Source organism: Nannobrachium achirus (assembly GCF_963921795.1).
Source record: "Nannobrachium achirus genome assembly, chromosome: 9".
NCBI classification, from domain to species: Eukaryota; Metazoa; Chordata; class Actinopteri; order Myctophiformes; family Myctophidae; genus Nannobrachium; species Nannobrachium achirus.
The window spans coordinates 7650159-7719371 of record NC_137818.1 but is presented as its reverse complement, the minus strand read 5'-3'; the positions used below and the strand labels follow the sequence as shown (position 1 = coordinate 7719371).

Genomic DNA, 69213 nt, shown 5'->3' with positions numbered 1-69213 from the left:
AGTTGTATCGTTTAATTGATATTAATTTATTAGTGAATTAATTTTACCCACTGACTTATAATGGGAATCGCAAAAACTCACATTCAATATTTTTTTTCTCGCAAACCATAGGGGCTACAGTTTCAAAACTTGGAGAGGAGATTTATAATGATATCAAGGATTAAATAAAAAATAATTTCGTCAGTTGGCCTCATGGTGGCGCTATAACAGTCCACTTTACCTTTCGGCCTGTAACTCTTGAACCGTGGGTCGGAAAATTAAAATTCCTTCTTCCCTGGATTCCTTGGGTCATGACGCATCTCCTCATATAGGCCACGCCCATTTGCGTCAGGATAGATTTTCCGCCATTTTGAATTTTCTTCAAAACACACTTTTTGCTCCTTTTCCTACATATTTTCTCCAAATGTCACAAAAATCGATACACACGATCTATGGACTCATGCGATAAACATATTTAAACGATATTTTGATAGTCCATACCGTTCTTACGTAACAGGGTTCCAAAGTTAGCGGGAGGAGCCCGTTTTGTAAGAAGTAGCCATAAATCACAAATGAAACATCCAGTCAACACCAAATTTTAACCACAAGTGGGGGGCGCTATACTGAACATATACCCAAAAGCATTTCCACTTCGACCCATAGGGGGCACCACAAACGCGCAAAACATAACCGTTTCATGCCAAAACGTGTTTTTCAGGGGGAACGACCCTCTCAAAACGAAACACAAACGATCTCGGGAGCGACGGGACAACGTAATCGCCTTGCGGAACTTGTGGGAGGAGCCTATTTCTTAAAAACAAGAAACCATATTGCTAATGCTAACACATGCTAATGCTAACAAATGCTAATGCTAACAAAGATGCTAATGTTAACACATACAAGGTTGCACACACTTAGCGAGCTGCAGGCACACTTAAAATTTCTTAGAAATGTTCTTTTCTAGTATTTATCTGTTTCTAGGATGTGGGCAGAGGTTTTAGAGACTGGTGAATATTGAATGAACACTAATAAATATTAGAGTGAATCTCACACCAGTCATGTGACCTCATGTGACCTTAAAGGCCCTTTTCCACCGGCAGCGATAACGATGACGATAGCCATAAAATATCACAGCGATAATTATGCCTTCACATTGATGTCCGATAAAGTTATCGGACATCAATGTGAAGAGGCGCCAATTAACAGCCGCTCGCGCAGAGCGCACCTCGAGCTGTTTGTCAGAGACCCAGTTCCATATCACTGTGATCTTAACCACATCGTTGTTATGTAGTTGTCGGCTATCGTTGTCTTTATCGTGTTGGGTGGATGCTGCCGATCCACTTCAATTGAAAACCCACTTTTTAAAATCGTTATCGTCATCGTTATCGCTGCCGGTGGAAAAGAGCCTTAACTCATGAAAACAGGGTTCAAGTTTAACCCATGGGTTGAACCCTGTTCAGGGCAGAGGTCACTGCAGGGACCAACAGTACATCATTCTGTATACAGTTCAGTGGTGGAAAAGTAAAAGTATCAATACTGCAGTAAGGCCTATAGAAATATTCTGTTACAAGTAAAAGTCTGGAATTCAAAATGTACCTCAGTAAAAGTATGAAAGTGTTGGCATCAAAATGTTAAAGTACCATAAAGTAAAAGTGTAAAATGTTACAAAATATAGCCTAGATCTTCAAATAGCCTACTTTAAATCATATACAATATGATATATTATAACTCTATGATGTAAATATAATCTATATTACATCTATGAATCTACTTTAAATGATATAAAAATAATCTGTAGTAGTGGGAGGGGCTTAGCCTTTAAAAGAGGGAGACCTGCCACCTGAGACAAAAAACAGTCAACATTTTTGAATATAGATATTTTAACTTGTAGTTTTTAATTTGTTAAATTCTTAATGCGCTCCCCTCTCATTTTGTTCAATTAGATGTTTTTACTTAACTCATATGTATTAGGAATTATAAGACATAATACTTTATATGGAAAGTGGAAAAACAGTATATCTTCAACAGTTTGTGGAACAACAGTATAAAGGTGGTTGTACACTGCACTGCGTGTTTTCGTTGCATTTTGGAAATCCGAAAGCCGTAGGCCAGGGAGAGAGAGAGAGCAAGGGACTCGAAAATCTGGAAAAATCAACCCTGGTCCGAAAATAAATACGAAACAGGCGGCAGTGTGCAAACGTGATTGACATAACGTGAGGTTGATTTCTTTATTCACGCACTCCGAAATTCACTCCGATATTCGGCCCGAAAAACGCAGCAGTGTGCAAAGACCTTAAGTCCGTACAAGCAATATTCAGCAGACAAAGGGAGCAGATAACTTTAACACACACAACTGAACAAAATGAGGGGGGAGTGCATTAACAATTTAACAGATTAAAAACTACTAGTTTGTGGTTTACAGTCTGGTAAATAAAAATAAAAAATCTATGTAAAAATATGGACTTAAGGTCTTTGCACACTGCTGCGTTTTTCGGGCCGAATATCGGAGTGAATAAAAAAATCAAACCTCACGTTGTGTCAATCACGTTTGCACACTGCCGCGCGTTTCGTATTTATTTTCGGACCAGGGTTGATTTTTCCAGATTTTCGCAGCTGTCCCACTGAGTCCCTTGCTCTCTCTCTCTTTCCTCTCTCTCTCCCAGGCCTACGGCTTTCGGATTTCCAAAACGCAACGAAAACACGCAGTGCAGTGTGCAACCACCTTTAGACTGTTTTTAGTCTCAGGTACTCAAGGACTGTGGGAGAGAGAGAACCCAATGCCAATGGCTGGCCAGTGGTTTTGTAAATAGTTTCTGCTGTGCCTTTTGATTTCCAATTCCTGGACACTTTGAAGGTGAATAAAACACTTGAGTTTATTTTGCAACAAAGAACTCTTGACTGCCTTTGAATATTTAGCTTTTTGAGTATTTCTGGAGATTTGATCAAATAAGTGCCTTTTGGCCAACAATATCCTCACTCAAGGGCAGAGTGTGACAATAACTCTACGAATATACTTTAAATTTTACAATTCAGCAGTGATGGCTATTAATGGTATTTTCAGGCCGCTACCTAGCCTGACACTCAGCCTGAATTGACATTTCGTTTCACTTCATCGCCAAAACAAAAAATTTAAAGGGGTGTGGCTAGCGATTCAGGGTCTGGAACTAGGCTAGCCGCGACCCCCAAAATAATCATATTTGAACTGGGGACCTCCCTACCCTGACGAGCACTAAAAGTTGAGGCATTACATTTTGTATAACAGTTCTATTGTGAAAATAGCTGCGAGGCGTTGTGAGCATATAGATCGTCTATTGTCACAATTTCTGCCTCTAATATTTGACATTTTGGCCAATGTTTAATTTGTAATTTTAGTGTATTAAAAAGTCCTTAAATAGTCACTTTAGAAATGTGCAGATATACCCTCTCTTAAACTTCATGTTGGTTTGTTTACTGTTGAGTGAGAAAACAATGTTGCGCATTAAGTTAATCATCCCCCCAAAATAATTTGGGGACCCCCCTGGGGGTCCCGACCCACAGGTTGAGGACCACTAGCCTACTATGGAGGATGATAATACTGGGATTATGTCCATCCCTATGGTAACAGATCTAAATACTATACTCTTTGTTGAGGCCGCCAGGATACAAATGGAACCAAATGGACCCCCATCTGGTACCAAAAGCAGGGGCTATCATTGAACCATTTATGAGACCTTTGTTATAAACAGACAGACAGACAGACAGACAGACAGACAGACAGACAGACAGACAGACAGACAGACAGTATGGCTGTAAGCAGCAGCTGCTGAATGGAGGAGAGGAGAGGAGAGGGGTGTGTGTGTAGGCTACTGTATGTGTGTGTGTGTGGGTTGGGGGGTTGGGGGGGGGGGGGGGGGTAGAATAAACCCCCCCTCAGGGCGAAGGCGTGGCGCCTGGGATGAATACAAGACAAGCAGCGTGTGTGTGTGTGTGTGTGTGTGTGTGTGTGTGTGTGTGTGTGTGTGTGTGTGCGCGTGTGCGTGTGTGTGTGTGTGTGTGTGTGTGTGTGTGTGTGTGTGTGTGTGTGTGTGTGTTCGCGCGCGCGTGCGTGTGCGTGCACATGGCTAGCGCCGGGTAATAATGCAAGCTAACGTACGGCTCAGATCGCATCATGCTGCCTGCCGTTAGAGACTCAAACTAAACGGATTATTTATTATTAAACCTCTTATTTAATTGATACTTACTATCATGATCAACATGCAGCTTATCATTTATTATCTCAACATCAACACCTCCTGACCGGCAAACAATAGGAATAATAATAATAATAAGGATATCAGAGAAGAGAAGGAGACACGCCGCCGGTGAAAAGGTAAGCCTGGAGGATGCGGTCATATTTGTGTGATGATGAACAATAAGTAACATAATGAGTCATTATTTAGGCTACACACACCGGGTGTTATAACGGCCGTTAATTAGCGCTTATTCATTAATTAAACGGTTGATTATCATCGCGATGGGCTTAACGGTTCTCACCGGCACGACGAGATTACAATGCATGTGTGAAGAAATATGGGAAATGGGAGGTTTTCTGTTCAGTTATTGTTCATGTTGAATGATCCACCCAAAGACTGCATGTATAACCACATACAGTAATATGATGATAGTGTCATATGTTATCCTTCTGAAAACTACTGATGGAACATAGTTGTATTCTACACATGCTCTACATGTCCAGTTGTAGACCTATCCTCCTGTACATTTATAGCTATTATAATATTCTACATGAGTTGTATAGACGATGCTATGTAACCTAATGTCTTGTGTTGTATTCTGTAGATGTAGCATGTTGCATTCTAGGCTACTACTGTACACATGTTCTGTTCATTCTACTGTAGGCCTACATGTAACATGTTATTGTATTCATTACATGCAACACATAGTTGTAATAATTCTACTGTAAGCTACATGTAACATGCATGTATAGTTATTTGTTCATATTGAATCCACACATACAGACAAGTGCAGTAACTGCATCATGTTATGATAGGCTACAGTATTATTGAGCTGTGTTTTATCAGTTCAGTAGGTTTCACAAAATAATGAGGCAGCTGGTATATTATATATATATATATATATATATATATTCAGTAACATACAGTAATGATAGAGTCATATCATTCTTCATTGTCCTCTGTGTCATATCAGTGACAGCTGTCTAACAGCCTATAATTAACACAATAACAATAATATGACTGAGGATACTGTATATTTGTCCATGGTGTTTGTCTTGTGACGTATACCAGTAAGACTCCCTAATCGGGAGATTAGCATACACAAACCTTATAGAAGGCAATGGGAGGCAATCAGGAGGGAATATGGGAAATGGGACAGATCCATGTTGATGACATGACTTTAGAGATACTGTGTACCGCTTTGCGTGATTTTAAATCTGCAAAATCTGTAGGAGCAGTGACCAAAAATGTGTTTTGCAAGAATCGGCCTCATGGTGGCGCTAGAAGAGGGCCATGTGAGAAATGGTTGTGGTTTGGCAGCCAAGGAGTGTGTGTGCAAAGTTTGGCATGGATCAGGGCAACGGTGGCGGAGATATGAGTAGGGGAAAAGTGTGACGTGATGGACAGACTGACTGACAGACAGACAGCCGGTGGAGGTTTTGATAGTAACTGCGATCTGACGGTCGCAATTAGCCTATGTGTTTTGAAAATTCATCTTGGCATTTCATCATGACGTAGAGTTAAAAGAATGTTAATATAATCATGAATATTAATCTTTTATCCATGAGGTATAGGTCTAATCACACCAAGGTATTTAAATAAACTGATTATTAGCATATTCTGTTAATCTAATCATGGATACATGATTAATATTCATGATTATATTATCATTCTCTTAACTCTACCTCACGTATGCATGATTATAATTATTGATTATTCATATACTCTTAACTATATCTCATGTATTAATAATTATAATTAATGATTATTCATATAGTCTTAACTACTGTATATCTCATGTATTAATAATTATAATTAATGATTATTCATACAGTCTTAAGTCCATCTCATGTATACAAGTCTTTGTCCCGGCCAGACAGACAGTGCAGTTATAGCTTGTGCTTTGCATATACTTTGCATAATGTTGGTTGGTGGTGGTTAGTGAGGAGTGAAGCTGGACTTGTTGTACATCAAAGCTGCTGTATTCTAGGACTTTATGCCAGAAAAAACACTTGTTTATAGAGCCTCTAGAGTAGACTCAGTGTAATGCCTATACCAGCAACATTCATTATAATTAAGCAATATATTACACCTAGTCTGGGATGACTTCACTTTTCAAGCTTGTAACCGGTCTGGAGCGGAAACAACAACACGTCATGTTGTAGTACTCAAAGGACTACAATTTGGCCGGAACTATCAAACCGGATTCAGTTTTAACCCAAAATAATTCCCCTCCGCTCAAGGACATACTTTTAGGGCCTACCTAATAAACTCCTTGATGCGGAGTAGTTTTGCTTTTGAAAAAATCGTTTGGTACATGCATCTTTTATAGTCCAACTGGTAGCGACTGGCAAGACTACACTAGGCTACACAAGCATTTTAATAGGGATTGGGGAAACAAACGGGGGGAACCAAATCAAAGCGACGCCGCTTCTTCTAGTGGTTTCCGCGTTGGGCGGAAACCAAACGGCCTGTTGTGAACGAACACCAGGCTTTCCCCCAGAAAGCCTGGTAGGCGAGGTTAATTACACCAGTAAGACTCCCTAAGGGCGAGCACATGGGTGCGTGCACATGGCTGCTTTAGCATGCATGTATACCCTTCTGCTGAGCTGGTCGAGTCATCACTGTGATGTCAGAACAGGTCAGCTATATCCATATATGGAGTCTGTGGGTCAGTAGAGGTATTGACCAGCTCCATTATGTCCTGATGGAGGGGAAAGGTTACTGGTTGGAATAACTTTTCCTTCCACACGCTATATGTCCAACCGGGGAAGCTCCCCCTGTCAGGCAATAAGAAACGGCCTGCTCACTCCTCATGCATAGAAGGAAGCATGAGGTCAGTCCGTTGCTCTCCCCAGGTTGGCAGAGGGAGAGCAGCGGCCAGGATTACAGCTTTGGTAATATATATATATATTACCAAAGTAATATATATATATATATTATCATCATTTAGAGTCTAAATGTGGTGTGGTATGGGGGTTAAACATGCAATTTCGCTATTGCGATCATGCCTACTACATTTTTGGAGGTCCAAAAAAAATATTTGAAAAAAGAAAAACATTCTTTTTTTTTTTTTCAAAGATGGCCGCCGGGGGTCCGTTGCGGGCCGCATTGGACCTCTTCACGGGCCGCAAAATGCCCGCGAAATGGCAGTTTGACACCCCTGATTTAGACGCTCCCAAATACATCTCAAGAGAAGTTTAATGTGGAGATGATGATTGTTTGTCCATCAGAATGACCAAGTCAGAAGAAAAAAAAGAAAAGGTTGGAGTTGGAGTTATTTAGTTTGAGCGGCGTTTGAGGATCATTTGAGGTTTATTCAGAGGCACTTTTTAATACTTTTCAATGATATATATTAGTAAAACCCACACACAGACATAAAGGGTGTTCAATAGCACTGGTTTATTAAAACGTTGAAAAATTGAGATATGAAATATGATGTTCAGAACATTAGCATAAGGTTGAATGATTGAATACGTCCTGTATATTATGATCATCAGGCGTTGATACTGTCAGGTCTGGCTCTTGCCCTTCCCCTGTTCAACCACTCTTTGCTCGCCCCCTCCCCTCCTGTGAGAACCTGATTGACAATCTGAGCTCCTCCCGGCTTTACAGCTGTGAGCTTTAGTGTTGCCTGATGACTGCCTAGTTCAGTGGTTCTCAACCTGTGGGTCGGGACCCCCATGGGGTCCCCACATTATTTTGGGGGGTCCCCAGATGGTTAACTTAATGTGCAACTTTGTTTTCTCACTCAGCTGTAAACAAACTAACATAAAGTTTCAGTGTATAGAGGGTATCTGCACATTTCTAAAGTGACAATTTAAGGACTTTTGAATGCCTTTAACATGACAAATTAAACATTGGCCAAATTATCAATATACGAGAGGCAGAAATTGTGAAAATAGCAGATGTGCGAGGCGTTGTGAGCATTACATGTAGATCTGCTATTTTTCCACAATAGAACCATGTTATACAAAATGTAATTCCTCAACTCTTAGTGCTCGTCAGGATGAGGGGGTCCCCAGTTAAATATGATTATTTGGGGGGTCACGGCCTGAACAGGTTGAGGACCACTGGCCCAGTTGGCCAGAGCCTATGTGTGCTGGATCATTGTTTTACTGTCCATTCCTCAGTGGGCGCGTCCAGACAGTCAGAGCATTGACCCCCATCCACTTCCATGTTAATAAGAGAATAATTACCCAGGAGAGGTGTTAGGCCTCTGCGGGGTCACAAGATCAAGGGTTAGGGCTGTCACAATTATTACATAATCGTCTAATCGTGATTATTTGACATTATCGCAATTATTTTGTCATAATCGTGAATGTTGAAAAATGTCAGAAATAGTGGAAATAGCAGATCTACAAGCTCACAATGCGTCGCGATGCGACACGTTGTGAGCTTGTAGATCGGCTAGTTCCACTATCAATGTTATTTTTTTAAGTAGTAAGTTGTCAAATATGTCAGTAATTTCTTCGTGTATTTAGGTTTTGTGTTATATCTGCCATGTGCAACTTCAAAGCCTAAAAGCCAAACAGAAATGTGATTGTCAATGACAAAAACACAATTAAATCGTTAATCGCCAATTATTTGAGTGACAATTAATCGTCATGTAAAATGTCATATCGTGACAGCCCTATCAAGGGTTCAATACAGGTTCATGGTTCAGCACTGCTGTACTCTCACCCGGTAGAGACACTCACTGACCAATGGGACAGACCTAAACAGGAAGAACGTCACTTTGTTGACACTCACATTAGCTGCTCAAGTGTGAAAGTTCAAAGGTATAGGCAGGGGCGTTACGCATCCTTATGTATGATCCTTCATGTGTGGCCCACAGTGTGTGTTGTACTGTCGTGTTTGTTTACTGTTTAAGTTCAGTAAAGTCTTCATGGTAAACTGGTATCCTGCAAGTTCTGCATTTGGTTCCTCAACACCACAACACCAGATCGTGACAGATACATACTTTATATTATGATCATCAGGTGTTGATACATACTATTTATACATACTATATCAGGGTTTCTCAAGGTGGGTGTCGTGGCACCCTAGGGTGCTGTGATGCCAGTCCAGGGGTGCCGAATAATTTCACCAAAAACAGCAGATCTACAAGCTCACAACGCGCCACATTGTGATGCGTTGTGAGCTTTTAGATCTGCTGTTTTTGGTGAACCTTCCCCCCAGAATAGGGATGCTGGCCAGGGTTCAAGTGAACGTCAAGTACGGTATGAAGTTATTTTCAGTCAGTTCTGATGGACACGGTTATTTCTCTGTGACGTACTTTACAGTAGCCTACCGTATCTTAGGTGGAAAGATTACGTTGCGTAATATGACTTTTAAAAGATTTTAAAAAATGAACATTGTAATTCAGGGGTGCCGTGGATGAAAAGGTTTTTCACAGGGGTGACCTAAGCCAAACATGTTTGAGAACCTCCTGATGTATATTTTGATCATCAGATGAATTAATGTCGTCAGACGCAGAAGAACCGAAAGCCTGGTGTTCTCTGGTGTTCTGAGGAAAGAGACATGATGTTATTAAACAGACTGTGTTTTGATGACAGCCATGTTGGAACCTCTGCCACCGGACAGGATATCCTGTTAACCGTGATTCATGCGACACCAGACAGACTATTGTTTCATTTGGAAGCATCTCTACCAGAAAGAGGAAACGGGGTCTCCTACGGCTCCTTCCAGGGGGTCGAACCGTTCCTTTAAATAAAGCGGAGAAGAGAATCAGCTGACGTGATGTTTACGTCTTTCCTCTTCCTGTCAACATGACAGGACGTTACCCATGATGCAAAGCTGCACAGCAAACATCTAGTCTGGTTTGATGCCGCTGTGAGGGACGCCTTTCTCCTTAAAGTCGAGCTGAAAGGGAAGTTTTTCCACTCGCTCCACTTCCATATGGTGACGCAGTTCCTCGTGAAACAGTCCAGAAAAGAGGGACATTGCGCTCGAAAAGTAGGCAGGCCATAACTCATTGAAGACATTAATATGTAAAGACGGGCAGGCTGACAATCGGCGCTCAGTATCACAGCCCAGCGTCGCGCTGTAGACTGACAAGGCAGTGGCTACAGAAACAAATTTAATTGTGTTCATATGACATCAGATGTCGGAGAGGACGAGCGGGGGAAGGGGGAAGACACGCGAACCAGCGGCTCGCAGGGAGTCACTGACGTTGAAGTAGACAACGTTGATTGGCACAGGCACCTGTCAGTCATTCTGACCTTGTGAATTATTAAATAGACTTGATGTTCGTCACCATGCACTATGTTTTTGTTTATCGTTTCATTATTTATAATACACAAACACTCAAATCTTTCACTTTTTTGGCATCCACTGTTAGGTATGGCCATATTATCACTACAGACGCTGCTCTTAAAGTGTGACGTATTTTTTGATTTCACTACAGTATGTCTTTAAGAGAGACACCCTTGTCCTTAAGAGAGACACCTCTGTTCCCATGAGACTGTCTTCCTTTCAGGAAGTCCTCCAGAGAGCCTCCTGAACAACAAACCAAACACAACCTTCTATATTTAGAAACAGACGACGGCTCAACGTTGACATGTTTCATACAGGACACGTGTTGTCGTTCCTCGGGTCAGGCAGGCTGCATGGAAGCAGCGTTCATCTTTTCAGCAAATTTAGATTTAGTCTTAAGGCCTGTTCATAGTATCTCCCAAACCTCCAAAATGTTCGTTGAGTTGCGACTTTCCGACGTGCAAAATTCCAAACTCTAATTCGGTGTGATACTTTTCAGAAGTCACGAGTGACGTCATTTTGTAGTCGAACCGGACCTTTCTGCCGAAAGGTTTCAGGGAAAGGGACAGGCCTTTAGTCTTAGTCAATTGAATAACACACCATTTAGTCAATAGTCTTAGACTAGTCTTCTGAAATTGTAAACAATTAGTTTTTAGGAGTAAATATCAAAATCTTAGTCTTCTAAAGTCTTCTAAGTCAACTAAATGAACACTGGCTGACAGAGGGACAGACAGACAGACGGACAGGTTGACAGATAGATGGACAGTGAGTAGGCAGGACGTCTCCTCAAAGACCGTGTCCTTCAGGTAATGTCCTCCTGGCATAATGCTCGGTCTCCTCAAAGACTGTGTCCTTCAGTTGATGTCCTCGTGGCATAATGCTCGGTCTCCTCAAAGACTATGTCCTTGGGGCGCCCGCTGGCCTACTGGTCCGGGCGCATATAGTCTCGCGTAGCCAGACAACTATTCCACAATCTCCGAATGCTATATAGAGTCTGGAACGGCAGCTCCCGAACGGCGAGTATAGGAAATAGCCGCTGCTGCACTGAACTGTAGTCCCATTGAAAACATAACAGAAACACAATAGCTCAGACAAAGTCATTCGAGCTGCCTATTATTGTTATGAGTGTATAGTTTAAGAAAACGTTTGAAAACATCATGGAGGTGACACCAATAACACCAGAGAAAGACAAAATAAAGCCCCCAGAAATGTTGAAAGGAGACATGACGCTTACAGTAGGACATGTTATTGTTACTGCACCAAGGGAGTGGTTGCGTCATATCCGCTTTATCTTGCACTCATCGTTTCTTCTTCCGTTTGCCAGACTGTATGCCGGGAGCATTTGCCGAAATCGCGGAGGCAACAGTCTGGCCACGCGAGACTAGGGCGCATAGCACATAGGCATTGATGCCTGGCGGCGTCGCCGGTTCGATTCCCAATCTGGACGACCTTTGCTGCATGTCACTCCCTGTCTTTTCCCCCATTTCCTGTCAGTCTACAGTGCTATCAATAAAGGTATAAAAGCCCCAAAAATGCCAGGTAATGTCCTCCTGGCATAATGCTCGGTGAAGCCTCTCCAAATGATCCAGAACGCTGCAGCACGCCTGCTCTTCAACCAGACAACATTTTCACATCTCCTCCCTTCCATAAAAAGGGATCTGATTTTAATCTGATTTGTTTAAATGAGTCGTGTGACTTGTTAGACTCATTTTAACAAATCCGATTCCAATCTGGATGTGGCTCAGATCTGGCTGGATTTGGCTGCCATGTGTAAATGGGGCCTACCAGCCACCCGTCAAACACATTTTAATTACCAGCCAAACTTTACTTTACTTTCAGCCGCTTGTACCCGAGACCTTATACTTTGGGTCATGACCCTACACTTCATGACCATAGGTCAGGGGTCTTCAACAGGGGGTCCGGGACCCCTAGGGGGTCCTCAGAGTTACTACAGGGGGTCCTCCAAATCTTTGTGTGATAGAAACATTTTTTCTCCTTTTTTATATCCATGCACTTGAACCCTATAGTGTCCATATCCGAGAACTTTAGCCAAAAATAGCAGATCTACAAGCTCACAACGCCTCGCTGCGGGCGTTGTGAGCTTGTAGATCGGCTATTTTCGGCAAAGAGGTTTGCTGTAGAGGGGAAAAGGGCAGACTAAGTACAGAGTGAAAGGTCAAGTTTACTAAATATTGACGGTTCAAGTGGTTAAATATCTGAAAACACAAATTGACATGAATCCAAAATACACTGATGATTTTGCTGTCAAACAATGAAACTATGGAATAAATCTACAAAAAGGTTGTGGGGGTCCCTGCTTCATCTCCCTCTCAAATAAGGGGTCCTTCCTTGGCCTGAAAACGTTGAAGACCCCTGCCACAGGTGAGAGTATAGGAACGTAGATTGCTCGGTAGACAGAGAGCTTTGCCTTCCGGCTCAACTCTTTTTTTTCCTTCACCAACAGTGCGATTTAGCGACTGCAAAACCGCTCATGCATGCTGCTCCGGTTCTCCATTTCTCCGGCTGATCTCCTTCATTTAAACCCTCTTTACGCAGTAGTCCCACAGGGCTCTGTCGTTGTCCAGCCTCTTTTGGTCTCCTCTAAAGCATACAGAATGTCTTTGCAGGACGTTTGTCCCCAGAACGGGGACGACGCGGCGGGTTCCGAGGGTTAAACGTGTCTTTTTATAGAGCTCTATTTTTAGACGTTAAAGCGTTTCTCTGAAGGGAATAAAAAAAAGGACTCGAAATGACTTTATATTCAACCCTGAACCCTCCAGGGACCACTGAGCACGGCTTTAACCAATTAACACCCGGAATTATTTTATACTTTAACTATGAAAAAATAGCAGATCTACAAGCTCACAGGCCTTGACGTGAAAAGGTTTTCAAAAACCTTAGAAGCCATTTATATTATAGAATCGGGTCAAAAATATTCAAAGACTTGCACAAAATAATGTTCATGATCTTTCAAAAATAGCAGATCTACAAACTCACAGCGCTTGTTTTAGTTATAGTTAAAGCCTACAATAGTCACACTCATTAAGTAGGCTACATTTACTCTGCTCCTGTTCCTTAATATTTAACACAGTCACACTAGATTAGGCCTAGTTGAGTGTAATAAAGTGCTGGGAAAATGGACATGCGCAAGCAAAGTAGTGGTAATTCTAAAATGTACTCTTGAGTGCAGGGCCGCCGATATGGGGGGGGGGGGGGGGGTGAAAGGGTACTGTTGGGGGGGCCCTGCGGTGGGGGGCCTCCTTTGAACAGAACTCGGGGGCAGTATAGTTTGTGTAGGAAAGATTTTAGTGCCTGTGAAAGAATTTTCTCACAAGGAAAGATTAAGACATCATGCTTTATATAAACCCTATTATATTAAGCCAAAACGGTTCTGCTGCCGTGTAGAACTGTTTTTAACAGTTTTCTTACTTTAAAAATGAATAATTTCCTGTGAAAAACCTGTACTTTTCGGGCGAAAAACGGAGGGTGGCCCACGTGGAGGGGGGGCCCAGGTCTTTGATCTTGACCCCCCTCCCAAAAATCTGTACGACGGCCCTGAGTGTCCAAATGGAACATTATAGGGTTAGGTTCCATTTGCACACTATAATGGGCCTAACTGATTATCGATTGATTGAAGACTTTATTATAAGTTTGCATAGGAAAAGGTACTACAATGAATCTAGCATCAGTCTAAACAATATATTATCAAATAATGAATCTGTACATTGAAACTATAGCTTAGAAGGTCAGGTCAACAGTGAACCTATCATCAGCCTCTAAACCAGGGGTTTTCAAACTTTTTTGACTCATAGTAAGGGGAACATAAGAAAATCTGCGAAGTAAATCGTTACCAAGAAATTTCTTCACCAATGTGTTTCTAAAGGTGTGTAATAATATGTACTAAAAGGTTGAAATTCAACTCCCGGGGGAAACCTCGTAAAAAAAAAAAAGATTTGTGTTTGTGTCCCATTAACTTTACTATACAGGAAAAAAATACAAAAAATAAATCTGCTTTAAGCAACATGTGAGGGGTCAAACTAGGGGGTTTTCATGATGCTGAATCCATTGCAAGCATTTGTTTTGCTCGAAAAACATTCCATGGGCTACAAATGGCCCCCACAAAACAGTGAAAAGTGATGATTAATCACTAAACCATCATTTTGTGGGTCAGATTTTAGCCCAAGGAATGTTTTTCATGCAAAACAAATGCTTGCAATGGATTCAGCATCATGAAAAACCCCTAGTTTGACCCCTCACATGCTACTTAAAGCAGATTTATTTTTTGTATTCTTTTCCTGTATAGTAAATTAATGGGACACAAACACAAATCAGTTTTTTCATGAGGTTTCCCCCGAGAGTTGAATTTCAACCTTTTACTACATATTATTACAAACCTTTAGAAACACATTGGTGAAGACATTTCTTGGTAACGATTTACTTCGCAGATTGGTCAATTATCTTATAAAATCTCCTTACTATCAGGTCACCCCTGTAAATAACTTTTTAATCCACGGCACTCCTGAATTACACTGTTAATTTGTAGAATCTTACATCATATTGGAATCAGAACTGACTGAAAATAACATTAACTAATAAATATTAACATTATACTTGACGTTTAACCACTTGAACCCCAGCATGCCTATTCTGAGGGGGAAGGTTCACCAAAGATAGCCGATCTACAAGCTCACAACGCGTCACAACGTGACTCGTTGTGAGCTTGTAGATCTGCTATTTTTGGTGAAGAGAGTTGTCGTAGATAGTAAAAGAACTCATCGAGTACAGTGCAAATCAGGTCTGTTTTACTAAGCATAGTGAAGTGATATTGATGAATTCCAAATATTATCAAAGTATCTCGCGGTACCCCTGGATTGGCATCACGGCACCCCAGGGTGCCCCGTCACCCACTTTGAAAACCCCTGGTCTAAACATAGATTATTGTATTGTCGTGATGAAAAGCTTTTAGCCAAATGAGCCGTTACTGCATAATGACATCACAGAATGACATCAGACATGAATCACAATGACATCATGAATCATCCTCATCAGGTCATAAAAGAACAGAATAACATGTAATATCCTGAAGCTCCTTCAGGTTTTCAATCTATGATGTCATAAATATCCCCACCGTCAAGGTGGAAAGCTTGTATGTCTTTTTTCTGCATGGGCACACTTTTCATGTCCCAAGAATCCATGGGCACACCAACATAATACGGGGGTGTAAATATCGTCACTGTCGTGAAGAAAACTTGTATCTCCAAGTTTCAAATGTGTACGTTTCTTCGCAAAGTAAAGCCCTGCTTCATCATACAAGGCTGTCGCACAACAGTAGTGAAAACAGCAGATCTACAAGCACACAACGCCTCGCACCGCGAGGCGTTGTGTGCTTGTAGATCGGCTGTTTTCACTAGTTTAAATCATTTTTAAAAAGACAAATACAATACTGACTTTCAAGCAGTTTCGAGGGGCACACTTGACCATTCTCAGGGGCACACCAAAGGTCCCCAGGCACAGTTGTTGAGAAACACTGGTCTAAACTGCAGTGGTGTAGAGTAACTAAGTACATTTACTTAAGTAATGTACTTAAGTACAATTTTGAGATATTTGTACTTTACTTGAGTATTTCCAAATACTTACTTACTTAGGCTCCACTACATCTCGGATCCAAATATTGTACTTTTACTCCACTACATTTATTTGAAAATGTTAGTTACTTTGCAGATATAAATGATTATATTATAACACATACATTAATCCACTTTAGCCCTATTTTATACCTAGGCTATTGGAAAATATCCGATCTACAAGCTCAAAACGCGTTGCGTTGTGACGTGTTGTGAGCTTGTAGATCTGCTATTTTCAAACATTTTGTACTTTTAATTTTGGTAAGTACATTTTGATGCCAATACTTTCGTACTTTTACTCAAGTACATTTTGAATTCTGGACTTTTACTTGTAACAGAGTATTTCTACATTGCTGTATTTGATACTTTTACTCAAGTATAGTATAGAATGTGAATACTTTTTCCACCACTGCTAAACTGTTCCCTTTTTATTACAATAACATAAATAAAATGAAATAGTAGATCTGCAAGCCTACAACGTGAGCTTGTATAGTAGGGCATTAATCTACCAAAAGAAAATATTAATATGGAGATATGAGGTTTGTGTGAACTGTAGGATGTGGTGTGAGTTAACGTCTTCATATCCTGAATCAATTTACTGCCTGTCAGAAATATCATAAATAATGTGTTTTTTTATGAAGGTTCCAAATGCTGTCCAATGACATGCGAGGACACTTAAAGGATGTTAAGCGGTCACGCGGGACACGTTGTCCCCGTTGTCCCCGTGAGAGACACCTCTGTGTGTGTGTGTGTGTGTGTGTGTGTGTGTGTGTGTGTGTGTGTGTGTGTGTGTGTGTGTGTGTGTGTGTGTGTGTGTGTGCGTGCGTGCGTGCGTGCGTGCGTGCGTGCGTGCGTGCGTGCGTGCGTGCGTGCGTGCGTGCGTGCGTGCGTGCGTGTGTTTGCATTGGTTCAGCTGAAGACTGAGTGCCTGCCTGAATATTGTTTTCCCAGCAGTCTGCCTCACCACAAGTAGCGATGGGACGATACGCGATATTATCGTTTATCGTGATAAACGTGGAGATTTAATTGATCGTGAAATCGTCCCCTGTCGTGCACTGGGATCAATTCACCTTTTATTTGCCGAGCTGCATATCTGGTACCACTTAAACCCTCTATAACTGGTAAAAGGTACTTATAATACCCATATATAATCAATCTTTATTTCAGACTCAGGTCCATATCACAGAGATGACAAAACATAAAACATAAAAACGGTACAACATAACATACTTGATACAGTTTTTTTTTCACTCTCTATCAAATGTATTTGCCAAAAAATTGCCGATCTACAAGCTCACAACGCGTCGCGACGCATTGTGAGCTTGTAGATCTGCTATTTTTTGGGGCAAATGTTCCACCCCAGGATAATGGATTTTGATTATCGCGATAATATTGTAAATCGCGATTTCTTTGGTCAAGATAATCGTGATATGAAATGTTCATATCGTCCCATCCCTCACCACAAGCACAGCTTCTATCTGTTCCGCTGATTTTGGATGTCCGTCCATCCATAGGCCATCCTCTGACTATCCTAAATCCCATTTAGGCCTGAACACATTTATGACGCAATATATTATGCTTTAAATATAAAAAAAATAGCAGATATACAAGCTCGCAGCGCGGCATCTGCTATTTTTGGAAAAAACGTGAAAATTAGAATTTTGACCCGATTCTATAAGTGTCTTTTGAATCCTTCTAAGATTTTTGGAAAAAACCTATGTTTCTATGTCAGCAATCTGGCCAGCCATCGTCAAAGAAAAGGTCCTTTTCACTTAACCGGAGCTCAGTTAGTCTGTTCTTGAGAGACTACTAACGGTCCTGAACTTGAATGCAGCTTCTTATGTTGAAAGAATTGCCCTCTCTGTGTAGAAATCCATGCCGTTACGCCACATATTAGGGCTGCGAATCTTTGGGTATCCCACGATTCCATTCAGAATCGATTCTTGGGGTCACGATTCACAATTTTTTTCCGATTCTTTCAAATCCAAACGATTCAAATTCAGAAACGATTATTTTCCGATTTCAAAACAATTCTCGATTCAAAACGATTCTCGATTCAAAACGATTCTCGATTCAAAACGATTCTTGATTCAATTCATATATCGGGATCTACTCCAGTCTGCTGGCATGAAAGGAGAGTACATTTACGTAGCTTTTATAATTGTAAAGGTTTTATCAACTTTTTGCAATAATGTAAACAGAAAGATGTTGTGTAAAATGTTGTACAAACACAACATAATATCTAATAAATTATCGTAATAAAAAAATCAATTTTTGGAAAATGAGAATCGATTCTGAATCTTACCATGTTTTTCCTGCACCCCTACCACATATCCAGTATTGACTTGATTATGCCTGGTCCAGTGTGCTGTCCAGCGCTGCGACGCGTTGTGAGCTTGGAGGTCTGCTATTTTCGATATTTTCACCAAAAGGACCTTTTAGAAATGTCAGCCCCTGCCTCTTTAACATTCTCTGCACGTCTCTGGACCTAGCTGTTAGAATGAGCTGGGTCATGGGCTTTGAGGCCCAGGAGAAGTCGTAACAATTTGTATTGGAACTGCCGTAGACATGTTCAAAACACACTTGTTTAAATCAACATGTAAGCCAGAGCTTGTGTTCAGTCAGCACGGTATACACATGAAGACAGACATAACAACAGACAGAGTGTCAGTATGAGGTCGTAACAACAGACAGTGTGTCAGTATGAGGTCATAACAACAGACAGTGTGTCAGTATGAGGTCATAACAACAGACAGTGTGTCAGTATGAGGACAGACATAACTAGAAGCAGTGCTCTTCCGAGCACAGGTCTCCACCAGGCCACACAAATTGCCCTGTTATAGCGCCACCATGAGGCTGATTTGAAAAATTTGAAGTGGCATTTCTTCCTCTACCTATAGTGGGAACGTGCACGCCCACTTTCACCAAGATTGCACGCTGTGTTCATGATTTGAGGCATTTTGTTCAAAACGGAGCAATCCTGCAAACTTTGGAAGCCAATTGTAGCCAATCAGGATGGAATATGGAAAATCAGATGTATCCATGATGATCACATGACTGTAGAGATACTGTCTACCGATTTGTAGGATTTTTGGACAAAATCTGTAGTAGTGTACAAAAATGTGTTTTGCAAACATCGGCCTCATGGTGGCGCTAGAACAGGGCCATTTGAAAAATGTGGGGCAGAGGTTCTGAATTGGCATCCAGGGAGTGTGTGTGCTCAGTTTGGCAGCGATCGGGCCAACGGCGCCGGAGATTAGCTGTACACAAACTCGGAGGACGGACGGACGCACGCACGCACGCACGGACAGGGGAGAAAACATACTCTCACAGTGTGTCAGTATGTATAGACAGAACAGCGTGTTCAGAGGGTTCAGACCGATGTTCATCAATAATGCATGAAGAGGAAACTGAGATAGGAAGGATTAAGGACTGAACATGTAACCAACCTGTGCACACATACAGTACTCTGTTCTTGTAGGCCTGTTTGTTTTACTGAGAATAAGGTTAGAAATAACTTTAGGATTAAGCATATCTTTCTGAGGTTAAGATTAGGAAGAGGTTTAGGTTTTGGCACTGTTTTACTGAGGTTAAGGTTAGGAAGAAGGTTAGGTTTAACCGTTTAGGCATAGTTTACAGAGAGGATATTAAAGGAGGGGGAGCAGGAATCTTTCTTTATCTAAATAATGACACATATCTCTCAAAGATCCCCTAAGGATGTCAAAATAAATTTAAAATAAATAAATACACAAAAGACATAGGCACATTTGAAGTTATAATCAGTGTCTCCCTCTACACCCTGTACTTCCCAGTAAACACAAGCCGTCATTTAGCCCAATGGTTATGTTTAGCCCTCATTTGAACCGTCTATCGTCAGTCTGTCTATAGACCGATTGTAGCTGATTACATTTAATCCATTATTCCATACTTGTTGATTAAAAAAACAGCTTTAATATCCACACCTGGTTTTCAAATATTGGACTAAAGTAATTTTAAGAACCAATTTCACTATATAGTCTAGTTGAGTTGTAGCCGTCATCTGAACGCTTCCATAATAACGATATATTACCGTTCAGGACAAACGTGTGTTAGACCATCTTTTTTTTAAATACATTTTTATCAAGTTGTTCATTATCGGATGCTAACAGTATCTCCCGGTTTTACCTTAATAGTTGATTGCATCCACTGAGCAGTTTCTGGCCATTGCACATCTTATAGCCGTCTAAAAGACGTGCTGGTCAATACCTTTGAAAAATTCTAAAAGTGTATTAAATAATTGCATAATGCCGTGGTACGCTGCTCATGACAGCATACTATTACTTCTCTGAGTTACATAATTCATTCTGACACCAACAGCCACAAACACACAAGACTGCATGTCACCCCCACCATACGATAATGATTAAATAAAATCGTTTTATAGCTATGCATCAATATAAAGTTAGTTTGTGTTGTCAAACAAATGCACCGACCTCAAACGAACAGCGGGAAGCGATATGTCAACTACTAATAGCTGCTGGAACCCCTTTGAATAACAAGCTGCTGTGGTCGAGCGGTTAGCGCGCAGGTTTCAAGTACAGTAGATCCTGAGTTCGAACCCCGTCGACTCCCAGTGTCAAATAATAACAGTGCAAGAAATCATCACAAATACGATCAGCTGCGGTGGTACGGGTAGGATACGGCTCTCAGAGCTAAGGAAAAATGATTTTAAATCCTGCTGGCTGCCATCATTTTCACTAAATTTTCACTACTTTCGGCGGCCGCTAGGGGCCGCTAAAGGCGTTTAAATGACGGTGATACAATGGCTTGGCTTGGCATAGACGGTGAAAAAACTTTAACATTTAAACTCGTCACAGACTGGATCTAGCTATACGTCCGGTTTAAGCGAAGACGTCATCTGAACGCGATTTAACCCCCAAATTGCTTAGTGGGTTCCCTCTGCTTCCCTCGACTTCGGGACCACGCCTCTTCCGTGACGTTCCGTTCCGTCACAGCGGCGGCTCGTTTCAGTCAGTGAGACAGGCAGACAGACCGGCAGACAGACAGACAGTCACCCCCCTCCCCTCTGCCTGTTTCTGCACGACTCTCCAGTCTGCACTGAGAGAGTGAACGATTAGTGAAATAATTGTTTAATGTTCTGATTGTGTGTACTTTAGCCTACTTCAGTAGTAGCAGAGACACATTGCAGACTGATTGATTGCGTGACTGTTTGTGTTCGCGGCTCGCCGCACGCCCGGACATGCATCACCGCATGTGTAAAGTAGTAACTATAAGTATATTTACTCAAGTACTGTCTGTACTCAAGTACAATGTTCAGGTATTTGTACTTGGATAGTTCCAATACTTTCACTTCTACTACACTACATCTATCTCTGAGGCAAATACTGTAGTTACACCATTAAAATAATTTGAAAGCTTTAGTTACTACAGAAATAGACCTACATTATAATATTATAAAACATACATTAACTACCTATTTTATTAGCCTGATTTCAGACTCTACAAGAGATGCAGTTCACTCAGAGAGTAGGGCTGTAATCTAGCCCTGTTTTAGGGATTCGAACTTCGGGGGGATTTTCGGAACGAACCATCGAACCTTCGATGGTTCGTTCAATTGAATAAAAACCGAACGTTCGGACGTTCGAACCATCGAACGTACTGTACCTTTAAACAGTGTAGGAAACTAGGAAATGTTTTAAATGCGCTGTTTTATCCATTGAAAACGCGTGGATGCGTGGCCGCATTAACACCTAGGCTAACACTTGGAAAATCCAACCCAATCGGAGAAAATGTCGCACAGTTTGTTGACGAACAGGCTCAATGTATAGCGGAGTTGCACGGATGATGATGATTAGACTTGGTGACTGCATCGGAGCTCGTCGCGTTCGGGCTAAACTGGTCTCGATGTAACAACCCCATACATCGCATTGATTATAGATCCTTTAGGGGGTTGCAATGAAATCCATCTTTGCTCATGCTTAGGAGAAAGGGATGTTTAATCTTTGGGTGCGTGGATGGCTGGGTGTTCGCTGTTCAAAGCACACACGTCTCTCTGAGCTGCTCTCACTCACTGTCAACAAGCGTGTGTCAGCGAGGCTGATTCGCCACCCGGTTCGCGGCCCCAAATAGGAGCGCAATTGGAGCGGAGGACGGTCCTTGATCGCTCCAAGCTGTTCTGGTGCATTTTATAACTAATGGTCACCATTAACTGTTAGTGTTTACCGGTAGGCCTAACTTATTTCGTATCTGGCTATCTCTACTACTGTGATATTCTGAATAGGCCAATCACATTCTGATAATTATTTTTCGTGTAAAAAAAAGAAGAAAAAAAAAAAAAAAACCTGAACCCATTAATTTCGAACTTCGATTGCCAACGTAACGAACGAACGTTCGAACCTCCGAAGGTTCGCTTGCAGCCCTATCAGAGAGTGGGTGGGTCTATTGGCTGGAGCCAGGCTACTATTTTATACCTTGGCTGTTTGAAACTAGCCGATCTACAAGCTCACGCTCAGCCACTGCGCGTCCTAGGCGACTGTCCATGCGAGAAAGATATGAGAGTAGGCCTACTTTTACTTGAGTAAAATATGAGTATCTTTTCCACCATTGCGAGCTCGCACGGCCCGTCACTCGCGTTTGTGAAGGACCTTATAAATTATAATAACTAGGCCTACTTTAGCCCTATTTTATACCTTGGCTGTTTGAAACTAGCCGATCTGCAAGCTCACAATTGTGAGCTTGGCCACTGCGCGTCGCGTCCTAGGCGACTGCATGCGTGCGAGAATGATATGAGATGAGTACTTAAAGGAGCTATAGTCAACTTTTTCATTGTAGGGCCGACACTTTGTTTACATCCTAGTCTATAGACTAGAATGTAAACAAAGTGTCGGTCTGACAATGGCCAAAAGGATTATTTTATCATTATTTTACTCTTTTTGTGGTAATTCTTGAATAGAAACACATTTATGAAGCTTATTTTGTTTATAAAATATTTTCGAAACATTTTTATTTTAGCATCCGTTTTTCAAGAAAAAGTTGACTATAGCTCCTTTAAGTAAAATATGAGTATCTTTTCCACTCCATTGCGAGCACGGGCCGGCCCCGTCACTCGCGTTTGTGAAGGATAACTAATTCCAGTGGAATACATTTGTCTACCTTCTTTTGGGTGAGTTAATCCAACATGTTGTGTCATTGTTTGGTCCAGATGTAGAGAACACATGAATGGAGAGGCAGGGGGAAAAACGGGAGGAGGAAAAAAAAAGAAAAAAAAAAAGAAAAAGAAAAAAAAAACATCCACAGTCAAGCACCGAGGCAACTCCAGCATTTGGCCGAAACGAGCGCCCATCTCGGCTTCATGTTTCTCAGTGCCTCGCTAGAGAACCGCGCGGGTCGCGAAGAGACACGCCCCCCAGGCTAGTAAAATAGGTGCATGCTTCACAATATAATGGATACGGAAAAAACGGCTTATTGGTTCTTTATAAAAAATTGCAAGTGTATAGCATTCATGTTGTTGTTCATGTCAATTAAGAAAGTTAAGAGTTCACTTTATTAGAAAGAGTGTAAAATACTGTAATTTCCAAGGCATTTTTCCCATTCGTTATATGGGATCACGTGATGTTGCTCTGCTTCCATACGTCATGATTTTTCTCGGCCATTCCCGAGCTCGTGGAGGAGGAGTTTTGAAAAAGTAGGACATTGGAATCTCCGTCTGAATACAACTCTGAAAACAGGCAAGACAACTATATGGTTGCATTGGCAAATATTTTCACAACAACCTAACAATTAAATTGGGACAAAGTAGTAGATGTTATTCTGCTACCGTCTTTAAGGATCGCAATGGAAATGAACAAATATCGAGTTTCCTTTTAGTTGACATTGTATCAGCGAACTGTGCTGTCATGAAACTGTACCTTTTCCTATCCAAAACATAACCAGTAAGACTCCCTAAATCGGGAGATAAGCGACCGTCAGGTCGCATACACAAACTTTAGAAGGCAATGGTAGCCAATCAGGAGGGAATATGGGAAAGGGGACAGATCCATGTTGATGACATGACTTTAGAGATACTGTGTGCCGCTTTCCTTGATTTTAGAGCAACATCTGTAGGAGCAGTGTCCAAAAATGTGTTTTTAAAAAATCGGCTAGATGGGACAGATGCATTTTGATGACATGACTGTAGAGATACTGTGTACTACTTTGTGTGATTTTAGAGCAAAATCTGTAGGAGCAGTGTCCAAAAATGTGTTTTGCAAGAATCGGCCTCATGGTGGCGCTAGAAGAGGGCCATGTGACAAATGAGGGGTGGAGGTAGTGGTTTGGCAGCCAAGGAGTGTGACGTGTGACGTGTGACGTGTGACAGACTGACTGACAGACAGACCAATCTGGCTAGCCATTGTCAGGGAAAAGTTTGGTCGCTCTTTTCCCTTTTGCAGGTTTTGATAGTAACGGTCGCAATAAATAATACCTCAATCAATCAATCAATCATTCAAATGTTTCTTTGTGGCAACTCTTCTGGTATTCACACACACACACACACGCACACGCACGCGCACGCACGCACGCACGCACGCACGCACGCACGCACACATACACACACACACACACACACACACACACACACACACTGACACACACGCACACATACTGACACACACGCACTTGCTTATGGCAGTCCATCGATGTCGATGAAGACGTTGCTCCAAACGAATATGTCGGGTTGATTATTGTTGTTGGTTTGGTCTGTGCATAGCCAGATGGCTGCTCAGACCAATGCGTGATCCGCAGACTTTGTCACAGGAGGGGCAAGGGAAGGCAGCAGTGGTGGTCGGTGGACCTTTAGCACGTTGGTGCCTCTGCGCACATACTTCTCCACACACACACACACACACACACACACACACACACACACACACACACACACACACACACACACACACACACACACACACACACACACACACACATTGTTTAACATTGGGCAGGGACGTGCTGGCCATTGGGAAAAGCGGGACAACTCCCGAACGGCCGGTTCAGCCTTCTATGGTGAAAGAAATGCTAATGCCCTCTTTCCATGCCATACCTGAAGGCAGTGTTCAAGAGCCTTCGTTCCATTTTGGGGGCTGGGCGGCCAACAAAGTAAATGTCGGGCAGAAACCTTGTATCTCCAAGTTTCAAATTTGTACATTTCTTCGCAAAGCAACGCCCTTCTTCATCATACAAGGCCGTCACACAAAAGTAGTGAAAACAGCAGATCTACAGATCGGCTGTTTTCACTAGTTTAAATCATTTTTAAAATGATAAATACAAAACAAATGGTTTTGGACATACAAGGTTTCCACCCGACGAGGAGGAAATATAACTCATGTAATTGGCCCACTGGCTTGTCACTTGTCATGATCTGAAATGGCAAATCTTTGAGTAGCAGCAGCAGCGCTATAGAGAGAGATCTCTCTCTATAGCACACAATGAGGGCCTCTCCAACTCTTTTTCCCGGGCTGAATCAGGGGGCCCAGCGTTGCGGATTACACACTTTTTCATAGAATTCATAGATGGTTTCATAGTCTTGTTTGACAGCGCTGCATCACTGCTGTGTTGGATTCGTGTTAATATTGGATTCATGTTCATATTTTAATGTATTTTCAGACAGTTTAAATTAACCACTTAAACCTCATTTCCACTACATCAAACCTCTTTGCCAAAAATAACCGATCTACACGCTCACAATGCATTCTCAGATTGTGAGTTGAAGTGTTTCACATTATGAATTGATAGTATGTGTAGGTTTGTAGCACTTTGAGATCCACTGATGTAGCAGAGTGTTTTTTCCAGTGATCCGCCCTGACTCTGTTTGACCCCAATCTGTAACCCCCTCTGCTGGCAGAGAGAGGCAACTGCAACCATGTTGAACCCAACTGAACCCCAGATCACATTATTGGGCGATCAGCCAAGAAAGAGCAGATCTATACATTCTGCATTAGTTAAACATATACTGTGCACACCCCATACCTTAAACCTTAAACTGCACATGATTCAGATGTTGGAACGGGCAAGGACTAGTATAATATTAATAAATGTTTATTATATTTATGTTCAGATGATGTTAATAAATGTTTGTTATATTTTATTCAATCAGATGACAGAGGGAAGGATCTGCCAGGTCCATCTACTGGACGACAGAACGCTGGAGCTGCTGGTTCAGGTAATTATTCATAACTTCATTAATAATAACTCATTAATTAATAACTCCATACATATTTCCATGTTCAGGTAATAAGTCATAACTCCATTGATAATTTCATTAACACGTGGGATGCCTAACATGTCCAGGAACAGGCAGAATGTGGCCCAAATGGGGGTCGTGGGGGGGCACCCAACAGCCAGTTGTGTGTAGGGCACGGCACCAACATGGGTTGCAGCGGCCCTGTTATAAGGTCTTGTGACTGTGAGGGCAGTTTCCTTTGTGCCTAAAGGTTACTGACATTCAACACCTACAGACACACATCAGATCTACTAGTCCACCTAAGAACAGACTCACATCAGATCTACCAGTCCACGTATGAACAGTGAACAAGGAAAGACTGCTTACACTTATCCTGCTCCCCACAAACAGAACAAACTTCAGGTTGGGTTGGTCTCCAAATAGAGACTTTTAGGATGCTTCTGAGGACACACTAATAATTGTACCGGCCGCCCTTAAGCTGTACAACGAGACACATAACGGACGAGTGAAAAGGACTTCCTTCCTAACCTAGACTGACGGAACTATTGCTTTATTGACTTTGACCCCTAAGGACCTTCCAGGGAGAGTGCTCATGTGCGTCTTGCGGTGACACGCTCCCTAGTTTTTCTTCTTCTCTGAGCTGCTTTTTTGTTAGTTTTTTCGCACTGATTTTTGTCTTTGCACTATTAGGTTGTGTCGGTAGTTTCTGAGTTTTCTGCTTTGTTTAACAATGTCAGTGAGATACTTGTTGCACTAACTAGCATTGACTGTTACGGTCTCTTTTTGTAAGTCACTTTATGTATACTTATATTATTCGCCCCCTCTATTGATGCACCTTCTCTTTATTGGTACTGTACTGCTCTTGTTTTTTTACTCTTATCTATCTTTTCCTACTTCTCTGTAACTTTGTAAATAACTGTATACTGCTGTGCTACAACTGGACAACTGAATTTCCCCCTTGGGATAATAAAGGTATCTATCTATAATTATAATTATATTAGCGACAGCTACAACACAAGAGGGAGCACACACAATGATCTGGTAACACAAACCCATAAGACAAATATAGGTAAATTCTCCTTCTACAACCCTGCCACCCAGGTGTGGAATTCCTTGACTAGCTCCCTTAAAACATGTGGCTCGCTGGCATCCTTCAAAACTGCCCTGAAAACCCTTCTTTCAGGAGGCCAGAGAATAGACCCAAGACAGGCAAAAAGTGAGCACCCCCCCCCCCCCTACCTTAGCCCCACCCCCTTGTTTCTCCTATCCTGTACATAGTGTTTTTTATGACTGCGATATTATTGAATGTTTTCTTTGCTTGCTATTTATTTATGTCCATGAATTAAATACAGAGGGCTTTCAACGTAAAAAAGGGAGAAAGGTCTTATTTGGGATGTTCCTTTTAGTAATCCAGTACCTGGCTTAAAGTCCTGTTCGCAATTTGTTGTGAGGGGAGTTTCTCACCTGAACTGAGTCAGTGGGTCCCTAGACATGTAAAATCACAGAGGTGCTCGTCCGCCATAGTGGCACGAATGGCGTAATGGCTGAATCAAATATGGCTGCCATTGGCTATGATGAAAATCCTACTTTTCTGTTTCTGGGTGTATATTCACATGTAATACCTCCATTTGGACTAATTGGGGTATGGGAAATTCATTTCCGATATTGTTTTGACCATTTTGGGTGATTTGGACCTTGAAAGTTCATGGTCAAGGTCATTTTGCTATTCTGAAGACCATGGCCATAACTTGACCATTGTTAGGAGTAAAAACAGGTGCAATAGGTCTAAATCAACTAATTCTGACATGTATAATTCATTTCTGATATTGTTTTGACCATTAAGGATCATCTTGTCTTTGAAAAACGATTTTGTTCATTACTTGCACTTTTATAGTATTTGTTCATAATAGTTTGTTTTGTTTATAACAAAAGACTTACTAGCGAGAAATACAACAAGTAAACATCCCCATTTAACTTTAAAGGGGGATTTTAAATAGGTGTTTAAATGAGCAAATAAGACGGTTTACAAATAAAAGTGACAAATAAAATCACACAACAAAAATCACACACAAAATTAAATAACAATTTCCACCATATTGCAATTGTTTATTGTGATGCAAGTTAGAATGATGTGTTTTTACAGGATGGATTTGCCATTGTTCCATGGCAAAATATGATGCACAGAACTCCACCAGCATGGCAGCAATATCATCAAGTGTCACGCTTCAGACATGGCAGAAGTGTACTAAAGTTGTGTGTTCCTTCCATCCATCTATGTTCCATTGGTTCTAGTCTTTCCTCTGGTTCCTTGGCTGCTGCAAGAAGTGGCAAGAAATACACTAGGAAGGTGCCTTGTTGGTTTAAGCAGTTGTACTGTACTTCTCCTCTACCAATGCTGTGTCTTGTTCTGTCAAGGTCTTTGCCGCTCCAAAGTTTGTTAGATATTGTACTCGCATGAAGTCATCTCCAGGCTCCAAGGCATAATGTGCCTTGATACTGTCTTAGCTAATGGTGCTCCAATATGAGAAACTGATGCAGTGTAAGCCTGTGCCATAGTGCACCCCTAGTGCCATAATGCAGCCAGATCCCCTTCATCCCCAGTGCTTGGAAGTTTGGGGTGTAGACAGAGACTACGACAACTCTCTGGGGTCCGCTCATAATCCTGGCGTCCCATTATTCCGTCCATTAGGTTAGGGTTATGGATAGGTTTAGTTATAATGGGGCCAGTTGACTCCACATGTACCACCAGCTTGGTGTCAGCCTCCTCAATCTAGTTCAAGATGTCTGGGATCTCTTCACCACCAGCCCCTTTTGCAGGGAGCTCCTCATCATCAGAGACAACAGAGCTGACAGACACACCCATCCCTCAGCAACTTTACAAATTCTGGGTGTCTGAAGAGAACAAACAGCTCTCCAGCTGTGTGTTTGGAATATGGTGTCCAATCAAGCCTTTGTCGGGCAACAGTGGCTCAGTAGGTAGAACGGCTGCCTTGCAATCTGAAGTTTCCAGGGTCGATCCCCGGCTCTTCCTTGTTATGTGTCGAAGTGTCCTTGAGCAAGACACTGAATCCCTAACTGCTCCCGATGAGCAGGTTGGAACCTTGCATGGTGTGTGAATGTATGTGTGAATATGTATGTTAATGGGTGAATGTGAAATACATTGTAAAGCGCTTTGGAGAAAAGCGATATATACTGTAAATGCAGTACATTTACCATTGTCATCTCTGTTGTCTCTGATAATGACACAGGCTTAGTTATAATAGAGTCAGTACATGCACCATGTGTCATCCTCCTCAATCCTATCCAAATGTCTGGGATCTCTACTCCACCAGCCGCCTATCTCTAACCCTAACCTTCACTAAGCTAATGGTTGGAATAGTGGGATGTTGGAATTATGAGCGGACCCCGTCCCCAGAGAGGAGTTGTCTCCTTCACATAACTGCTATACTACACCCCATATTTACAAGCACTGGGGATGAAGGAGATCTGGCAGCAGTATGGCACTGGTGAGAATCGGCACATGCTTCCACTTCATCAAGCAGTCTCTCATCTTGGAACACCATTAGCTAAGACAGTGATCAAGGCACATATGCCTTGGAGACTGAAGATGACTGCATGGGCCAGGTGAGGATTAAACATGCAGTTATGGCTTCTGACGAGTACAATATCTAACCAAATTTGACAGAACAAGACTCAGCATTGGTAGCAGAGAAGTACAACAGCTAAGACCACCAAGGCACCTTTCTAGTGCATTTCTTGCCACCTGCTTGTAACAGCCAAGGAACCTGAGGAAAGACTAGAACATAGAACCAATGGAACATGGATCAGGGCATGACATTAAGGCTTGTCCTGTTCATTAAAAATGTACTTGAACAAGTGGATCTTGGTTTAATCTTTTTCTGTGACGCTCCTAGCAGCTTTGTGCTGTATGCAGACTATGGACTGTCCATACTATGGAGTGGAGGGTGGAGGGAGCAAGGGGGGTCATTAGCAGTCCTTTTGTTATTCATTCTATTTCAATGTCTGACTATGTCTACATGCATTTAAGAAAGATTTTTTTTTTTTTTTTATCCGGACAAGTGACTTTTGTGCTAAGGATAAGTGCCTCAAAAAGTCAATGTCAAACCCTGATGGATGGAAGGAACATTTCGACTTTAGTATACTCCTGCCATGTCTGAAACGTGACACTCAATGATATGGCTGCCTTGCTGGTGGAGTTCTGTGCATCGTATTTTGTGATGGAGTTCTGTGCATCATATTTTGTGATGGAAAAATGGCAAATCCATCCTGTAAAAACACATCACACTAACTAGCATGCACACAATCACAATATGCTGCACTTTGAGGGAAATGGTTAGTTCATTTTGGGTGTGATTTTATTTGTCACTTTTATTCTTAAATAGTCTTATTTGCTCATTTAAAATCCCCCTTTAAAGTTAAATGGGGATGTTTACTTGTTGTATTTCTCACTAGTATGTCTTTTGTTATAAACAAAACAAACTATTATGAACAAATACAATAAAAGTGCTAGTAAAGAATAAAATTGTTTTTGAAAAATGGTATTGACATTGATATTTCAAAGACAAGATGTTCCTTAATGGTCAAAACAATATCAGAAATGAATTATACATGTCAGAATTAGTTGATTTAGACCTATTGCACCTGTTTTTACTCCTAACAATGGCCAAGTTATGGCCATGGTCTTCGGAATAGCAAAATTACCTTGACCATGACCTTTCAAGGTCCAAATCACCCAAAAATGGTCAAAACAATATCAGAAATGAATTCCCCATACCCCAATTAGTCCAAATGGAGGTATTACATGTGAATATACACCCAGAAACAGAAAAGTTGGATTTTCATCATAGCCAATGGCAGCCATATTTGATTCAGCCATTGCGCCATTCGTGCCACTATGGCGGACGAGCACCTCTGTGATTATTCATGTCTAGGGACCCACTGACTCAGTTCAGGTGAGAAACTCCCCTCACACCAAATTGCGAACAGGTCTACAGGCCAGGGTGTTTAAGTGTACTTGTACTGTACTACATTTCAATTGTATTGATCATACTTGTAACTGTTCTCTATTTTTGTCTAATAAAATAATCAATCAGTCAATCAATAATGATAACAGTGACAACAATGATAATATTTATGATGATAATAATAGGCCTGATACAATTTGTTTTTCTTCCACAGCCAAAGCTTCTGTCTCATGAGCTGCTGGATCTGGTTTCCTCACATTTCAACCTGAAGGAGAAAGAATTCTTTGGATTAACATTTACAGACGACGACAAGTAAGTAAACTGCGTGCGTGCGTTTTGTAGTCAGACCCCCAAGCAGATTTATTGTCAATATGGGCAGTGCTGTGTCCCTCGCTATTTCAACAGATCTGAGACAAAAATAACGACTAAAGTATAATTCTACCACTTTCCTGTCAACAAGAAAGAGAAGAAAAATTAGTTTATAGTTAAAAGATTCACGGTCACTGGGGCCAGAATGGGGCCAGAATTTCTCCTCCACCTACAAAATGATGTCAGACTTAACAACCCCATAGGCTACACAGGGCAGCATCACACATACATGATTTAATTTGGCAGCTAGAAGACTGAGTGAGTATTATCTGCTGTGAATGGTGAGAGTGTTGGCTGAGTGTGATTGGATGATCACTAGGTGATCCTCCAATGATCATGCTGCTGATTGGCTCCTGTGACCGGTCTGAGGACTTTAAAGATGGCTGCCTCTTGTTGCTGGTGTCTTCCTCCTAGCCAGCCTCAGAACAACACCAGTTTGCAGTGGTTTTAGTGGTTTTTAGAGTTATGGATTTTAACACGGGTCATTTTACAACCAGTTGGTACGGTAGGGGTGGGTGGCCTTTCTTTTGTTTTGTGTGATTCGATCATTTGATTATATTTATTATGTTGGGTAAGAAGTCTTATGTTTTAGTTTGGGTTACAGTTAAGCATTGGCTTTTAGCAGTGACGTGCAGAGAATGTTGGAGAGGCAGGGGCTGAAATTCCCATAAAGGGCACTTTATTGGTAAAGAAAACATTTGAAAATTGCTGTTGTAAGCTTGTAGATCAGCTGTTTTCAGCTACTGGAGATACGACCTGGATTTCTGCACAGAGGACACATTCTTTCAAAGCAAACATGCTACGTTCAAGTTCAGGAGAATTTGGAAAAAGGCCCAGGGAATGCTGCCTTGGGTATGGCATGGAAAGGGGGAGGCATTTGCGCTTCTTTCACCTAGTAAATGCGGCATTCATGGTCTGGAGAGTACAGGTTTTTACAGATGGATAAAATGGCAGGGGCTCAAGCCCCCTTTGATGTCTATGTGTGAACGTGTCTGGCATTTAGTTTAACCAACCCATTTAGGCCTAGAATTATTGACTGCAGATATACAAGCTCACAGCGCGGCACCGAGTGCCGCGCTGCGAGCTTGTAGATCTGCTATTTTTGAAAAAGTCGTGAAAATGTGTGCAAATCTTTGAATATATGTATTTTCAAAGCTAATGTTTATAACTCAAATTTTGCATCTGGGGGGTCCCTGGAACTAAATATTTTGAGATGGGGGTTCGAGGCCAAATACATATCATGTTGGGGGTCCTTCAAATGAAAAGGTTTGAGAACCACTGACATAGTAGTCTCTCAAGAACAGACTAACTGAGCTCCAGTTATGTGAAAAGGACCTTTTCTTTGACGATGGCTGGCCAGATTGCTGACCTAGAAAGATAGGTTTTTCCAAAAACCTTAGACGGATTCAAAAGACACTTATAGAATCGGGTCAAAATTCAAATTTTCACGATTTTTCAAAAATAGCAGATCTACAAGCTCGCAGCGCGGCACTCGGTGCAGTGCTGTGAGCTTGTATATCTGCTATTTTTTTAATAGTTAAAGCATAAAATATTGCGTCATATTGTGTTCAGGCCTAAATGGGTTAAGTGAGTTTCATTGTACAGGGGCCCACCCTGAGGTATATTATATTTTAAACTCTTGGTGTTAATAAACGACTGTATTTGGACTGTTAAACTGGTGTTGTTGACTGGGTAGGAGGGAGTCCACTTTTTTTGTTGCGTCCATAGGCTCCCCTAGGCCGGGCAGTAACGGCATCCAAACAGTTTATTTTATTTTATTTTGTATTAAACGACGTTGAACTCACCAACATTCCAGCTAGAAAGCTTGAATTATCCTTTCTATCTGAAAAAATAAATAAATAAATGTTATGTCAAGAAATCTGAGCAGCATTTTTTTTCAAAGTGTTGAACTCTTGTTGAAGCACTCTTCTTTAATAATGCAACGTCCCGCTGCATTATGTGACATTTAGAACCAGCTGGTACATTTACAACGAGCGCTTCCAAACCCCAACATTTAGAAAAATAATCACCTTGACGGAATTTCTTGACTGAAAGTAGCTCATACTAACATGTCTACGGTGGATTTTTATCAAACAAACACTTTGCAGATGGAAAGAGGATAATTCAAGCTTTCCATAGAGCCGCAATGTTGGTGAGTTGGTTGTCGTTTAATACAATCGGATAGAAAAACAAATGTTTGGATGCGTTGGCTGCCAAATTGCCAATGGGTGGCATTGCAACCCTAGATTCAAGATATTAGGGGTGGCAGTGATTCAGGAGAGTAGAGATGCTGTCTTAGACCAGTGGTTCTCAACCTTTTCAGGCCGCGACCCCCAAAATAATCATATATTAACTGGGGACCCCCCCACCATGACGAGCACTAAAGCCCTTTGCACACAGGACAGTTGTGTTTTTTTTCGTTTGCTGCATGAATAAAACGCATTGGATTTGGTGTGCAATGCTGTGCGGTCATAAAAGGAGTTATGAGTTTTTTACCGCATGCGACAAGACGCACAAATCGGAAAAAAATGCACGGCAGCAGCCACTCGTCGCACGGCTAATTCGGATCCGGTGTGCATGAGGTCGTAGAGAATCATTGTTTTCTTTTTAAAAAATGAAATTGTCCGTTTTATGATCCGTGCGGATACACGCGCCTGTGTGCAAAGGGCTTAAGAGTCGAGGCATTACATTTTGTATAACATGGTTCTGTTGTGAAAATAGCAGATCTACATGAGCACGTAGATCGGCTATTTTCTATTATAAAAAATCCTTAGATTGTCACTTTAGAAATGTGCAGATAACCTCCATACACTCAAACTTTATGTTGGTTTGGTTACTGTTGAGAGAGAAAACAATGTTGCACATTAAGTTAGCCATCTGGGGACCCCCCTGGGGGTCCCGACCCACAGGTTGAGAACCACTATCTTAGAACACAGAGGGTGCCTTGCATGGTTTCCTCCGCCAACGGTGTATGAATCATTGAATGTGGGAGAATGTAATGAACAATCTATAAAATGCACCATTGATCATTTACCATCTTCAAAATGTCGGTGTCCCCACAAGTAATAAAAGTGTGTGTGTGTGTGTGTGTGCGTGTGTGTGCGTGCGTGTGTGTGTGTGCGTGCGCGCACAGTGGTCAGTGTAAATGGCTACAGCTTGACCGCAGGGTTCTGGATCATGACTTCTCCAAGAAGGCGGGGCCTATCGCCCTCAACTTCCTGGTCAGGTAATGACACACAGCCCCCAGCAGGGGGCTCCATCTGACCTGTGTCCTGTTAAAGCTTGTTTAAAGTTATTATGTAAACACTATGGTTTAAAGTTCTTACATGTGTTTAAAAGAAAATGACTTGTAAAACATTGCACAAATAATAATACTTTTGTTAAGTTTTTATATCTAGGTTTTACACAGAAAACATCAGTGTTACATATTTAATGTCTTTGTTCTCAGGTTTTACATAGAAAACATCACTCAGCTTAAAGACGTCATTACTGTGGAGTTATTCTTCCTGAACGCAAAGTCTGCTGTTTACAACGTGAGTGTTTTGTTGTTGTTGTTTACAACATGAGTGGTGTTGTTTACGAGGTGAGTGGCTCAGGGGTAGAGAAACCGTCATTAGAACACAAGGGTTCTAATGTTTCATCCCAGTTTGATCCCGGGCTCCCCCAGAGTTAGTGTTGAAGAGTCCTTGAGCAAGACTCTGAACCCCTAGTTGCTCCTGGTGAGCAGGTTGGTGCCTTGCATGGTTTCCTCTGCCATCGGTGTATGAATGTGTGTGTGAATGGGTGAATTGTAATGCACAATCTATGTAAAGCACCTTGGATAAAGGCGCTTTATAAATGCACCATTTACCATGTGAGTGTTTTGCTGTTGGACTCCGAATAATTTCAATCAGTGAATTATTGGATCATTGGCGAGATAATAACCACAACAATCTCCATGAATTCAAGGAGTAAGTGATAGGAAATGTGACAAGTTTGTATCTATCTATCTATCTATCTATCTATCTATCTATCTATCTATCTATCTATCTATCTATCTATCTATCTATCTGAACAACTCTTTTAACGAGTCTGAGAGCTGAAATGCAGCCAGTTTAATCAGTTCAGGTTTGCTGAATTCTGTTTAAGTCTATTGAATCTGTTTAATGTTTAGACTTTATTCTATTGAACCTGTTTACATGTGTAATTCCTGTTTAATGTGTAATTCATGTTTAATGTGTAATTCCTGTGTAATGTCTCCCAGGGGAACATCGAGGTGGAAAGTGAGAATGTCTTCAGATTAGCTGCCAACGCCTTGCAGGTCCGTCTGTCACTGTTCAGCATAGAATACAATAATAATAATTACGATAATATGTTATTATAATGATAACTGTACAATAATGAATACAGCCACACCTGTACTCTTTAAAAGCCTGCACCTAATAATATATTTTAGTAAAATAATGAACATGTGTTTACTGTTTGTTTTGTGTCAACAGGAGGCAAAAGGAGATTACACAAGGTAACAGCGTTCAATCCTTAATTCAAACATGTGTTAATTAAAGGTATTTAACAACATAGAGGACAAGAACTCAAGAATTAGTTTCTAATAATTTATGAATCACTGTCTGTAGAGCTGACTGTAATACAGCGGTGTGATGTTTACTGTATATCAGTGTGATGGTTACTGTACTTAATGAACATGATTGCAACAGCGATGGATTTGGTGGCAGTGTTCATTTAGAAAGCAAATTATGATTTAGTCTTAGTCTTTTTAAAATAACACACCATTTCGTTTTAGTCCTATTTTAGTCATCTGCACTTGTTTAGTCTTGTGTTTTAGTCTTTTAAATAAAACACCATTTATTCTTAGTCCTATTTTAGTCATTTTTATTCTTAGTCTAGTCTTAGGCGACTAAATAACGAAATCAACCAAATTAACTGTGGTGCTTTTTTTGTGTCTCAGTGATAAAACCACCATATTTGACTTAAAGTGGTATTATTAACCCATTTAGGCCTGAACACACGCAATATTTTATGCTTTAAATATAAAAAATAGCAGATATACAAGCTCACAGCGCGGCACCGAGTGCCGCGCTGTGAGCTTGTAGATCTGCTATTTTTGAAAAATCGTGAAAATTTGAATTTTGACCCGATTCTATAAGTGTCTTTTGAATCCTTCTAAGATTTTTGGAAAAAACCTTATGTTTCCATGTCAGCAATCTGGCCAGCCATCGTCAAAGAAAAGGTCCTTTTCACTTAAACTGGAGCTCAGTTAGTCTGTTCTTGAGAGACTACTATGTCAGTGGTTCTCAAACCTTTTAATTTGAAGGACCCCCAAAATGATATGAATTTGGCCACGGACCCCCATCTCAAAATATTTAGTTCCAGGGACCACCCAGAAGCAAAATTTGAGTTACACAAGTTCGCTTTGAAAAATGCATATATTCAAAGATTTGCACACATTTTCACGACTTTTTTCAAAAATAGCAGATCTACAAGCTCGCAGCGCGGCACTCGGTGCCGCGCTGTGAGCTTGTATATCTGCTATTTTTCACTGGTTAAAGCAGTCAATAATTCTAGGCCCTAAATGGGTTAAAGTTGTATTATTAATAATACTAATATGTTATCATTGTTTTGTCGTCAGTGACGAGAGCACCAGAAGTGACTTAAAGAAACTGCCAACTCTTCCTACCAAGGTGCTGAAAGAACATCCGTCTCTGGCTTATTGGTATGTTTACATTATTACATATACTGTACAAGAAGATTATAGGTATGTTAACTCAGGGGTTCTCAACCTTTGGGTCGGGACCCCCAGGGTCAGGGGGGTCCCCAAATTATTTTTTTTGGGGGGGGGGGGTCCCCGGATGATTAACTTAATGTGCAACATTGTTTTCTCTCTCAACACTAAACAAACCATCATAAAGTTTAATTGTATAGAGGGTATCTGCACATTTCTAAAATGACAATTTAAGGACTTTTTAACACCTCTAAAATGATGTATTAAACTTGTCAAATATTAGAGGCATAAATTGTGAGAATAGCCGATCTACATGCTCACAACGCCTCGCAACACAAGGCGTTGTGAGCATGTAGATCTGCAATATAACTGTGTTATACAAAATGTCATTCCTGAACTCTTAGTGCTCGTAGGGTGAGGGGGTCCCCAGTTAAAGTGTGATTATTTTGGGGACGCGGCCTGAAAAGGTTGAGAACCACTGCGTTAACTCACCCACTTCCATTTGACAAGTTTGGCGAGTTTTAGAGGCTACCGACAACTGATAAATGGGGTTGATGCGCATGGGGAAAACCAGGAAATACAAGGAAAAAACTAAACTGATCGACTTAAAATGCTTTTTATTAAACAATACAGTAGATACGGGTAATTTTGTTGAGCGGCACATATTCTGACACCCTTGAGCCTTCAGTAAGCACTTTATTTTTGAAATCTGAACATTTGTTTAGCGTGCCGTGGCAAATTGGCTACCTTGCTCCAAAGAGTTAGAGCTAGCTCCAGACACCTGGAGTTTCTGGAATGTATAGATGGATCATTGTTATTATTATGATTATTATTATTGGTATGTGTTTACAGTGAGGACAGAGTAATCGAGTTCTACAAGCAGCTAAAAGGAGTATCTAGAGGACAAGCCATCGTCCAGTGAGTATTATTCATTGGTATTCTAATTATCCATCGTACAGTGAGTATTATTCATTAGTATTCTTATTATCCATCGTACAGTGAGTATTATTCATTAGTATTCTTATTATCCATCGTCCAGTGAGTATTATTCATTAGTATTCTTATTATCCATCGTACAGTGAGTATTATTCATTCTTATTATCCATCGTACACTGAGTATCTATTATCTGTCTCAGTCTTCAGATTAAAGATACTCAGGCTGATGTTTTCTTAGACGTCATAAATGTCCTCCTACCAGCCTGATCATGTCTCCTGGCTCCGTGCTCACATTCTCTCTAATATCTCCTCTCTACTCGTGTTGCATAGCTGCACAGTGAATCATCATGATAATAGCCTATACTATAGTTTAAAGTAGAGGTCTTCAACGTTTTCAGGCCAAGGACCCTTTAGTTGAGAGAGAGATGAAGCAGGGACCCCCACAACCTTTTAACTCATTCTGTGCCGATCCCGAACTAGTTCGGCTTTATTTCAATCCAATACAATTTTTTTTTATTAATTCACTTACCCCGAGCTGCTTGTAGAGTCGTGGGTGGTCCTGGCTCGCTAGCCGCTAGCCAGCTAGCCATTCTACTCTGTCCGACGATATATTCCATTAAAAATGGTTTAAAATACATTTTTGAGCTCCCCAATGTTCACCCAATGTTCGGCGCCGCTTCCGATGAGTACACGAGTGTGCCGATCCCGAAGTAGTCCGGCTTTTTTTAATTAAATGAATAAAATGATAAGAGGCCTTCTGAAGCCTGGCCTGATTTTTCTAGCTACTAGCCGAAAGCTAGCAACCTCCCGGCCGGCCGTTATTTGCGAACGAAATCGCCAATCTCCGCCTAATCCAATGAAAGACCACATCTTTGAAGGCTTATATCTCTGGATTGTGTCTTTAGGGAAGCGGCGCGAGGTTTATTTACGGCGAAATCGCCCAAAAATGATCTTTTAGATGACAAAATGGGAATAGCCATTCTGTTAGCATTATCATCCGGAACATTTCCATGACGTGCATGAACGTGAGCACGTGAGGTCCTGGAAGGTGAGGTCCTGGAAGCTAAAGCGCTCGCCTATGAGAGATACCCTGGCATTCCTTGGCCCCCAGAGGGCGCTGGCACAGAATGAGTTAAGATTCCATATTTCATTGTTTGACAGCACAATCATCAGTGTATTTTGGATTCATGTCCACTTGAACCGTCAATACTTAACTTGACATTTCACTCTGTACTTAGTCTGCTCTTTTTTCCCCTCTACGCCAAATGTCTTTGCCAAAAATAGCCGATCTACAAGCTGCTGCGAGGCGTTGTGAGCTTGTAGATCTGCTATGTTTGGCTTAACTTCTCATGATATGGACGCTAGGGTTCAAGTGGTTAATATAAAAAAGGAGAAAAAAGATTCTATCATACAAAGATTTGGAGGACCCCCTGTTGAAGACCCTTAGTTTAAAGAATCAGTGAATCATAATCTAATCAGTGAATCCAATATACTAGTTTAAAGGAATCTATAAAAGCCTAACATACTGTATAGGCCTATACTTGGTTGCACATAATGTCTGGTGAAAATAGCTGATCTACAAGCTCACAGCCTGTCACAGTAGATGGGACAGATTAGATAGAAGTGCTTTATAACCAATCTGTGGGAGTTTTAGAATAAATCAGTAGAGGAGTAATTAGCAAAAAGTGTAAAGCGGCCTGGCCTGGTACAGCGCCACCATGAGGCAACATTTGAGGTGGAATGTTCATGTAAAATGTTATGCAAATTGACACAGCACACACACACACACACACACACACACACACACACACACACACACACACACACACACACACACACACACACACACACACACACACACACAGAGGAGAAGATAATCAGGTGTCAGAGCTTACATTCTCATTGGTTGTTCAGCCTGGAGGAGAGTGTGTTTTTGCCCCTGTCCGTCCGTCCGTCCGTCCGTCCGTCCGTCCGTCCGTCCGTCCGTCCGTCCGTCCGTCCGTCTGTTCGTCCATCCTTGTTTTTCTTTTTTCAGGTATCTGACTCTAGTTGAATCCTTGCCCACATATGGAGTCCATTACTACGAGGTTAAGGTATGAATACCAAACTATCATATCATTTAATATCATATACTGTATTATGCCTTCTATTGCCAAATCGAAGCCTATTTTATTGTCTGTTCCCTGCCATCAAAGTACCTTACCTTTGTGATTTTATAGAAAAAAATATCCATCCATTATATGACAGGACATTGTGCTTTTATTTTGACAGGACAAGCAACGCATGCTGAGGTGGTTGGGAAATCAGTGCTTTTCTTTTGACAGGACATTGTGCTTTTATTATGACAGGATGTTGTGTTTTTATTTTTGACAGGAAAAGCAGGGCTTGCCGTGGTGGTTGGGAAATCAGTGCTTGCTATTTTGACAGGACATTGTGCTTTTATTTTGACAGGACATTGTGCTTTTATTTTGACAGGACAAGCAGGGCATGCCGTGGTGGTTGGGAATCAGCTATAAAGGAATCGGACAATACGATATACAAGACAAGCTGAAACCTAGAAAGGTAAATATTATGAATATTATAATTAGCCAGTAGCTATGCCCCCCCCCCCCCCCCCCCCCAAAAGCTTTTGTCCAATGGTAGCTTAGAATAACTTCCTGCTTGCCAAGGTTTGCCTTGGCAACAGCCTTGGCAAGCTGCCGGTTGCTAAGCTAGCATTGGACAAAAGCTTTTAGGGGAGGGGCATAGCTACTGGCTAATTACGACTGTAGGTCGTATTTCTTTTTTTTAACATCCTGTGTGTGCGTCACAGTGTGTGACACCTCATCCCAGCTCAGCAGAAGGATATAGCTGACCTGTTCTGACATCACAATGATGTTGCAGTCTCATGTGGTCTATGACGTCAGACATCTATTATGTCAGACGTCAGTCATATCCATATTTGAGAAAATATGGCCACATTTTGTCCAACTTAAAGAACCAACCAGGTCTGTGCATTTTTTTGGTCAAAGTTGATCTCATGCCAAAGCGCCAGCGCTCGCCCAGCAGTCTGCTGTCACCCATGTGCGCGACCTCGCACTTTAGGGTGAGGTGCTTCTCGCCCTTAGGGCATCTTACTGGTAAATAATAATAGGCTGTGTGTGTGTGTGTGTGTGTGTGTGTGTGTGTGTGTGTGTGTGTGTGTGTGTGTGTGTGTGTGTGTGTGTGTGTGTGTGTGTGTGTGTGTGTGTGTGTGTGTGCGCGCGCGCGCGTGTGCGTGTTGTTAGATTGTGTCACAGTTGTACTAGACCAGGCTAGACCTGAACAAATCAACTCTTACGCAACACACACACACACACACACACACACACACACACACACACACACACACACACACACACACACACACACACACAGGGTAAAACATAGCCTGAGGTAGGCATTTATCTGTGTACTCCACACACATCACCGATCCAAATATACTTTTACTCCACTTTGAAAACGTTAGTTACTAGTTAGTAGTTACTTTGAGATATAAATTATTATATTATTTTATACCTAGGCTATTCAAAAATGCGGCGCGTTGTGAGCTTGTAGATTGTCTATTTTCAAACAATTAGTACTTTTACTTTCGGTACTTTAAGTGAATTTTGATGCCAATAATTTCGTATTTTTCCTCGAGTACATTTTTGAATCCCGGACTTTTACATGTAACAGTATCTATAGTATCTATATTACAGTATTGATACTTTTACTGGAGTAAAAGATTTGAGTACTTTTTTCCACCACTAAACGTAACACACGGGACGTGAACAGACACGCTGGGAGCTGACAGGAACCAACATTATGTGTGTGTGTGTGTGTGTGTGTGTGTGTGTGTGTGTGTGTGTGTGTGTGTGTGTGTGTGTGTGTGTGTGTGTGTGTGTGTGTGTGTGTGTGTGTGTGTGTGTGTGTGTGTGCGTGTGATAGGTGTTGTTCAGAGCAGAAGGGTGTATGTACAGTACAGTAAAACATATGTTTGTGCGGAGTAAATTAGAAACGTGTTTCACGGGGTTCAAATTAACACCAGCAGGACATGAGAAACATCCTCGACGGTAAGATTTACACCTCTATGAATATATCTAACCCTAACCTTACAGTAACATTTAAACCTGTTATTAATATATCAAAATGAACACAAGTACTAGACACACTTCTAGTTGTTTCGTTCTAAATACTGGCTTTAAACCGTTCCAAATGACTTGATGAATGACAATGATGAAAACATTTAATCAATTCATTTCAATAATATCTTAAGCAGGTTGGTGTTAAAATTGTACGTGTTTTATCCCAACTATAATATTCTTGTAATTGCGCCATGATACACTTAGTGTAAATTCATTAAAAGAAATGATGGGTTTGATTTAAGGAACCTAAATATAATTATGGATAAAACAATAAAATCTCAATTATTTCCCTCTTAGACAGAATTACAATTTAAGCATTTAGCAGACACCCTTAATCCAGAGCGATTTACAATAAGCAGGTAATACATCAATACATCAACGTCAATACATCAACTGCATAGAAATAGTAATCTAAGAAAATGAACGTACAAGGCACCTATTCAGTAAAAACTTTATATAAAACCTAAAAAAAATGCTATCTAACTTTCATATATGGTCATTGAGGCCAGTGCTACAGTCAGGGGCGTCACACCAAATCCTGGGCCCTGGGTACAAGGATTCACTGCGGGCCCCCAATGAATGTTAACTATTGAAAAATAGCAGATATACAAGCTCACAGCGCGGCACCGAGTGCCGCGCTGCGAGCTTGTAGATCTGCTATTTTTGAAAAATCGTGAAAATGTCAGTGATGCTCAAACTTTTTCATGTGAAGGACCCCCCCCATCTCAAAATATCTAGTTCCAGGGACCCCCCCCCCCCCCCCCCCCCCAGAAGCAAAATTTGAGTTACAAATGTTCACTTAAAAAATACATATATTCAAAGATTTGCGCACATTTTCACGACTTTTCATAGCAGATCTACAAGCTCGCAGCTGTGAGCTTGAATATCTGCTATTTTTCAATAGCTAAAGTTACTATAGGGCCCCTCCAACTTGGGCCCTGGTAACTCAGTCCCACTTTCCTACCCCTTGTGACGCCCCTGGCTACAGTACAGAATGCCACAGCAGTGTTGCAATAGAGCTGACAGCATATTTCTACTGAGATCAGAGTGTGGTTTAGAGTTGTTTTCATGTGACATGTTATGGCATGTTTTCTGTGTATTTAGTATTTATACCATATACATAGTTATAATATCTCTAGATAAAGGGCATCAGAGTTCCTGTTCTGTTTTCAACTGGTCAGATACTGTACTTTATGGTTGAAAGATGTTCATCTCTGACTCTGGGCGTTGGGGTGAGAGCTTTAGCAGAGAGCGTTGGAAAACAAAACAAGTCTTTGGTGGACAGGGGTGTTCTGGGCCCTGGGTACAAGGATTCACTGTGGGGGCCCCTGTGCTTTAACAATTGAAAAATAGCAGATATACAAGCTCACAGCGCGGCACCGAGTGCCGCGCTGCGAGCTTGTAGATCTGCTATTTTTGAAAAATCTTTTTTGAAAAAAAAAGAAAAACTATGTTTCTATGTCAGTGGTGCTCAAACCTTTTCATGTGTATTTGACCCCCATCTCAAAATATTTTGTTCCAGGGACCCCCCCCAGAAGCAAAATTTGAGTTACAAAATGTGGCTTAAAAAATACTCAGTGCTGCACTGTGAGCTTGTAGATCTGCTCTTTTTCAATAGCTAAAGTATAAAATAATTAAGGCCCCTCCACCTTGGGCCCTAGTAACTCAGTCCCACTTAGATAACTATTTCTTTCCATTTGATGTATTGATGTTGGTGTATTACCGTTTGTAAGTCGCTCTAGATTAAGAGTGTCTGCTAAATGCCTAAAGGGCCATTTATAGTTATGTATGGTTGATTTTGTGTACGTTTTTGGGTGAGACAGTACGTACGGTAATTACGTCGACATGGATAGTTCGTCTATGCGTTATTTACGTGCCGACCCGCTCTCCGCTCCAATTCTGCTCCCGTTGGGGCCGCGCGCCACATGGAGGGGGTCTGCTGCACAGCACACACGTGTAAAAACCGAAGCATTTTTAGCCAAAATATGTAGAACCACAGAATTTCTTGACCCGACGACCGACGTGATGTTTTGTAACAGTCTGGACTGGTTCTGCAGCTGCTGTCTGTCGCATAATTATCGTGGTAAATGCAACTCCTCTAGGGTACAGATTTAACCACCTGGACTGAGTAATAATAACAACACACAGTGCACTGCACCCATTTAGCTTTTGGAGTAGAGGTGGTGTGAGTGTGTGCGCGCGCGTTTGTGTGTATGTATTCTCATGCCAATACAGCCGTTTGAGCCTGTGAGGAGTGAGACGTCTTCTTCACCAGTGGTTGCAATGAAGTTCCTCTTTTACCATTTCTTGCTAAATTATATTTCTTGTTGGGACACAGTTTCAGAACCGCTGTTATAAACCACTGTGCCAAAATGAGAGAAGACCTGGGATGTCATGACATACTCCAAATTTTTGTTTTTCCTATTCATTTGGTCAATAAGGTACACAGAATGAGAGGCCTGCTCTGCCGGAAACACTGCGAAAAAAAGTTTCCCATTGACTTCACTATACTGGAAAAAAACACACCAAAAAAAGTAGCATGTGAGGGGTCAAACTAAGGGTTCTTCATGATTCTGAATCCATTGCAAGCATTTGTTTTGCATGAAAAACATTCCTTGGGCTAGATTTCAGCCTCTCAAACCATTTCAGCCTCTCAAACCTGTGAAAAGTGATGAGTCATCACTTTTCACCGTTATTTTGGTCCGTTTTCTAGCCCAAGGAATGTTTTTCATGCAAAACAAATGCTTGCAATGGATTCAGAATCATCAAGAACCCCTAGTTTGACCCCTCACATGCTACTTAAAGCATATTTTTTTGGTGTGTTTCTTTCCTGTATATTGAAGTCGATGGAGTGAATATACAAATGGCCATAACTTTTTTTCGCAGAGTTTCCGGCAGAGCAGGCCTCTCATTCTGTGTACCTTAATGACCAAATGAATAGAAAAAACAAAAATAAAAAGTATGTCATGACGTCACAGGTAAAACCCTATTCTTTGAGCTTTTGGGCCTGTGGCTCCCCGTCTATAACTAATTGTCCTCACTACTGCCACGGTTGACAAAAGTTCGCCACGGGCAGTTCAAGCGTACGTACGTTTTTATCGGTTTTAATCCGTCAGGTTAAGTGTTGTCCGTAAGGTTACGGAGACAAACAATTACGTCCGGACGGCCGGAGCAAACCGGAATAAATCACTCTCCCCCTCCGTTTCTTGTGTATTCCTGCGGTCCTTATGTATTACTATGCATGCATGGTACTTTAATTGTAAACTGTAATCAGTACTGTATTGTAGGAGCAGTGATAATATAAAAGGGCTCCATGGAAGGGGGACTGATAAGTTCACCAGGTTAGCATTCACCAGGTTAGCATTCACCAGCGTCAGCATTTGTGTTCTGCTGTGTTTCCATCACATGACTTCGTGTAGACGTTGGTCTGAGTCACACTGACTCACACTCACTGTGACTCAACAGAGTTGATTACATTGTCCACCTCTCTGTCAACGACCACATCGCGCGCGTGTGTGTGTGTGTGTGTGTGTGTGTGTGTGTGTGTGTGTGTGTGTGTGTGTGTGTGTGTGTGTGTGTGTGTGTGTGTGTGTGTGTGTGTGTGTGTGTGTGTGTGTGTGTGTGTGTGTGTGTGTGTGTGTGTGTGTGTGCGCGCGCGTGCGTGCGTACGAGTGGGCTAGACACCCAGCTGTAGAGGACAGGTGATGGTGGTGGAAAGTGTTTCACACCTGGATGAGGGTTTTATTGTATCTTCTCCTGGGGGGTGGCCTATCCTCTGACTTCTACACACACACACACACACTCACACACACACACACACACACACACACACACACACACACACACACACACACAGCTTCATGATATCATACCAGTTGGTCCTGTCCAGACACTATAATAATGACAGTTCAGGTTACTGTCTGCTGGGTTTGGATCTGTACTGTAGGCCTACCTGTGGTTTAGTAGAGCAGCTGTGAGATGATTTATTTCATGTCAGTCATGTGTGTTACGTTACCTGAGTCTCACCACAGCCATGTGAGACATGATGAAAACTATTCCATTCTTCCACAGTTCTTTGTGGCGCAGGAGAGGTTAGCAAAACATCAGCTGAGATTTAACATTAAAGGAGAATGAAACAGGCTGATCCTTAAAGGAGTACTTTCACCCCCAAAATGACTTTTCTTCTATTGATTACTCATGCCATGGAGACTTGTTTTTTTTTGTCGCAGTCCTGAGACAAAAATGTGATAACAATAAATATACCCCTATTGATTCCGGATGGGGACGATGGGGATGCATTTGGGTCCCCATCCGGAATTAATGGGGGTAAATTATTACTATTATAAAATGTTTTAGGAATGTCTTAGGAATGCGACAAATACAAAAAATATGATTGGACTCAAGTCTCCATGGCATGAGTAATCAATTAGAAGAAAAGTCATTTTGGGGGTGAACTACTCCTTTAAGACAGAACGCAAACGTGTCTGTGAAGCCTTTTTGGCCCGAGTCTTCTTCTACAGTGATGCAAGCAACACAGACCCTGGACTAATGATCATGTTAATTCCACAGAAGTCAGCTTGTCTTCTGTGGAAGTGTGTCATCACTGAATCTAGCCAATCAGGGTACAGGAAGGGAGGGAATAGGAGAGTTCACTCCCTTGGGTAAAAGATTCGACAACCTTAGAATATTGGGCCGCAGGAGGTAGGGCAGTGAAAGGTACTTGGTTCGATTCCCAGCTCCTCTGCTGGGCTACTGTCAAAGTGTCCTTGGGCAAGACACTGAACCCCTAACTGTGTGTGTGTGTGTGTGTGTGTGTGTGTGTGTGTGTGTGTGTGTGTGTGTGTGTGTGTGTGTGTGTGTGTGTGTGTGTGTGTGTGTGTGTGTGTGTGTGTGTGTGTGTGTGTGTGTGTGTGTGTGTGTGTGTGTGTGTGTGTGTGTGTGTGTGTCCAGCTCTACCAGTGGAAACAGTTGGAGAATCTTTACTTCAGGGAGAAGAAGTTTGCGGTGGAGGTCAACGACCCACACAGGTGACATATCTTTATTATTATTAATGTTAAATATGATTTATTATTATCATTCTGTCAATTTGAATATTAGTTTGTGTCAAATTTAAAGGTGTATTCAGTGATAATGAAAGTGGCCGGGGGTCATCTTGTCTTACAGCGTGGAAATGTTTAGTTTTTTTATAGATTTTTTGCACCATTATAATGTTCTCATTTTGATCATTTAATTAGACCCAATCACTGAATATCGGTAGGCCTACGTCTCCAGCTTCAGGATATGTATGATACTGATTCACTACGAGACTGTGGCATTTTATGAATTCAGTAGTTTACAATCTAGACATTTAGCAGACATTCTTAATTCAGAGCGGCTGTGGTTCTCAAAACCTTTATTTTGACCATCATAACTAAACATCATAACATAACTACGGCCCTTATTGGTCGAGGACTGGCTGGCCACCTCTGAAAACCGAATCTAGCTATGCTCGCAACACGGGCCATGGTGGAAGTCCTTATTTGGTCAGCACACATTCTAGTGAGGAGAATGAATGGAAAATGTACCAATTATATTTTTGTTATTGAATGAAATACAATCACTGAATATACCTTTAATGTAACTTAACAGATTTAGGTAAATAAAGCGCTACTCCGGAATTCTCCTTTAACCAATAGGAGAGCTGTAACCAAGCGTACCTTTGTTTTTTTATCCAATAGGAGAGCTGTAACCAAGCGGACCTTTGGGCAGACTGGGCTCCTCATCCACACCTGGTATGCCAGTCATTCTCACATCAAGACCATCTGGGTGATGGCCATCAGCCAGCACCAATTCTACCTGGACAGAAAACAATGCAAAGTAAGAATTATTATGGTGGTTATGATTATGATTATTCTTTGCACAATGCTGTGTTTTTCGTTGCGAAATGCGTTTTTCAGGGCAAGGAGAGAGAGAGATAGAGAGCGCAGTTAAGGGACCCAGCGGTGTGCGAAACGGGCGGCAGTGTGCAAACGTGACTGACATAACGTGAGGTTGATTCTTTTTATTTGCGCGCTCCGAAATTCACTCCGATATTCGGCCCGAAAAACGCAGTATACAGTACAGTAACCACTCCTGCTCAGCTGACACAGGGAAACTGTTTGAATTAAGGCTGGGCAATATATTGAAAATGTATCGATATGGAGGTATCAACATACAAGGTATATATATCGACGAAGACTTCTTGAAATGAGGTATTGGTGTACGTGTCCAATTAATTAACAGACACACTATGCATGCATGTAGCAGCACATGCAAAAAAGCAGTCCATCTGTAACCATGTGTGGTTATTTCAATAAAATCATTGTTGGAAAATGAAAATAAGGCATTTAATTTCTTAATATTCTATGTGTACTGTGCAGTGTGCATGCATGGATATGCTATTCATTGTCTGGGTTAGGCAGGCAGTGGACCTAAAGTAGAAACACATTAAAAACGATATAATGGAATGTTTTTTTTACTAATATCGTAAGATGTGAGTAATATCGAGATTCAACAATGTTATCGAATATCGAAGGTTTTCTTAATATAGCCCAGCCTTAGTTCGAACCAGACTTTTCTCCCTCCCCTAAAACACCCTGGACGACGCTCCACACGTCCCAGACTCTTCTCCCTTCCCTAAAACACCCTGGACGACGCTCCACACGTCCCAGACTCTTCTCCCTTCCCTAAAACACCCTGGACAACGCTCCACACGTCCCAGACTCTTCTCCCTTCCCTAAAACACCCTGGACAACGCTCCACACGTCCCAGACTCTTCTCCCTTCCCTAAAACACCCTGGACAACGCTCCACACGTCCCAGACTCTTCTCCCTTCCCTAAAACACCCTGGACAACGCTCCACACGTCCCAGACTCTTCTCACTCCCGATGGGGGTACAGTTAGCGGTTATAGTGGTAGATTTTACAGATCAAGTCGTTTGTTGTTTCAGGGTAAACTAGGATCAGTAGATCTTACAGACCTGTTGTTTCAGGGTAAACTCGGGTCAGTGAGGAGCGTGGAGGAGATGGCAGCAGATCTCACAGACCACGGATGTTCCAAGTCAACGCGGCTGGAAGTGATGAAGAACAACGTGATCACAGCCAGCAATGGAAGTCTGCTCTCTACAGGTCAGTGTGTGTCACTGCACCCAGCTACAGGTCATAAGATAAATTGGCCCATAAGTTCCAGCTCTGTGACAGCTGTGCGAAGAGAGAGCTATTCTGCTAATTACAGTACATTGACTGAATATGTTGTACAACCTTTCAAGCAGAAGATATGGTGCACCAGGCAAGATACAGATAAATATCTTTCTCAATTGAAGTGGATGGGAGTGGATGGTAGCGTCCAGTGTGGACACTACCATACAGGCATGTGTACACATAGACATCAAAGGGGGCTTGAGCCCCTTCATTGCCTTGTCCAAACTCTCATGAACTTGAATGCAGCATCTTATGTTGAAAGAATTACTCTCTCTGTGTATATATCCATGCTGTATGCCGCATTGCCTTTTTTAGACTTAGTTTAGTGTGGTATCATGTACTGAAAATAGCAGTGCGAACGCGCTGTGAGCTTGGAGGTCAGCTATTTTCTATATTTTCACCAAAAGGCCCTTTTAGATATTTCAGCCCCTGCCTTTCTAAAATTATCTGCACGTCCCTGCTACCATACACTTCAACTGAGAATATACAGTATATATCTTTATCTTTATCTTCGAATGACCACTTCTCTATATTCATACAGAAGTCAAGAGGCATAGGTCTACTTTAAATCTGAGGTTCTCAAACGTTTTAGTTTCAAGCATGAGTTTCCATGATCTGTGTGTGTGTGTGTGTGTGTGTGTGTGTGTGTGTGTGTGTGTGTGTGTGTGTGTGTGTGTGTGTGTGTGTGTGTGTGTGTGTGTGTGTGTGTGTGTGTGTGTGTGTGTGTGTGTGTGTGTGTGTGTGTGTGTGTGTGTGTGTGTGTGTGTGCTCATGCGTGTGTGTGTGCATGCATCAGGTTCTGCAGACTCGGAGGCCAACGATGAGCTGATGAAGGAGAAGATCTCTGATCTGAGGAGGAGAGAACAGGAGATCCAAGGAGTTCTGAACAAGAAGACTAAAGAGCTGAAGAAGATCTGTCTGAGAGAGGCGGTGAGCATCACACAATAATAATAATAATATTAATAACTAGAAGATCTGCCTGAGAGAGGCGGTGAGCATCACACAATAATAATAATAATAACTAGAAGATCTGCCTGAGAGAGGCGGTGAGCATCACACAATAATAATAATAATAACTAGAAGATCTGCCTGAGAGAGGCGGTGAGCATCACACAATAATAATAATAATAACTAGCAGATCTGCCTGAGAGAGGCGGTGAGCATCACACAATAATAATATTAATAACTAGAAGATCTGCCTGAGAGAGGCGGTGAGCATCACACTATAATAATAATAATAATATTAACTAGAAGATCTGCTTGAGAGAGGCGGTGAGCATCACACAATAATAATAATAATAACTAGAAGATCTGCCTGAGAGAGGCGGTGAGCATCACACAATAATGATAATATAGCAAGAGCTACCGGCAGGGGCGTCACAAGGGGGGGAGTGGGACTGAGTTACTAGGGTCCGAGGTGGAGGGACCTTAATTATTTTATACTTTAGCTATTGGAAAAATAGCACATCTACAAGCTTGCAGCATGCAAGCTTGTAGATCTGCTATTTTCGAAAAGTTGTGACGTGTGCAAATCTTTCGAATAAATGTATTTTTTAACATTTGCTTCTGCGGGGTGCCTAGAAATAAATATTTTAAGATAGGGGTCCGTGGCCAAATACATATCATTTTGGGGGTCCTTTACATGAAAAGGTTTGAGCATCACTGACATGGAAACAGGTTTTTTCAAAAAACCTTAGAAGTGTTTGAAATATTCAAAGATTTTCACGATTTCTCAAAAAATAGCAGATCTACAAGCTCGCAGCGCGGCACCGTGAGCTTGTATATCTGCTATTTTTTCAATAGTTAAAGCACAAAATAATGCGTAATATGCATTCCCAGTCTATGAAGAACATTCATGGGGGGCCCAAAGTGAATCCTTGTACCCAGGGCCCAGGATTTGGTGCCACACATTATCATCAATAGCTCTTGAAACGGGCCTCCAAATTCCAAAGGCCGCCCCTGCCTCCACATAATGATAATAATTGTAAGAGCCATTTGAGCTTGATGATGTCACTGAAGTGAAGGCCTTGGTCACGTCCACATTGCCTAGGTATTTAACCACTCTGTAATCAGCCTCAGGTGTTGCCAGTGGCAAACAGTTTGTGATTGTGTTCAGGAGCTGTGGTCTGTATAGTAGGGCATTAACGAAAAAGTCGACAAGTCGACTCAGTCTACTTCATTACACAAGTCGACTCCCACCAGAGAAAGTCGAAAGTCAAAGAAAAAAAAAAAACTTTCTATTGTGAAAATAGCAGATCTACATGCTCACAACGCCTCGCATCACGAGGCGTTGTACACTTACACTTTATGTTGGTTTGTTTACAGTTGAATGAGAAAATAATGTTTCACATTAAGTTAATTATCTGGGGACCACCCAAAATAATTGGGGTGTCGTGTGTGATGTGATGACATCATCAAACGATAAAGTCGACTTCAACTCAACTTTTTACTGAGTCGAGTCGACTTGCAAAGATCACAAGTCATTAATGCACCCTACTGTATAGCGTCGTATAACTGTTCATTTATTTACTTATTTATATGTCAAGTATAGGACTTAGACTAATAGTAATACATATTATAATTTATGCTCTCATTAGAGCGTTTCGACATCAGTTATTTGAATACACGTCAGAACTCCATCTGCAACCTGTAGTACCCAGACTAGAGTACAGGACGACTTTGGGCACTACAATAATAATAAGCCAACAGTCAGCGAAAAATAGCTGATCTACAATCCCACAATGCATCACCATGCGGTGCGTCGTGAGATCTGCTATTTTAGAGGAAGATAATTGGTGTAGAGGGAAAAGGAGCTGACCAAGTACAGAGCCCTGGGGGACAGTTTTAACCCATTAAGGCCAGGAACACATTATTACTTTAACCATTATTTTATGCTTTAACTATAAAAAAAAGAACAAAAAAAGAAAATCTGATTTACAATCCCACAGAAATCATGAACTTGTGTGTCTATGTATATACATTGACCCGATTCAAGCTCGCAGCGCGGCACTCTGTGAGCTTGTATATCTGCTATTTTTCAATAGCTAAAGTATAAAATAATTGCAGGTCTTAAGTCAAAGCATTTTGAGTCAGTTTAAGTGAACTTCTTTTTATTTCCTTCAGGAGCTGACAGGCAAACTGCCCAAAGAATACCCTCTGTGTTCAGGAGAGCGCCCCCCACTGGTCAGACGACGCGTCGGCACAACCTTTAAGTTGGATGAGCTGTTCCCGTACAATGAGGTGAGAGTTCAATCTATCATCCATCCATCCATCCATCCATCCATCCATCTTCAAGGTCCCATATCTTTATTCTATATATTTATTAGTGTGGTTAGTACTAGTAGTGCTACTTTATTTATTATTTCTTTCATTCATTCTTTCTTTCTAGATAAACAATCCAGACTATAAATTGGTAATTTACTGGACTATAAATAGGTCAGGCCTCACACATGATTCGTGTGGTTGCCCCAACAGGGCTTCACATGACAATTTGACTATCCAGACAATAAATAGGCAACCACACTCGCAATTTCCCAGAATTCTTTCTAGTTAGTGTGGTCGCCCAACAGGGCAACACAGTATATTCCTGGGGAAACTTTATTTACTAACTAGGGTAACTTTTTCCGCTGCCAGAATTAACAGACAGACAGACATCTGTCCGGGATAGGGAATCAATAGGGAATCAATGGGAGTGGGAATCAATAGGGAATCAATGGGAGTGGGAATCAATAGGGAATCAATGGGAGTGGGAATCAATAGGGAATCAATGGGAGTGGGAATCAGTAGGTAATCAATGGGAGTGGGAATCAGTAGGGAATCAATGGGAGTGGGAATCAATAGGGAATCAATGGGAGTTGGAATCAATAGGGAATCAATGGGAGTGGGAATCAATAGGGAATCAATGGGAGTGGGAATCAGTAGGGAATCAATTGGTGGAGCTTCACATGACAGTTAGCTTACTGTAGAATATAGTCACGTCAGCAACCGTCAGCAACCACACTTGTAATTTCCAATTGCATCTTTTCTAGTTAAATATCTTCCAGGACCTGTACTCTATATGACATGTCTTCCAGGACCTGTACTCTACCTGTATTCTATAATATTCTATATATGTATTACCTATCTTCCAGGACCCGTACCTGCGTAACCTAGAGTCCAGGTTCTATATATTTACTACCTATCTTCCAGGACCTATACCTATATTCTATAATATTCTATTTGTCTATTACCTATCTTCCAGGACCCGTACCTGCGTAACCTGGAGTCCAGGTTTGCCCTCCAGAGGAAGATCGTAGAAGCAGCTCAGAAGCTGGCCAATGAGACGGACCTCTGTAAGACGGTGAAGAAGAAGAGGCGGAGGAACTGCCTGGACGCCATGGCAACGCTGCAGCACATCGAGGACCAGATGAACGCCTATCGCATCAAACAGGGCAAGAAGCCCACGCAGAGAGCATCCATCATCATCGCAGGTATGTTAAACTAACGCCTATCACATCAAACAGGGAAGATTAGATGAACGCCTATCGCATCAAACAGGGAAGATTAGATGAATGCCTATCACATCAAACAGGGAAGATTCAATTATGTCCTATAGCATCATAATTCCCCTCTGGGACAATCAAGATTATTATTATTATTTGCTTGCTAACATGGGCTCCAGGGTGACAGTAGATCTTCAGGCTGAAGGTACGGTACCAGCAAGATGGCCGATACTTTGTACTGCCTCCTGTGGGTCACTCAAGGGTCATTCAGGGGTCATTCGGGGTCATTCAGGATTTCTCTTCTTCTTCCAGATGAACTTGGACGTTCAGACTGTAGTTCTGTCTCCAGTCTACCACTAGAGGACGATGGTGAGTCAGCAATTTAACACTTAACGCCCAACAACCAAAATACATATAATTTGTAGGCTATTAACAAACACCTGCAACTAATTAGCAACTGATCAACTATGACCACGCACCGTATTTATACACTGAGATCTAACCAAATGAGTCTTGGTAACAGACCAAAGGTGCTATTTCTCTTAAAGCAGCCAGTGTTTGACACAGTGTGCAAGAGTTCATAATTTGATGATCGATGATCTTATCTGGAAAACGGCACTACAATTTGTCCTCCTTTCTTAGGGTCATTTTGGTCTGGGTTTAAACAGAAATAATAAGTCATTATTAACTCTATAACCGCTTTGGACGTTCCCGTTCGCCCCATTTTTCCCGGCGGTGCGATGCCAATTGTACGTTCTTTGGCTCGTTCTTTTGTACCTTGTTTTGATGTCTGTAAACTGATGAGGGGTCGCGCGGGTGTGTACCGTAGAGACAGCTCCCGTAAAAGTGCTCTAAAAAACCCACTGGACGTTAGCATCAATGGAGTAACAAAACATTGCTTGTTATTTTCTCTGGATCTATTGCTCTGTAGCGATTGAGCTGTCTTGACGGACGGTAGCCTACCGCGGCCATTTCACATTCATTCTTGCATGAGGCTGCCCTCTACTGCGAGTATAGCGAAAGTACACCTATTTAAGGAGAAAAGAAAATAATAAATGAAAAAAAAAATGAATACATCTTTGTCTATAACATCGCAAAGGTAAGGTGCTTTTGCTGGCACAAAACCCAATAAATAAATAACAACATCTGGCAGTAAAACTGTTAACAGAGGATTTCTGGAGGGGAATAGCTTATTTGTCAAAGTGAAAATTGTTATTTCCATACACTGCACCCCAGTAAAGTTGGTTGATTGGGATGGGATCCAATCTGTGTAAGTTTTGCTTGATTGACCGACTTTAATAAATATAGGATGTGTGGAGCGTTGTCCAGGGTGTTTTACCGAAAGGAAAAGAGTCTGGGACATGTGGAGTGTTGTCCAGAGTGTTTTAGGGAAGGGAGAAGAGTCTGGGACATGTGGAGTGTTGTCCAGAGTGTTTTAGGGAAGGGAGAAGAGTCTGGGACATGTGGAGTGTTGTCCAGAGTGTTTTAGGGAAGGGAGAAGAGTCTGGGACGCGTGGAGCGTCGTCCAGGGTGTTTTAGGGAAGGGAGAAGAGTCTGGGACATGTGGAGTGTTGTCCAGGGTGTTTTAGGGAAGGCTCAGACAGTTTCCCCGTGTTAGAGTTACTGTCCTCCACAGATGACTCACTCAGACAGTATAAATATAATTCATGTAATGTCCTCTTATGTTCAGACGACTCAGATGTAATAAATATAATATAATAAATGTCCTCTTGTGTCCAGATGACTCAGACAGGGACCAGAGGCCTCGCTCCAGGTCGGTGCAGGGCTCCGCGTCCCCCCAGCTCAGCCCCCCTCGCAGCCCCATGCTGGGGACAGAGTTCGACCTGGACAGACCCCTCCCCAAGGACCTCCACAGACCCCTGGGCAGGTGAGTGTCCCTCTGTCCCCTCTCTGTCCCCTCTCCGTCAACTCACTGTCCCCTCTCTGTTAACTCACTGACCCTTTTTTGCCAGCAAAGTGAATCTGTTTCTTGTGAACATTTTGGCTGAAGTTGTGAACATAGTTAGCTGAAGTTATCTATCCCCAACTTTCCAACATCCCATCGTGCATTGCGCAGAAGGCGAGCGGCATTTCCGGTGTCGCAGCCGAGTGTGATCTACAAGGTCACAGCGGTTGCAACTGCGACGCGACGTGAGCTTGTATGTCTGCTGTTAACCGGAAGTGTCCCGCAGATAATGCTACAGTAAAGTCTTGCGGAAACAGGTGGATAGTTTCAAACATGTCCAATCAGACGGGATTAGTCAAGCATCATGTGACACCACAATATCTAATATAAATGATAAAGGCCTGTCTATACTTTATCAGAAATGTTCGGTGAGTTGTGTTTTCCAACGTGCAAATTTCCGAATTTTTCCGAACCGAAGACTCATTCGGTCTAATGCTTTTCATAAGTCGCGAGGGATATCATTTTATGGTCGAAAAGGACCCTTTGACCGAAATCTTCAGTTTCGGTCGAAGTATGGAGCGCCCTTAAAGAGGTGGTGCCATAGTTTTGTACTTTTTCTGTTTTTCATGTGTCTAGGAGGTTGAAAGTACTTCATTAGACCCCCTGGTGTGGTTTTTATGAGCAATTATGTATTCTCTTGGTATTTGTTTGTTTTCTCTTGGAGGCTGCCACCTCAAAAGTGTCAGTTAAAAAACACACATACTTATTACATCACAGAATCAACTCCTCCCCTAATTACCATTCACCCAACACTGTAGGTGTGGCTAACTTCAGCTGGGTCACCACCCACCATGACATCCATGCATACTTAATGAACTGGGGGTGTGGCCACATAAAAACCCAATTTTAACTCTTTCTGTATACTTTTTTGGGAAAAAATCTTCCTCCTAGTATCATAATACCTGATAATCATGTTTTAGAGGGGGGACAGAATTCAGTTCCCAGTGGATTTCTCGCGACTTGCGTCACGGCAACCACATTTCAAATTTCCCACAACTGCACCTTTTTAGCGTTTTCCTGAACACTCCCCTGTAGAGGGCGCCGCCGCCATTTCTGTGGTTATTATAAGATATCTTATCTCTTATCTTATCTTCCAGGTTCACATTTGAAGGCTACCAGGAGGCGGGGCTTTACTACCAGAGCCCCAGAGAGGCTTCGTCCAATCACAGCAGTCCGTACAAGACCCTGCCCCGCCCCCCCAGAGACCCCTGCAGCGTGACCTCTGACCCCCCTGCGCCCCTCATGACCCGCAACGCCTACAGCAGCAGCCAGCTCAGGTACGACCTCTGAACTCTGACCCCATGACCTGTCCCCTCACTGCAGTATAGGAAAGGAACGATATGAAAATGTCACGTCACGATTATTGTGACCAAAGAAATTCACGATATTATCGCGATATCCAAAATATCCAACGTCTTGTAGATCAGCTATTTTCGGCAAATAGCCTTGGTGTAGAGGGGAAAAAGAGCAGACTAAGTATAGAGTGAAAGGTCAAGTTTATTAAGTATTGAAGATTCCAAAATGGACTGATGCTGTCAAAAGATGAAACTATATTGAATCTAGGAACAGGTTGTGGGGGTCCCTGCTTCATCTCTCTCTCTCAACCAGTGCAGGAATTTCAGGGAGGCCATTAAGGCCATGGCCGTTGTTGCCCCTCAGTTTGTCCCAGTGCCCCTCCAAAAAATGGCATGCCCTGTGACCAGAGTGGCCTTAATGCCCCAGCTGACTCGACCACTGTCTCCTCTGTCTCTTTTAAATTCAAGTAATTCTTTCAATGGACCAAAATCTTGTTTTATTTGATGGCCTCCCTGCCCTGGCATTTGGCCTTTGTGCCCTCAAACAATGGACAACACCAAAGGCCATTTGACCTTGCCCCTAAAATGACAAAATTCCAGGCCTGCTCTCAACTAAGGGGTGCTTGGCCTGAAAACTTTGAAGACCCCTGGTCTATAGATAGATAGATAGATATATAGATAGATGACTGTATGTATTTCCATGTCTCCAGGTCAGAGCTGGGCTGTCAGGCCTTCAGGCATCGCAGTGCGTCTCTAGAGTCTCAGCCTGGTCTGAAACACCCGGACTCAGAGAAACCTGTGTTTACGCTGTCACCGCGTCGCCATTGCAACAGCACCGAGGCGCTGGAAGACCTGGGATCTAACTACACCAGTCTGTCCAGCCTGGACTATTGTGGACCGCCCGCCCAATACAACCACCCCAGGTCTGTACCCCACCACCCAATACAACCACCCTAGTTCTGTATCCCTACCCAATACAACCACCCTAGTTCTGTATCCCTACCCAATACAACCACCCTAGTTCTGTATCCCCACCCAATACAACCACCCCAGGTCTGTACCCCACCACCCAATACAACCACCCCACCACCCAATACAACCACCCCAGGTCTGTACCCCACCACCCAATACAACCACCCCAACACCCAATACAACCACCCCAACACCCAATAAACCACCCCAGGTCTGTAACCCAACACCCAATACAACCACCCCAACACCCAATAAACCACCCCAGGTCTGTACCCATATACAACCACCCCACCACCCAATACAACCACCCCAGGTCTGTACTCCAACACCCAATACAACCACCCCAGGTCTGTACCCCACCACACCCACTACAACCAACCCAACACCCAATACAACCACCCCAACACCCAATACAACCACCCCAGGTCTGTAACCCAACACCCACTACAACCACTCCAACACCCAATACAAGTGTGTGTAGTGTGGTGCTAAAGCTCTAGTCGAAAAGGGGCTTAAAGGAGTAGTTCACCCCCAAAATGACTTTTTATCTATTGATTACCCATGCCATGGAGAGTAGAGTTCAATAATATTTTTGAGCGGTGGTCACAACGCTCCTATACGTGGCCGTGTGTGTGGGTATGTATGCGTCCGTGTCTGTAGCCTGCAGTAACCTTTTCTGACCACACATGTTAAGGGAGGGGCGCTGTTGTTCAGACTCACATTCACGCACGCACACACGCACGCACACACACACACACACACACACACACACACACACACACACACACACACACACACACACACACACACACACACACACACACACACACACACAGCCTCCACCGCTCAGTTCACACGAGTGTGATTTTTTGTTTTTTGTCGCATTCCTAAGACAAAAATGTGATAACAATAAATTTACCCCCATTCGTTCCGGATGGGGACCCGTTTCGAAACGGGTCCCCATCCCGAATCAATGGGGGTAAATTTACTCAAATTATTTTTTTTTGTTGGTCTTAGGAATGCGAGAAAAAACAAAAAATATGATTGAACTCTACTCTCCATGGCATGGGTAATCAATAGAAAAAAAGGCATTTTGGGGGTGAACTACTCCTTTAATAGTGTTGTCATGTTGTCATGGTTACAGCCGGGTGGAGGTGAACACCGGCTCCATGCCCAACCTGCTCCACCCACCCTGCAGCTACGCCTGTGAGCCCCCGGCGCCCCACTACGCCCCCTGCAGCTCCTTCTACGCCACTGCAGCCGACTCCACCGCTGCTGCGTACGTCTACGAGAGCGAGGTGGAGGGGCACTACAACCTGAACCCCAACTACCAGGTAGGGCATTCAACAAATATTAGAATATTCGAACATTCGAATATCAAAGTCAATATTCGACGATGTTCACCAAAGTCGAATATTCGCTTATTTATTTTATTGTTTTCTCTTTAAAAATGATATCGTTTATAAAGCTTGGCTAGATAGGAAGTCATAAGAATGAGATGTCAGTGCCCCTGGTGGATGAATTTGTTAATGCTCTATACCAGGGGTTCTCAAACCTTTTTAGGCCGTGACCCACAAAATAAACATATTTGAACTGGGGACCCCCCACCCTGACAAGCACTTGGAATTGTAGGTATTACATTTAATGTGACTCGGTTCTGCAGATAAATATTGTGAAAATAGCAGATCTGCTATTTTCACAATGTACGGCTCTTGCTTACTTAATATTTGACAGTTTGGCCAGACGTCCTGTCGAATATTCGACTATTCAAATACTTAGAGGTCGAATAATTAGAATACTAAAAATCACTATTTGTGAATGCCCTACTACCAGGTGATGATAATATCTGCCTTTCATGAGGCTTTCCATCCTGCTTGGCTAAGCTTGACATTTTGAGGTTTTTAACAAAATGACGCAAGTCATGAACGTCGGCGTCGGATTTTGCGGTGAAACTTTGCACGAACATTCACATTGAGGAACAAACGCCACCCTTTGAACATTGACCTAGTATAGCGCCACCAGGAGGCAGATTATTATTAGAGATGCCCCGATCAGGGTTTTTTTGCTCCCGATCCGATACCGATCAAATATTATTGCTTCCGATTCGATCCCGATCTTTCCCGATCCGATCTTTTGGCAAGGCATTAAGAAAAAAAAATTCTATTCATTCTATCACTTAGTGCAGCACTGAATCAACAAATTAAAAACAAAGCTTATGAGTAGTGTATAGTGATATAGGCCTACTAGTGCAGTGTTTCTCAATCATTGTGCAGCGGACCTTTGGTGTGGCCTTTGAAATTTGGCAGTGAAGTCACGATTTAAGGACTTTTAAAACCTGTTTAATACCTCAAAAAATAAAATAAAATAGACCATTACAGCATCAAAAATAATCAACAAACTATATAAAAACTGGTAAAACATTGGCCATTTTTAAAGTTGAAACAAAATAAGTTAAGAACCAATTAACCAGTCTGCTTTAAAAGTATGCAGTAGCAGCTAGTTCAGTGGTTCTCAACCTTTTCAGGCCGTGACCCCCAAAATAATCATATTTTAACTGGGGACCCCCGACCCTGAAGAGTTGAGGAAGTATATTTTGTATAACACGGTTCTATTGTGAAAATAGCAGATCTACATGCTCACAACGCCTCGCAACGCGAGGCGTTGTGAGCATGTAGATCGGCTATTTTCACAATTTCTGGCTTTAATATTTGACAATTTGGCCAATGTTTAATTTGTCATTTTAGAGGTATTAAAAAGTCCTTAATTTTTCACTTTCGAAATGTGCAGATCCCTCTATACACTTAAACTTTATGTTGATTTGTTTACTGTTGAGAGAGAAAACAATGTTGCACATTAAGTTAATCATCTGGGGACCCCCCCAAAATAATTTGAGGACCCCCCTGGGGGTCCCGACCCACAGGTTGAGAACCACTGAGCTAGTTGACAGTGCAGAGAGACATAATTGCCTTCCTTTGATCCATTAGCAAGGGGCCAATTACTACTTATTGGCATCAGCTGCCAGCTGTACACAGAGTCTGACACAATCACCTTCCCTCTGCAGTGCTCTGTCTGTCTCATTTCTCCAAAAGCCCTTGAATATGATTGAAAATGATTAAGGATTACTGTGATTATGGTAAGCTTACATTTCATATCGCATTCACCTTACCTGTAACTTTCAGTACTCCCAGAAAATATTTTTTTGAAAAAAAAAAAAAAAAAAAACTTTTTTTTTTTCGATTTTTTTTCCCCGATCTCCGATCTTATAAAAACGGCCATATCGGCGGCCGATCCGATCACGTGATCGGGATCGGGCAACCCTAATTATTATACAATTTATTCAAATGATTACTTTGACAGATTAACCCCTTCCTCCCCAGGTGAACGGATACCACAGACATGCCAGTTTAATTAATTGATTTATTGATAATGAATAGTTAACACAGTCAGTACCATATGTAAAGTGGGACCTCTTATATTGCCACCAAAGGGTACAAAGGGTTAAAAGATAGTGTGCACAGATCATGCACTACGCATGTGCACGCTTTTCACAGCTTTCAAACAAAAACAATCCGCTTGGAAATCCGTTCGGGCATTCAGGAGATAGCAGCCCTTATGTTTTCTTCAAATGTAAACAAACATGGCTGCCATGTTTGAAAGATGGGGTTGGTATAGGGGTTAAACATGCAATTTTGCAATCGTGATCATGCCTAATACATTGCTGAAGGTCCAAAAAACATGTATTTATTTTTTAATTTTTTTAAAAGACAATTGGCAGGGAAGACCATAGTTAAAAATACAATTTTATTAAATAAATCGTCTTTTTGGCATTGTATGAGTAAATTAACCCCTTCCTCCCCAGGTGAATGGGTACCGCGCCCACGACCGGTACCGCCACTACAGCGTGGACCAGACGGACGGCCTGTCCCAGCAGAACCCGTACGCCACGGTGCGCCCGCCGCCTCGCTGCCGCAAGGGGGCGGGGCCTCGCAGCCAGCTGCTGGCCAGGAGCATGCAGAAGGCCCTGGTGGCAGAGCACCTGAGAGGCTGGTACCAGCGCCAGGGCGGGCACAGCAACGGGCACAGCAACGGGCACGGCCCGGGCTACCAGACCCTGCCCGCGCCCTTCAGCTCCGCCAGCCGCACCACCTCCTACTCCTCAGGTACAACCTCGTAGCCAGGCTTAAGGTCTTTACACAACGCCGAATTAGCGAAGCGATGCGAATTAGCGACCCGAAAATGAAAAGTATTCGCCTTACGCCTTTTCTCATACACACCAAAGTGCAACGCGGATATGCATATAAAATTCGCCAAATGTAATAAGTGATTGTTTGGCGCTGGCTCACAGAACCCATCACTTGGGTGAAGTGCTCCTTTAATTCTTTTATTTATATTTATTTATATTTCTTTTTCTTTTTTCAGTGTCGTCAGTGAACAGCGCAGGCACGGGGACCTGGCGCAACAATCTGTCGGTGGGCCTGGCAGACTGCGACAACACGGCCCAGTCTCCTCCGTACGGCCGCAGTCCCACACACAGCAGGTAGGGGGCAGTGTACAGCTGCAGTCTACCTGCATATTATTCTATGTGTTTACTTGTGTGGAGCTAAACTATCCGTTGGTGTTGGTCCAGCTGTGTGACATCATGTCATGAGTGAACGGTGAATTTGCTGTGGCTTTGACATGACACTGGGTGAGCGCAGGGGTGCAAAATATCGAACCGAAATCGGTGTACTGAACCGAATGACCCCGTACCGAACCTGTAATGAACCTATGACCCCGTACCGAACCTGTAATGAACCAATTCTTTATTTTATTGCAGAACTAAAATACACCAGGAGTTTCACACCAACATATTAACTCATTGAGTGCCTATCCCGAACTAGTTCGGGATATTCGGGATCAAAAACAATTTTTTATTTGCTATTTTACTTACCCCGAGCTGCTTGGAGCAACGTGGGTGGTCCCGGCTCGCCCAGCGCTCACCAACGAGAGACGCTAGATGCTCCGACGATTTATTCCATTGAAAATGGTTTAAAATAAAGTTTAGACCCCCCCAATGTTCACCCAATGTTCATTGTAGGCGGCGCGACGTATTCCAGGGTGCCTATCCCGAACTAGTCCGGGATATTTAATGAAATGAATAAAAATGATAAGAGGCCTTCTGAAGCCTGGCCTGATCTTTCTAGCTACTAGCCGAAAGCTAGCAACCTCCCGGCCGGCCGTTATTTGCGAACGAAATCGCCAATCTCCGCCTAATCCAATGAAAGACCACCTCTTTGAAGGCTTATATCTCTGGATTGTGTCTTTAGGGAAGCGGCGCGAGGTTTATTTACGGCGAAATCGCCCAAAAATGATATTTTAGATGACAAAATGGGAATAGCCATTCTGTTAGCATTATCATCTGGGAACTTTCCATGACGTGCATGAACGTGAGCACGTGAGGTCCTGGAAGGTGAGGTCCTGGAAGCTAAAGCGCTCGCCTATGAGAGATACCCTGGCATTCTTTGGCCCCTAGAGGGCGCTGGCACTAAATGAGTTAAGCTGGTGCACCTTATCCACAATACCACTCCACATCCACATTCCCCTTGAACCCCCTCAAGGACCCCTAGGGGTCCGCAGAGCCCACTTAGAGAACCACTACCCTAGAGGTTGGGTACCGTATTGCTCAAAGTTAAAACTTAAAAATACGTAGTTACAAAAATACTTTTATAAATCAGGGAAATTTCTGTTTATTTTTTGTATCGAAAAAGTATCGAACCGTGACACCAAAATGACAAAATATGTCATAGTGCCACGTGTTCCGAGCTTGAGATGGGTTTTTTCCACTATTGGTCGTACAACCAAAAACGTATATAGGACTGTGTGTGTGTGTGTGTGTGTGTGTGTGTGTGTGTGTGTGTGTGTGTGTGTGTGTGTGTGTGTGTGTGTGTGTGTGTGTGTGTGTGTGTGTGTGTTGATTCCTTCCTTCCTTCCTTCCTTGCTTCCTAACCTTCCTTCCTTCCTTGCTTCCTAACCTTGCTTCCTTGCTCATGGTGTCCAGGGTTCCTTGCTCTGACACAGTGCAGCCTACTAACCCGTCAGAGTCAGTACCAGAGGTGGCCAGAGGGGGTGCTGTTTCCTCAGACAACCTTTCTAACACTTAAAGGGTGAGATAGCCTGACATGGGGATACGAAAGGTCTTTGCACACTGCTGCGTTTTTTGGACGAATATCTGTGCGAATTTCGGAGCACCTAAATAAATAAAAATACCTCACGTTATGTCAATTACGTTTGCCCACTGACGGGCAAACTTTCATTTTTTTCGGATTTCCAAATGCAGTGTGGAAAGACCTTAATGCATGAAGTCTGTTATTGTGTGGGTTAGGGATGTGAAAAGAAATCGGAAATCGACGCGTCGATCGACTCACGCTCACCGCGACTCAAAAAGTACGAGTCGAAAAGTCGAAAAATATATATATTTTTTTATTTTTCAAAAGTTTTTCCCCCAAAAAAGGTTTTAATCGTTCAAAAACGTTATAAGCGTTAATGTTTTCCATATGTGAGAGGACCGTGTGTGTGTGTGTGTGTGTGTGTGTGTGTGTGTGTGCGCGTGTGTGTGTGTGTGTGTGTGTGTGTGTGTGTGTGTGTGTGTGTGTGTGTGTGTGTGTGTGTGTGTGTGTGTGTGTGTGTGTGTGTGTCTGTGTCGGAGACGAGTGCATGCCTGCATGTGTTGTGCATTCGCATGCATGCGGCGCTAGTCAGGTCCGCGGACTACTGGTTGAGAAACACTGCTGGACCGGGCTGATGTGCGCGTCATAGCAGTGCGCGCTGACTTGCCTGACCGTATCAACTCTATGGACTGGATGCTTTTGTTTACCTCCTGCCTCTGCATGCACGCTTGACACGAAAGCTCGCTTGTTAATGGCAGCGTCGCCGTTGTGTGCGATGATCACAAACCACACTACTCGTCGTTAACGTTAATGCGACACACCGGGGATATATGAGAGCGAGCGGTCAGCGCTCCCGCACGTTCCATGGACTTATTGTCACTCCGCTTCTAGTCTCTAGAGAACAGACTCCATGCTAACAAGGAAGAGCAATTATGTATTATCATTATTATTAGGGCTTTGATGCAAGTTCAGATGGGTGCAGCATACGTTGTGTTGTTTAAAGTAATGCGCCGTTGTGCTGCTCTCCTCTCAGCTGCTGCTTAGCGAAAAAAAAAGTGAAAAAAGTCGATTGACGCGTCGATTCGCCAATAATGCGTCGATTAACATCCCTAGTGTGGGTGATAATGGGGTGTTTCTGTTTAAGTATGCATGGATGGATTTGTTGTATTGTCCTGCCTATTTCTACTCTTTGTATCTTTATAATAATTCTTTCAATAAAGGTGCAATATAGAGACAGAGAGATCCAGCGTGAAAGCATCTTAAATATTATTCAAGTCATAATTCGTTTAGGTTTGGCATTATTTTGTCTCAGGAATGCGAGAAAAACTAAAAGATATCGATGAATTCAAGTCTCCTTGGGATGAGGAATCCATAGAAAAATCCATAGAAAAATAAGAAGAAAGGCAACCAAACCAACGTAATATTTCCTATACGGTTAATGTGAACATCAAAGCAAATATTGTTAATGTTTTTATTTGCACGTTCCATACGTTCTAATACGCTAGGGCTGTACCGCACATGGACAAATGTCATCATCAACGTGCAACAGTCCCACCTTGGGTAAAATAACGATTTATTTTTCATTTAAAATGTTAGTAGTCTTTTTAACTCACTGACTGTGCCGACAAAAAAAAATCGTCTTTTCCGCTTCACTGTCTTTTACGCAGTGTGCGTGCGTGTACTGTAGATCATGCATGCCAGTCCACGGATCGTGTATCACGTGTGTGCAACGGCATTCGCCGTTACAAAATAATAAAATAAAAAAAAATGAACGAAATACAAGTAGCTGTCTTGGGGCTACGAGCATTTTCTCTGTAAACAAATTAAAACCGTGCACGGTCATTACAGTTTACAGTTTACAGTTTAGGCATTTAGCAGGCGCTTTTAATCCAAAGCGACTTACAATAAGCAGGTAATACATCACTATAATAAGCAAGATACAGAACATTTACAACAATATAACAAATGCATAAGAATATCAATAAAAAAAAAAAAACATAGGTAGACCACGCACCTAATCAGTAAAAAACTTCTAAAACCTAAAAAAGCTGTCATTGAGAACCACTTTATGTCCCGCCTACTGGATCCGGAAACTGATCCATTTCCGGTCCCTGACCGGAAGAGCTTTTTTACAATGTGAAATCGGAATCGCAGAGCGGCGATCAAAGTTGGATTGTTTTAGAGTTAATCTAATTAATTAAATGATCGTCAAACTCGTTACTGGCCTTTTGGGCAACCTCCAAAACTCGCCAAACGTGTCATATGGCAGGGGGTGAGTTAAGTAAATGTACTTAGTTACTTGTTTGATTTGATCGTTTCAACATCTGTACGGTTGTGACATGTTTGTCTTTAAAGGATTTTAACATGTTCTGGGTTCCATTTGCACCCAGGTTTTTGGTGGACAGAGGGTACATGAGCCTCCACTGAAGAGCAGAGGTCCAAATGAAACCTTGGGGAAGATCTTCTTTGTCATCTTCATCATCATCATCATCAATCCTCCAGAGAACACAGGAGGTCTTTTACACTAAATGGTTCTCAAAGTGTGGCCCAGGGACCCTCTGGGGTCCTTCAGAAAGGACCCTTACAGGTCTGTAACTGTGAGAGTGTACAAATGGAACCAAATGGACCCTTATGTCTGTAACTCTGAGAGTGTACACATGGAACCAAATGGACCTTTACGGGTCCGTAACTCTTGACAGTGTACAAATGGAACCAAATGGACCCTTATGTATGTAACTCTGAGCGTGTACAAATGGAACCAAATGTTCCATATGTACACTCTCAGAGTTCTAGGTTCCGTAGAGAACCCGTTCTGTTCTAAACTAAAAGTCACGTCGCTGCCACAACTCTGCTGCTGTGTGCTGAGTACTTGAGTTACATGTTAATGGACAACTCCACACTAAATAACATCTAGCCTCATCTTCCTACTTATATTGACCCAAAAAGACTGTCCATGGGGTATGTTAGGGAGAAATTATCCAGTTTCCCGAGCAGAACCCAGCAGCTCTCATAGCATAGAATGGAACCCATAAGCCTATCACTGTTAAGCTATTTGTTGCGGTCAAAGGTGTTTTTATTTATTTTATCAATCTGTTATTAGTTGTCATTACAAACACATCCATGACATTGTTGTCCCACACAAGCCGCCACACTCTGCTAAACAGATCTTAGGCTGTTCTGTGTTTTGCCAAGTCCCGGAAAAGACATGCTGTGATTGGCCAGTACAGTCACTTTGATTGGCAGAATGCTCACCCCAAAACATTATTTATGAGACTGTGATTGCTTGTGTGGTACAACCAAGGCATGGATGTGTTTGTAATGACAACTAGTCACACATTGATGAAAAAGAAAATCACTTTTGACCCCGTGGACAGTCATTTGGGATCGATATAAGTAGGAGAATTGAGCCTAGATGTTATTTAGGGCGGAGTTGTCCTTTAATGACATGTTAATGACGCTCTCAACACAACAGAAAGACTTTCCCTCGTGCCTTTAGACCGGACTGGATGGATGGAGAAGAACTGGGAATGTGACTTTATGAATCCTTAAGACAAACTGTATGGATCTTAAGACAAACTGTATGGATCTGAAGGCATCGCACAACAATATTATTATCAGAGTTTGGTGTATTAAAACACTTTCACTGTTTTGGTCATGTCATAAACAACAACAACTAAAAAAGTTTAGAATTAATAACTTTTAAAAGAAATGTCTAAAATGGCAGATCTACAAGTTCACAATGCATCGTGATGCACCGCAGGCCTGTCACAATGAATCCGCTAAAGTTCCATGATCCTGACAGCCCAGCGAATGCAACTCATTGTGAGCTTGTTGTAGATCTGCTATTTTCACACATTGTTGTACAAAGCAGTATATTTTAGGGCTATGAAAAAGAAAGGACAACAATGCTACTGTACTGTATTGTACATTACAGTACATCACTGCAGGGATGCTCAAACTGCTGAACCTGTGGCCACAAGGGGCCAGTTGATAATGACAACATTAATGATACTTGATAACTTCTGTCTTTCATTGGCTTCATCTTATATTGTCGACCGTAAACAACTGACACTGTTTTCTGGCTAATTAAACTCTTTTACTGACATTTATAAGGATCTAATAATGCCATCAAATAGCTTACCTTTACGATTTTATAGAAAAATATCCATCCATTATTTCCAACTGCAATCTTTTGTAAAAGACAGACGTATCGCACATCTAGTTCTCATCTGCTCACAGTGCTCAGACAGGCTCTGCCGCAGAAAGAACGAACGCTCGGTATGGCGCTGTGGAAAAAGAAACAAGCGTTCGTTCGGAGGTAAAAGAGTTAAACATATTGAATTTGCATGAGATGGTAAAATGAAAGCGAAAGCATCCGTCCATTTTGGGTTAAAGTGACGGTTCTCTGCACCAACCTCGCGGTGCTTGCTCAGGCTCATCTCTGCTGCTCTGAATGAGTTCCTGGATGATTATTCATGTATTATTATTCATAGTAGTAATGTAATTAGGCTGTAGTTAAAGATAAGATAACCAGTAAGACGCCCTAAGGGCGAGAATGGACCTCGCCCTTCGCACATGGGCGCGCGCATGCAATCGCCTGGGTGACAGCAGACTGCTGGGCGAGCGCTGGCGCTTTGGCATGAGATCCACTTTGACCAAAAGAAATGCACAGACCTGGTTGGTTCTTTAAGTTG

The 69213-nt window shown here is 42.1% G+C and overlaps 1 protein-coding gene across 1 annotated transcript; it reads left to right on the top strand.

Moving 5' to 3' along the window:
- Window positions 1-26201: 26201 nt before the first annotated feature.
- Window positions 26202-62914, top strand: LOC308291826 (FERM domain-containing protein 4B-like; the record flags this gene model as incomplete). Its single annotated transcript, XM_080733958.1, has 24 exons — window positions 26202-26267; window positions 31488-31585; window positions 34776-34868; window positions 35091-35175; window positions 35886-35942; window positions 36121-36143; window positions 37269-37352; window positions 38214-38279; window positions 40333-40390; window positions 40773-40859; window positions 47393-47469; window positions 48160-48298; window positions 49452-49587; window positions 50456-50589; window positions 52783-52899; window positions 53900-54128; window positions 54453-54509; window positions 55881-56028; window positions 57204-57383; window positions 58112-58324; window positions 58721-58798; window positions 59518-59707; window positions 62233-62533; window positions 62793-62914. The coding sequence occupies 24 exons, from the start codon at window positions 26202-26204 to the stop codon at window positions 62912-62914; spliced, it is 2838 nt and encodes a 945-aa protein (XP_080590084.1).
- Between the last annotated feature and the right edge of the window lie 6299 nt (window positions 62915-69213).